The sequence below is a fragment of the Protomyctophum bolini genome (genome assembly GCF_963924005.1).
Source record: "Protomyctophum bolini genome assembly, chromosome: 7".
Classification (NCBI taxonomy): domain Eukaryota; kingdom Metazoa; phylum Chordata; class Actinopteri; order Myctophiformes; family Myctophidae; genus Protomyctophum; species Protomyctophum bolini.
Window position 1 is genome coordinate 19,972,115 of NC_137868.1, and position 72,089 is coordinate 20,044,203.

The 72,089-nt window shown below is 42.3% G+C and overlaps 1 protein-coding gene across 1 annotated transcript; it reads right to left on the minus strand.

Annotated features, from left to right (window-relative positions):
* Positions 1-6,676: 6,676 nt before the first annotated feature.
* cep162 (centrosomal protein 162) lies at positions 6,677-53,650 on the minus strand. Its single transcript, XM_080768946.1, has 29 exons — positions 53,511-53,650; positions 52,406-52,494; positions 51,143-51,302; positions 44,998-45,135; positions 43,435-43,618; positions 43,207-43,274; positions 42,793-42,854; positions 42,515-42,545; positions 42,185-42,277; positions 41,094-41,309; positions 35,894-35,975; positions 35,522-35,789; positions 35,057-35,288; positions 34,820-34,947; positions 33,635-33,802; positions 32,137-32,265; positions 29,737-29,849; positions 28,538-28,637; positions 27,043-27,169; positions 26,542-26,750; positions 24,272-24,376; positions 18,540-18,788; positions 13,462-13,674; positions 13,041-13,190; positions 12,328-12,668; positions 10,098-10,239; positions 9,321-9,419; positions 8,402-8,536; positions 6,677-7,242 (listed from the first exon to the last, which is right to left on the minus strand). The coding sequence occupies exons 2-29, from the start codon at positions 52,472-52,474 to the stop codon at positions 7,024-7,026; spliced, it is 4,230 nt and encodes a 1,409-aa protein (XP_080625072.1). The 5' UTR covers positions 52,475-52,494; positions 53,511-53,650; the 3' UTR covers positions 6,677-7,023.
* Positions 53,651-72,089: the final 18,439 nt, after the last annotated feature.

The following is a 72,089-nucleotide window of genomic DNA, read 5'->3' on the forward strand; positions in this document are numbered from 1 at the left end:
TCATTTTTTTCAAATCCTCAAAAATGATGAAAAACGGCGCGCTATAGTATGCCGTACGATATGGGCTATAGCCCATGGTCCAAAATGATGAGAAACGAGGCTAACTTTTTTTTTCAAAATTTCAAAAAACATGGGCTATAACCCATCGTTTTCGTCATTTCGTCATTTTTTTCAAATCCTCAAAAATGATGAAAAACGGCGCTCTATAGTATGCCGTACGATATGGGCTATAGCCCACGGTCCAAAATGATGAGAAACGAGGCTAACTTTTTTTTCCAAAATTTCAAAAAACATGGGCTATAACCCATCGTTTTTGTCATTTCGTCATTTTTTTCAAATCCTCAAAAATGATGAAAAACGGCGCGCTATAGTATGCCGTACGATATGGGCTATAGCCCATGGTCCAAAATGATGAGAAACGAGGCTAACGTTTTTTTTCAAAATTTCAAAAAACATGGGCTATAACCCATCGTTTTCGTCATTTCGTCATTTTTTTCAAATCCTCAAAAATGATGAAAAACGGCGCTCTATAGTATGCCGTACGATATGGGCTATAGCCCACGGTCCAAAATGATGAGAAACGAGGCTAATTCTTTTTTCAAAAAACATGGGCTATAACCCATCGTTTTCGTCATTTCGTCATTTTTTTCAAATCCTCAAAAATGATGAAAAACGGCGTGCTATAGTATGCCGTACGATATGGGCCATGGTCCAAAATGATGAGAAACGAGGATTTAAAAAAAAATCAAAAAACATGGGCTATAACCCATCGTTTTTGTCATTTCGTCATTTTTTTCAAATCGTCAAAAATGATGAAAAACGGCGTGCCATAGTATGCCGTACGATATGGGCTATAGCCCACGGTCCAAAATGATGAGAAACGAGGCTAACTTTTTTTTCCAAAATTTCAAAAAACATGGGCTATAACCCATCGTTTTTGTCATTTCGTCATTTTTTTCAAATCCTCAAAAATGATGAAAAACGGCGCGCTATAGTATGCCGTACGATATGGGCTATAGCCCATGGTCCAAAATGATGAGAAACGAGGCTAACGTTTTTTTTCAAAATTTCAAAAAACATGGGCTATAACCCATCGTTTTTGTCATTTCGTCATTTTTTTCAAATCCTCAAAAATGATGAAAAACGGCGCTCTATAGTATGCCGTACGATATGGGCTATAGCCCACGGTCCAAAATGATGAGAAACGAGGCTAATTCTTTTTTCAAAAAACATGGGCTATAACCCATCGTTTTCGTCATTTCGTCATTTTTTTCAAATCCTCAAAAATGATGAAAAACGGCGTGCTATAGTATGCCGTACGATATGGGCCATGGTCCAAAATGATGAGAAACGAGGATTTAAAAAAAAATCAAAAAACATGGGCTATAACCCATCGTTTTTGTCATTTCGTCATTTTTTTCAAATCGTCAAAAATGATGAAAAACGGCGTGCCATAGTATGCCGTACGATATGGGCTATAGCCCACGGTCCAAAATGATGAGAAACGAGGCTAACTTTTTTTTCCAAAATTTCAAAAAACATGGGCTATAACCCATCGTTTTTGTCATTTCGTCATTTTTTTCAAATCCTCAAAAATGATGAAAAACGGCGCGCTATAGTATGCCGTACGATATGGGCTATAGCCCACGGTCCAAAATGATGAGAAACGAGGCTAACTTTTTTTTTCAAAATTTCAAAAAACATGGGCTATAACCCATCGTTTTTGTCATTTCGTCATTTTTTTCAAATCGTCAAAAATGATGAAAAACGGCGTGCCATAGTATGCCGTACGATATGGGCTATAGCCCACGGTCCAAAATGATGAGAAACGAGGCTAACTTTTTTTTCCAAAATTTCAAAAAACATGGGCTATAACCCATCGTTTTTGTCATTTCGTCATTTTTTTCAAATCCTCAAAAATGATGAAAAACGGCGCGCTATAGTATGCCGTACGATATGGGCTATAGCCCACGGTCCAAAATGATGAGAAACGAGGCTAACTTTTTTTTTCAAAATTTCAAAAAACATGGGCTATAACCCATCGTTTTTGTCATTTCGTAATTTTTTTCAAATCGTCAAAAATGATGAAAAACGGCGCGCTATAGTATGCCGTACGATATGGGCTATAGCCCATGGTCCAAAATGATGAGAAACGAGGCTAACTTTTTTTTTCAAAATTTCAAAAAACATGGGCTATAACCCATCGTTTTCGTCATTTCGTCATTTTTTTCAAATCCTCAAAAATGATGAAAAACGGCGCTCTATAGTATGCCGTACGATATGGGCTATAGCCTACGGTCCAAAATGATGAGAAACGAGGCTAACTTTTTTTCCAAAATTTCAAAAAACATGGGCTATAACCCATCGTTTTTGTCATTTCATCATTTTTTTCAAATCGTCAAAAATGATGAAAAACGGCGCGCTATAGTATGCCGTACGATATGGGCTATAGCCCATGGTCCAAAATGATGAGAAACGAGGCTAACTTTTTTTTTCAAAATTTCAAAAAACATGGGCTATAACCCATCGTTTTTGTCATTTCGTCATTTTTTTCAAATCGTCAAAAATGATGAAAAACGGCGCGCTATAGTATGCCGTACGATATGGGCTATAGCCCATGGTCCAAAATGATGAGAAACGAGGCTAACTTTTTTTTCCAAAATTTCAAAAAACATGGGCTATAACCCATCGTTTTCGTCATTTCGTCATTTTTTTCAAATCCTCAAAAATGATGAAAAACGGCGCGCTATAGTATGCCGTACGATATGGGCTATAGCCCATGGTCCAAAATGATGAGAAACGAGGCTAACTTTTTTTTTCAAAATTTCAAAAAACATGGGCTATAACCCATCGTTTTCGTCATTTCGTCATTTTTTTCAAATCCTCAAAAATGATGAAAAACGGCGCTCTATAGTATGCCGTACGATATGGGCTATAGCCCACGGTCCAAAATGATGAGAAACGAGGCTAACTTTTTTTTCCAAAATTTCAAAAAACATGGGCTATAACCCATCGTTTTTGTCATTTCGTCATTTTTTTCAAATCCTCAAAAATGATGAAAAACGGCGCGCTATAGTATGCCGTACGATATGGGCTATAGCCCATGGTCCAAAATGATGAGAAACGAGGCTAACGTTTTTTTTCAAAATTTCAAAAAACATGGGCTATAACCCATCGTTTTCGTCATTTCGTCATTTTTTTCAAATCCTCAAAAATGATGAAAAACGGCGCTCTATAGTATGCCGTACGATATGGGCTATAGCCCACGGTCCAAAATGATGAGAAACGAGGCTAATTCTTTTTTCAAAAAACATGGGCTATAACCCATCGTTTTCGTCATTTCGTCATTTTTTTCAAATCCTCAAAAATGATGAAAAACGGCGTGCTATAGTATGCCGTACGATATGGGCCATGGTCCAAAATGATGAGAAACGAGGATTTAAAAAAAAATCAAAAAACATGGGCTATAACCCATCGTTTTTGTCATTTCGTCATTTTTTTCAAATCGTCAAAAATGATGAAAAACGGCGTGCCATAGTATGCCGTACGATATGGGCTATAGCCCACGGTCCAAAATGATGAGAAACGAGGCTAACTTTTTTTTCCAAAATTTCAAAAAACATGGGCTATAACCCATCGTTTTTGTCATTTCGTCATTTTTTTCAAATCCTCAAAAATGATGAAAAACGGCGCGCTATAGTATGCCGTACGATATGGGCTATAGCCCACGGTCCAAAATGATGAGAAACGAGGCTAACTTTTTTTTTCAAAATTTCAAAAAACATGGGCTATAACCCATCGTTTTTGTCATTTCGTCATTTTTTTCAAATCGTCAAAAATGATGAAAAACGGCGTGCCATAGTATGCCGTACGATATGGGCTATAGCCCACGGTCCAAAATGATGAGAAACGAGGCTAACTTTTTTTTCCAAAATTTCAAAAAACATGGGCTATAACCCATCGTTTTTGTCATTTCGTCATTTTTTTCAAATCCTCAAAAATGATGAAAAACGGCGCGCTATAGTATGCCGTACGATATGGGCTATAGCCCACGGTCCAAAATGATGAGAAACGAGGCTAACTTTTTTTTTCAAAATTTCAAAAAACATGGGCTATAACCCATCGTTTTTGTCATTTCGTAATTTTTTTCAAATCGTCAAAAATGATGAAAAACGGCGCGCTATAGTATGCCGTACGATATGGGCTATAGCCCATGGTCCAAAATGATGAGAAACGAGGCTAACTTTTTTTTTCAAAATTTCAAAAAACATGGGCTATAACCCATCGTTTTCGTCATTTCGTCATTTTTTTCAAATCCTCAAAAATGATGAAAAACGGCGCTCTATAGTATGCCGTACGATATGGGCTATAGCCTACGGTCCAAAATGATGAGAAACGAGGCTAACTTTTTTTCCAAAATTTCAAAAAACATGGGCTATAACCCATCGTTTTTGTCATTTCATCATTTTTTTCAAATCGTCAAAAATGATGAAAAACGGCGCGCTATAGTATGCCGTACGATATGGGCTATAGCCCATGGTCCAAAATGATGAGAAACGAGGCTAACTTTTTTTTTCAAAATTTCAAAAAACATGGGCTATAACCCATCGTTTTTGTCATTTCGTCATTTTTTTCAAATCGTCAAAAATGATGAAAAACGGCGTGCCATAGTATGCCGTACGATATGGGCTATAGCCCACGGTCCAAAATGATGAGAAACGTGGCTAACTTTTTTTTCCAAAATTTCAAAAAACATGGGCTATAACCCATCGTTTTTGTCATTTCGTAATTTTTTTCAAATCGTCAAAAATGATGAAAAACGGCGCGCTATAGTATGCCGTACGATATGGGCTATAGCCCATGGTCCAAAATGATGAGAAACGAGGCTAACTTTTTTTTCCAAAATTTCAAAAAACATGGGCTATAACCCATCGTTTTCGTCATTTCGTCATTTTTTTCAAATCCTCAAAAATGATGAAAAACGGCGCGCTATAGTATGCCGTACTGTGTGAAGAGTGAAGACCCGGAAGTGGGTTACGTCACGGCTTAAATAGTCAATACAGACACTGGTCCCGATCCTCAGCGTCCTCAGTGGTCTAGCCGCTAGACCACCGAGGACGCTGAGGATCGGGACTAGCGGTCTAGACACCCGACTTTGAATTCGAACTGTATATAACTTAATGGGTTCAAACTTGTTATATAGTGTCTGAAAGAATGACTCAGTTGTTGGCAATCTGTACTTTACAGGTCATGACAGCAATGGTAGGAAAAAAGATGTATAATATTAATCATATTCGGATATTCGATATTCGGTTTTAGGCCAACTGTTTCCTATATTCGGTATTCGGTTTCGGCTAAGAATTTCCCTTTTGGTGCATCCCTACTTTATACCTTTAGAAAAGTTCAGATACCACAGATACAAATCTTGCAGATACTAAATGACTGGTCCCCTTTCCTGGAATTCACCCTTACACTATTTTTCTTAGCTGAAATGTATTTTTCCTATTTCCTGTGAGTCTTAGAAATTATCAAAGTTTTATTTTTCATGTTTACAGTGATATTTGGATGTGTGGTTTTCGTCAAACAATTGTACTACTGTCTGGTTGGATTACTGTATAACCCTTAATCTAGCTAAAGGCTTTGTTTTCCTTCTCTCTATTTTTTTCTTTTTGACCACTTGTATTTAAATTTAATTCATTATGAGCTTGAACATCTGCTATTTTCACCGAATGTTTTTGCCAAATGTTTGGCTACAGTATATTGACATGCGTGGATGCACTAAATAACATTTTGTATGTTCCTTACAGTGTCAATAAACATCTCATCTTATGCAGTGGGCGGCTGTGGCTCAGGAGGTAGAGCAGGTTGTCCAATGATCCCTGGGTTGGCGGTTCGAATCCCGGCTCCTCCTGTCCACATGTCGAAGTGTCCTTGGGCAAGACACTGAACCCTACATTGCCTCCAATGAGTTAGTCGGTGTGAGCTTTCCACCATTGGCGTGTGAATGTGGGAAGTGAGGATGCTGGCGTCGACTGTTCGCCGCTTCAACTCCCAATGTATGAACCAAATGAACAAAAAGCGCTTTGAGCACTTGGAAAAGCACTATAAAAATGCAATTCATTATGCATAGAAAAGGCATTCATAATGCTGTGGTAGTTCTAAAGCCAGTCAGCACAACCCAAGGCAGCCTACTGCCTTAGTTATCTACAAAGCTTCAGCTTGCAGCGCATTTTCTCCCCTTCTCGTGAATGATTCCATTTCAACATGAGACGCCTACTGAGCTCCTCAAAAAACCTGCGGTGCATGAAGCACAGAGCACAAAATTGCAAGGCAGACTGCAATGAATCAATGCAAAAGATGTGAGCAAAAAGCTTCACCCACAATTACAAAAATATTGTCTTCCATCTACTGCTGTGAAACTAAGTATGAATCAGGTTTTAGTGTTAGTTTTTGTGCACTATAACGTCAGGTGATGAACAGAATTATACACACCTGAATAGAACCTAATAAATTAGATTAGCAGTTAGCACATGGATATGGAAATGAGAACTGCAGCAAAAAACCCAAACAAAATGGATTTAACTATTTATTTATCTTTCTCTGTACATTAAATAAATTAAACACTGTTTAAACTATTAGGCATAATAGCTTATACAAATTATATAAAAAAGGCATACCTGTATAAAACTAGATTCTAAAAGTCCATTGGAAAAATAAAAGAATATATACTGTACAAGAGAGTGTGATAAGATAAAACAACCAGTAGACCAAAATGGTCACAGCTCCCTGTAGTTTGTCTGGCATTCAAGTGCAATTGCACTTTGATAGAGGTTCGGGGTTAGTTACCTTGCCCATGATGCAACTCCAAATACTGGGAACTAAATAAATAAATCAAAAATAAGAATGAATGTACAAAATAAGTTCAGGTGGCTGCTCAGCAGCACCACTCCATGCAGTGGATACGAGTGTGTGTGTGTGTGTGTGTGTGTGTGTGTGTGTGTGTGTGTGTCTCCCATGCCCTCCTCAACTCTTCCAGGTGATGGGGACACCATTGATGGTGGCGACACTGGGAACGGGAATCACCACACCTTGTCTCTGCAGCTCTCTCAGGATGTCCAAGATGGAGTCCAGCTCCAGGCGGAAGGCCTCCAGCTCCCTGCTCTTGCTCTGGGCCAGTAGCCTCCAGCGCTCCGCCTCCGTTTGGTGCTCGGAGGCCGCCACCTGTCTCGTCTGGCTGACCAGCTTGAGAGATGGAGAGAGAGGTTTTACTGAGACTCTCAGACGCCATTGATCCCTTTGAGACCTGGAACGCATCTATGTCACCGTTACTTTTAACCACTTTTAACCATTGTTTTAAACTTTAGCTATTGAAAAATAGCAGATATACAAGCTCAAGCTATGAGCTTGTAGATCTGCCATTCCCCATCAAAAAATGTTAAATAAAAAATGTTTGCTTCTGGGGTCCCTGAAACAACACATTTTCAGATGGGGGTTGGCGGCCGAATACATATAATTTTGTGGGTCCTTGACATGAAAAAGTTTGAGCACAATGATAGAAACATAGGTTTTCCAGAAAACTGTCAGGATTTAGAAGACATTTGTAGGTCTACTTTGATTTGTCCGCTCGTGTAATCTCAGCAGTTATTTTGCAGACATAATGCAAACTTTCAGGCTCATTATTTGTGTAGTGCAGTGAAAAAGGAAAAGAGGCTGCACAGCTCGTAGTCAAGACTACGAGCTGTGCGGCCTCTTTTCCTTTTTTCAAGTTTTATCTCCTGCGGTCAGCACCTCCGCCCTACTGGTGTGCACTTCTAACGCTTTGTTTGTTCTGTGTAGTGCAGTGAACAAGGTCTTATGCACACGTCATCGGCTATGCGCAGGCAGGGATCAACGTAGGGCATGAAATAAAATGACTGTCCTTGCAATTGCACAATATAATAGGAACATTTCAGTCTCATAGACACATTATATTGTCCTATTTGCAGACGGTGTGTGGGTCGTTTAATTTCATTCCCTTGTGTAGTGCAGTGTAAATGGTTCCAATGTGTACATTCTGAGTTACGAGTAGGCATGTACCAAAGAGACATTATGGCCGATAACCGATATAACCGATGTTGATTTGATCTCATTCGGTATTAAGAAAATATAACCATTTTTGACATTCTGAAAAAAGGCTTATAAACTCTGAATTTAGAAATGTTCCAACTTGTTGACTCTTTTGTAAGCTTCCCCAGAAAACATTGATACAATTTGCACTGAGCCTTCATCAAATAAAAGGCTTTTTCAGGCTTTTATTAATTAATTAATTTATAATCTCCCATCACTAGTTATGAGGGTCCTTGAAATGAAAAGTTTGGAGAACCAGTGTTGTGTAGCGTGTCATACTGTCATCAGTGTTTACCTGCTGCAGTTCCTTTTCCCTCTGGGTGTGTCGGAGGGCCATGCTCTGGATCTTTCTCTCCAGGGAGAGGAAGTGTTTGAGTTCTGGGCTGTGGGTCTCTTTCGCTTGCTTCAGTTCTCCCAGCAGCCTGGTGAGCTACAGGTGGGGGTGGGTATGGGTAGGAGGTGACAAATCAAATCAAATATCCCATTAACTACACTTATACTCTAAGGTTGCCTTCACACAAGGATGTTATAGTTGCGTATTGTCGGAAAGTGCGCTTCGTTTGGCAGGTGTGAAGGCTCATTCGAACTCTGATGCAGATCAAACAATCGCATTCTAGTTTGCCAAAAACGTGGGTTTCGCTTCGCTTCCAAGCACACCTGACTTCGATTCACTGCAGGTGTGAAAGCAACCCGCATCAAATAAATGAAATGAAGCAAACAATGTGGAGGATGAATGAGGAGTAAACGGAGAAAGCATATTTTACGCAGAGCAAATATTTACAATTTCGGAATTTAGCAGATGCTCTTGTCACTATTATCACTATTATTTGCAGATACGTATTTTGATCAATAACAGCAAATATTGGCCGATACCGATATCAGTGAATCCCTACTGTAAATTTGAGGACTTTATACTTTACTGGGTTATTTAAAATGTTCAGTACTCCAGATCTCCCAGAGCCGAGACAAATATTGTACTTTTTACTCCAATATAATTATTTGAATACTTTGGTTACTACTATTAGTTACTTTGTAGGTTTATATTATCACAAAACATGCATTAACCACTTTATATTTCACAAACACTAGCTGAAATAGGACATTTTGCATAATGACAATTATGTACAATTTTAATACCAGACTGCATTGTAGTTTTGATTATTTTACTTAAGTAAAACATTTGAGTAGGTTTCCCCACGAGGCTCACTGGGTACCTGGGTCTGCAGAGTGTCTTCTCGCAGCCTGGACAGTGCCAGTGCATCTCTGGTCCCCTGCAACTCTTTAGCCTGCTCTCCTAACTGCTGGAGCACCACCTGCAGGTCAAAAGGTCAGCGAGTGATACTGGTCAGTTAACCACTTAAACCAGTGGTTCCCAAACTTTTTCATGTCAAGGACACCCAAATTGACTAAGCCTCATTACATTAGCCTGCGGACCCCCATTTGAAAAGATATGCCAGGGACCCCCATAAGAGAAGACTTTTACTTCTCTAGCAGCGATTCTCAACCCGTTTCATTTCAAGGACCCTCATTTTGGTCTACGGACCCCCATTTAATGGCATTTCTATCTCTGGGACCCCCAATTTATATTGTAAAATCAATGTTAATTTAACTCTGATTGTACAAATGGAACTGTCAAGTTGGCTGTCAGTTCAAAGCTAAAAATAATACCTCCAGGCAATGTGTGTGTAATTAGCATAGGGGTCGGTCTGTAATGAGCTAAATACCTCATTGCAGTTCATTGGAGCGGAAGAAGGAAGTCAAGTGGAAGTGCATTAGGCACGCTGCCACTCAAAGTGACTACTTGCCAAACGCAAGTGCTTATTTTCTGGGACTTATCAATTAAATTCCTCTGAAAAGAGCCTTATTGGTATGAGAAAACAAACATGTACATTGCCTCTGATTGGCCTACCGAACGTCCCCTAAGCTTGCTTGGCTCCAGAGATACAGACTCCCCAGAGCCAGCGCGTACCTTTCCATGTCTAGGCACATACCTCCTGTGTGGCCAGCTTGTTGGTCAGTTCAGCCACTTTGGACCGGGAGTGTCCCAGGGCGTGGTTGGCACACAGCTGCTGTAGCTCCCTCTGGTGGTCAGCCTTCAGAATGGACAGCTGCTCCGCAGAGTGCTCCTTCAGGCTGCAGAGTCAGACAACACGTCAACATGCTTTATCCTCATGCTGGGATCTGCTGTCTAATGGCTTTTATTCTGTACTTGTTACAAAAACAATAGTAGTTTGGTCAAACAGGCTTGTGACATTAACACAATCCAACACTTGACTGCCATGCACGGTATATGTCATCATGTGGTCCTTTCAGAATGATACTAGGTTGCTAGAATCCGCCTCAACGTTATCAGATTTAGCTAAATACATATACATTTAACGGCCCATAACAATTTTTTTTTTTACAAAATGTATTTTCCGGGTGAAAGAAAATATCATCTGGGACACATCTTGGGTTTCATGGGTCGACAAAACAAGATAAAAACACGGTTTTGGAAGAATGAAGGAATGAATACCTCACAGTGAATGGGTTAACACTCTGATTGCCCAGGGTTATTTAATCCATTAAATCATAGCGCCCAAGCGATTTATAGCAACAGAGCACTTTTACCGACGGACCAGAAGTTATACCGGATGTGGCTGGAGCAGCTAAATATAGCCAAAACATTCTAACGGCGATGTTTGGAATCTGCCACTTGATTTAAAGGTGACTTGATTGATTGACAAAAGGGGCCTGTAAGCTCAAACTCACAATGCAATATTTTGTTTTCAACAGTGTTGGTCCACAAGGCTACTTGCATACTTATACAATGAAGTCTACATTCAAGGCTTCAAGGAGTTAAGAGCTTTAGACCAATTACTGTAAGTCAAGTGTGTGTGCATGCAGCTGACTGAACATATAAACCACTGGAGACTGCCCTGCTCCCTGGTAGCCGTTGTAGCGAAACAAATTGACATTTCAACTGTGCCACTTTCTTCACAATTCTCATTAAATAAAGTTTTTCTTCTTTTCGTGTCTTTGAAGCATGTGGTTAGATGGCAGTTTCCCATTTCTTTATACAGTCAATAATGCATTATTGTTGAACTCTGCGAGATCTTTTAAGCTGCAAGGGTTGGGTAGTAGAGGGCAGACAAGGCAGTGCTGCATCGTATGGTCCTCTTCTCCACATTCACAGATGGTTGGGCCGGTTTTGTAGCCTCATCTGGCCATAGCAGCTTTTAAAGTTTTGAGAAATCCTGATTCTGTTTTTGATATGTCATTTTTTTCTGCCTAATTTAATCATGCCAGCTGTCATAGGCAAACCTTAACTATTGGTCTGGGGAGCATGTAAACCAGTGGATACCAAACTTTTTTGTTTGACCTAAAAGACCTAAAAGAGAAATGAGACGCTTGCACGGGACCCAAATTAGTGAAAATAGCAGATCTACAAGTTCACAAAACATCACTTTGTGCCGTGTTGTGAGCTCGTAGATCAGCTATTTTCACTACTTCTTAATCTTTTTTTTTTTACTTTACTTTACTTTTATTTAATTATGGAAATTATTTATTTATCAAATACTTTAGAAAATGTTTAAAACTAAATTTTTACAGCTTTTGAAAGAATACACTTTTTTAAATGTAGGAAATGGAAAGAATATATTATTTACTCGATAGTCGCGACCCATAAAACATGTGCGATGTACGAACAAAAAGTGGGACGCGGTCAGCATTCCATTAATAAGTGCAAGTTTGTGCATCCAGGTGCTCCACTCACTATTTCAGGAACAAAGGGGGGTAGAATAAAGGCAGGCGGCAGCAGGAGGCTGAATAGGCTTATCAAGGAAACTGGTTGTTGTCCTCGAGTACCGCCTTGGATACTGTGGAGGAGGCTGCCAAACGCAGGATGAAGACCTGAACGCCTGGCCATCATGGACAAAATCCCTCTCACCATGGAATGTGATGTAAGATGATAAAAGCGCCCCTCACTTCAAACGAGTGTGATTATTACAATTTTTGGCTATGCTTCGATGTTTTTCTTTTTACATAGTTATTTTGCAACCTGACGCCTATAACGGCATGCCCAAAATAGGCATTATTATTTGATTATTTATTTATGTATTATCAATTGAATTAATAAGTCCGATTAACTGTTTTTAACTGCATTATTACCCCCAGCGCCGCCCAGCTCTGAGAAGTCCTTTTCCTCAAAATGTCCGCCATGACCTCCTGTTGTAGCGTTACCTGCACAGCTCAGCCTGGGCCTGCGAGGCGGCCGCCTGCAGTTCAGCCGCCCGCTGCTCCGTGTGCAGCCGCAGCTGCTCCAGGCGCTCCTGCAGCTCCTCGTTCTCCTGCAGCACCTCGCTGATGTGGCTCCCCGAGAACTCCGTGGGCCGGTAGGCCTTCTCGCACTGCGCGGGCAGAGGAAACGTCTCCTCCCCCGCCCCTCCCTCGCTGCCGGGATGAGCCGAGGCCGCCGCCGGAGGCGTCTTGCTGTGAGGCGAGGCCGCCTGCCGTCGGGTGTCTGCACGCCTGGGACTGGGACTCGACAGCAGGTTGCGTCTCTCCTTCTGCAGGCGCTCCACCTAATCCATTTGAATAAAATTGCATTTATTTTTTTGTCATCTGGTTTCAGTTTTAGTAGACTAAATATCATAAGATCTTAATCGACTAAATGTACAGTTGATTTTGTCGACACAAGTGTACTGTATTTTGGCAGGCTTTGATGGCGTCTTAATGGCTGATTTTACACTTTGGTTGAGTTGAGAGCTTGTAGATTGGCCATTTTCAGAATGCAACACCCGCAATTCTTCTCCACTAGTCCCTCCCTAACATTTAGTCTAGTTTTCATTTGTTGACAAAACTGTCAATATATTCTCAGGTTTGATGTATTAATTTTTCGTCAGTGAAAAAAGGCAGTCGACAAACTTTTTTCAAGTTAGTTTTAGTGGACAAACCGTGCGGCTCAGCTCCTGGATGGAGCGGGTCTTGGTGGCCAGCTCCTGGTTGAGCCTCTCTATGCGGACGCCAACAGCTTCCTCTGCCTGCCGCTGGTGTCGAGAGGGACTGCGCGGGACTCTCTCTGGCTCTTTGGGTTGTTGGTCATGCTGGATGCAGTTTTCAGATGGGTTACAAGTGTCCATTTAAAACAAACTTTACTCAACTACAACTACAGTAATTTCTCTGGCATGAGTACAGTCAAACATTTGGTCTAAAAGGATAACACCAAAAAATCCTTGCGGTCTTGTTTCCATTGGGGTCCTATATGTATTCAATTCATCAACATAACATAAAAATAATCATCACAAATATAAAACAGTATACTAATATATAACTAATCCTGTCAACCCCAGGCCTAAAGGAAAGGAAGGCACACACCTTCTGAGAGAGCTGCTGCTGGAGAGACTGGACCTGTTGGCGCAGGGCTTGTTCTGTGCTGTGGTGAGCCTGCTTCACGTGCTCCAGCTCCTGCTCCTGCTCCAGCTCCAGAGTTTGGAGCTGACCCTCCGGAGGGGACTCGCACACCGGCTCCGATTGAGGCTTCTGGGCCAGCTGTTGCTCCAGCTGGGAGATCTGATGCTCATACTGAAGCTGTACAGGGAAGTGGTGTGTTAAGTGATGCAATGGAGTAGATTTTGATTTAATTTTAGTCATACTAATTTAAAATAAAAACCTAACGTAAATGTAATATTAGTAGGGTTGTCCCGATCGGATCGGGGCCGATCACGTCATTTTCAAATGATCGGAATCGGAAGCCAAAAAACGTGATCGGGACATCCCTAGTATCAATATTATATCCATATCATGATATTAGACTAGGGCTGTCAGAACGAATTTCATAATATGAAAGAAATTCGAATATTAAAAAATATATATATATTCGAAAGCTAAAATTGCCATTCGAATGGAGCTTTTATCATTTATTAATTCTATTTAATATTTTTATTTTGTTTTATGTTATTTTATCCGCTCACTAAATGTATTGAGTAACGAATCTACCGCTGTGAAATCTCCCATCTGCACGCACGCACACACGGTCACACGCGCGCCTCGTCACCTCCTCCCTCCTCTGCACGCATGCACACACGCAGTCGCACAGCGCGCTGCAACTAAGAAGAATCACTCGCATGTTTTATTAGTACCGTCGAGTCTGTCGCATATTGTGGACAGTTTGAAAATGCGGGTCCTACGTGCATTAAACCATTAACGTTGGTCCGGCTGGTTTCATTTTGTCCTACGCGATTACGTGAATCAGCATGGCTGCGCCTGCAGTAGGCTATTACCAAAACAAACACATGGTAGGCTACTTTTGTGTTGCACATGGAAAGCAACTGAAAACGACCATGGATATATTAAAGACAGTTCCCCTGTGCTGCTGTGCACAGCGGAGATAATGCAAAACTCCAGGTACGAACCAAAACACTGACTGTCTGAAGCTGATCATCCACGACTATATCTCCAGACTAGTCCTGCAGTCCCGCAATTGAAGGAAAGACAATCTCGCCTCTCAATATAGTCCACTACAATGCCATTCTAGCGTTAAAACCTACATTTATGTGTTATTCAACAATTACTTTAGCGCAAAATATAGGCATCTCTATATATCTTCATTGCTATTTACTAATGATGGCCTGTTCATCGTGACAGCATTCCGTTTAAAAAGAAAAAAGAAAAAGTTCATGATTCCTGACTAGCCTACTCACTACTCAGACTATACTGTATCAGAAGTATACAACGTTCACTGTAAAATGCATTTGCACTATAGACAGACAACAATCTTACCGTGCTGAGTGCACTGTGCTCAATAAAACAACAGTTTAAACGCTATTTTGTGCCGAAAACCATTATTACATGTTCTGATAGTACTGCTTTGTCGTTTGGAAGGGGGGGCCCTCTAGTGGACAGAACGTGCATCGTCAAAACCTTGTTATTCTGTGTATTATTATAGGCTAAATATGAGCTAAAATACAATGTAAATATTCGAATATATTCGAAAATTACAAATAATTAAGCAATGAAATTCGAATTGGATTATAGAGGTGAACTGACAGCCCTATATTAGACTGTCTGTGATTTGGGATATTGTTGTACTATTGTGATACTCCTGAATGAAGTGCCTGGTGCTGTGAGTCTAGTGCAATGCACAGGTCTTGGGCCTGGTGAGAGCAGGAGTGGACCTGGTGAGACGTAGGAGGGGCCCGGACAGGAGACAACCCACAGAGCCTATAGTCCGTCCAGAATCTGGTTCTCCCAGTCCCGGGCAGAGTAGTTCCGGAGTAACGGATTGTGTGGCCTTGCTCATTCCCTGATGGACTTATCGAGGGTAGCTACTGAGACGTAAATCAGGTCGCCTGAGTGAGGGGTATGATGTTGGTAGACCCGAAACCCTGTTGACCTCAGGATACATCACTGAGGATACGTCCCAGGTGCATCCATGCAATGTGTTTTTAGTTATGATATGGAATAATATTGTTCTATAATGGCATAATGTATGTTCTATAAAATATATTTATCGGATCGGGAAAAATCGGTTTCAGCAGATGCTCAAAATCTAATGATCGGGAGCAAAAAAACGTGATCGGGACGTCGTATTTTAGTCATCTGAAATCTTTTAGTTTTAGTCAACTAAATCTACAGATGCTTTTGGCAGGCCTTGTTGGCATCGTAATTCCTGATCTACATACTATAGATCACTAATATACATCGGGTTGTGCAACATCCGAGCACAACCAAATGCAAAACGACAGACACTCCATCTACCACGAATGTGGTGCTTGATTGCAACAATGGCTTCCAGAGGAAGGATTTCGTTCAGCAACGTTTGGTGAGCGTTCCCCTCCAAACTTTAACGTGCGAAGAATGCTTTTGCTTTGAGCAAACATTTTATCGGTTTACGTGTATACTGCTATGTACATGCCTGGTACTCAAGATACTCATAGTGCTTACTCATGGTTACAGCAGGGTTACTGCTTCAGTTATATACAGGCAATCAAGTAAGAGCGTGCTTCGCTCTACGGCCTACCACCGTGGATAAGGTTGGGTTACTGCTCCATTTATATACAGGCATTCAAGTAAGAGCGTGCTTCGCTCTACTGCCTACCACCGTGGATACGGTTGGGTTACTGCTCCATTTATATACAGGCATTCAAATAAGAGAGTGCTCCGCCCTACTGCCTGGCACCAAGCTTGCAGTGTTCATATACTGTAGGCACTAAGGCCCTCATTTATCAACCGTGCGTACGCCAAAATATGGGTGCACGCCGAAATTGCCGACATTTTTGACATTTACCATTTCCGCCAAAGCTTGAAATTGAACGTGACAACGTTGAAAATCCACGTTTGCTCCTCAGCTGGCGTACGCATTTTTTTCTGTCTTACACAAGCGGAGCAGCCTTGTCTGAACTGCTGACACTGTCACAGGCATCTAAACATATGTTTTCACTCCTAAAATGTTAATATAAAACGGTACAGTATGTGTATGTAAAAAACAAAAGAGAGATTTCCAACTTTACAAGTAATTAAAATCGCGCAATTAAAAACAATATAACATGTTTACAATGTATTAGTTTGTGCTTAATCAAACACTTGTTATGCGAGCGCACTTGTGAGATGATTTTGGAGCACATGCGGACGCGCGGTGATGCGGCATATGCGATTATGATATTATTATTTTTTTAAAGGCATGAATGGACTGCACGCCTTTATTTCCAAGTGACAATGACAAGCATACAATACAGCTTGCCTATTTGTAGTAAGTACTAGCAGGCTATAGGCGTAAGGGGCTTAATCATTCACCATTTATAAGTGCTTAGACAGTTTTGACAGTTTAGATAAAAGCGAGATCATTTTCGGGGCTCGGGAGGACGGGACCGCGGCGTGCGTCGCCAACACATACCAGCGCAAGCGGCAAGCCTTCATCCATATGTTTATGATTCGTTCATCAATGATCAAATGATTCAAATCACTACATAAACATTGATTGTGAGCTGCCTTGACGACATGATAGCCTATCTCTCATGCAGGCATGTCACCCACAGGACTTTAATATCACAGCAGTGCGCAGTATCACGCCTTCGCCGTGCACTGCGCACGAATGGGTAAAATTAATATAGGCCAGCCTACAAAAACTAATTCCATTCATGGCGATGCGATGTCGATGTGTCATGTATATGCGTGCATGCGTGGACATGACAGCAAAGCAAGCGAGGTGAGAGGAAAACAGACAGGGTAGGCCTACAACTTTATTTAATTCATGCAGGTGTTCGTTCTTTATTTAACAAGACACCAGTGGGCTTGCAAGTTGCGTGTGCTTCTGCGCGTGTGTGTGTGTGTGTGTGTGTGTGTGTGTGTGTGTGTGTGTGTGTGTGTGTGTGAGAGAGGTGCGTGAGGCGGGCAAGGCACGGGAGAAACCTTTTTTCCATAGTAAAAACTTGTTTCCATGGTTCCCACAGGTCGTAATTCATGTGTTCAGTCGCAAAAACGAGGGCGAGGCTTGATTTCATAGGGCGTGCCAGATAGATTTCAGCCGTCACATTTATTAACGTCAGAACGAAATTAAGGAAGGATCAGCTGTTTGCGATCACTTTATAAATGCCGTGGCGACGTGGGTGTACTACGAAACCTGCACTCGAATCTGTGGCAGATTTTACACTCGATTGATAAATGAGGGCCTAAGAGCGTGTTCTGCTCTATCACCTACTACTGGAGCACGGAGTGAGGACTGCTATTGATACAGGAATTGCACTGCATTTGTTATGGATAACATTTGTCATCCGGTATTCATAGAACCTCAGTTATATGTATAACTCTCGGTTTGTACGACATGAATTAATCTTCAGGGAAAAACCTGAACAGAATTTTAAACCTGCAGTCCCTGCACGTCAGACAGCAGACAGTACGTGACATCCACACCAATCCCGGATGGATGCTTCCAAGTTACATTTCGTGGACAAAAATCATAAACAATCAGAGAGCTAGTGATTAACGTGCGGTGCTATGCAACAGTGAGGTGATTTGTCAGTGTAATTAGTGCACATCTAATTACAGAAGGGAAGTGATCAGTCTCTCATCACCAGTCTCTAATGGTTGATTTAGAACAGAACTGATTGGTCCAATCAGACAGCATTCAATCAGTCGTTGTCAAACCTTTTCATGTCAAGGTCACCCAAAATGATATTGAATTTGGCCGTGGACCCGTATCACAAAATATTTTATACCAGGTATGCCCAGAGAGTCTGGTAATATTTCAGTTAAAAATGTTCGCTTAAAAAGTATATATATTCAAAAGGTTTGGACAAATGTTAATGATAAAAACTAAAATAGCAGATATATAAGCACGCTATGAGCGTGTATATCTGGCTCAGCTATAGCTGGTTTCCTTCAAGATGATCATTACTATACTATTACAGTGAAATAACTGTAATAGTACACAAAGTGAAACAACTGTACAGACATACTTTGATCCTCTGGAACTGTTGATCCATGGCCCTCAGGCTGCGTTTGGCCTCCTCGTCGCAGATCTCAAGCTCTGCCTCCAGACGCTGGATCCTGTGCTCCAATAGGGCGTTGACCTGGGAGGGCGGGCAGCTCTTTGCCCCGGCAGGGTCCTGCTGCGTCTCCGCCGGTCCACAGGCTGCGGCGGCGTGGATGAGAGCCGGCAGGGAGTTGGGGTGTCGCCGCCGTAGTGTTTGCTCCAACTCCTTCACCTGGCGGACGGAGAAAAGGACCCATCATCAGCTAAAACAGTGACACTTTTATGGGAATTACCTTTTACTTTGACTTTGTTTATTTTGACGTAGTCGCTCAAGACAGGGGTCGCTGTTTTCCATTTATTTGCCGAAGGGATTCTCAGATTGACCTACAAGCTCATAGCGCGCCACTCGGTGGCGCGCTATGAGCTTGTAGATCTGCTATTTTTCAATAGCTAAAGCATATCATAATGCTAAAACCAAAAGAGGTTCCCGCCCCATTTAGACCTGTTGTAATCTATATTAGACGTTGTTATACCTTTCAATCTGGGAGCTACCTCTGTGCTGACCTCATTAGTTGTTGCTATTCATGCAGCAACATAACTATATTAAATACCACCCTCCCTGCCCGGCTTCCCTTCCCGACCCAACACAGGCTAATTGTGTTCACGCCTGACAAAAACTGGATGCACCACTCGGGATTCAAACCCCCAACAGATCATCTATGATTATGTTCGCTATTTTTGCATGACACTGTTGAACAAGTATAAAATAGGACATAACCCATTAAAACCGGGAAAGCATCTGTGCCATTTTCGATTTTTCCCGTTGGCTATCCTTTATCCTAAATTGCCTAGAGGATCAACCGACGGTCTGCTCCAAACTTGTCATAAACATTGGTCAGGGGTCTGCCAGGGGCCCTTGGCTGCCATAAGTGCACCGTCGCTTCGATCCGCACCAAACTTGGCACAAACAATCTTCAGTTGATTGGAGGACTGATGCCGTCTACAAAAACACTTTGTTCCGAGGACGCTTAGGTCTTTCCATGTGTAACAAAATGCTGCAAACAGTGAGCAGTGGCAAATGTCATGTTCTATGCAAATGTTTAAGTTCTTAAATGGACTTGCACCTCCACCACTGAAACAGTTCATAGGTCGAAGGGACAGTGGTGCCAGAACAACCAGGGCAATTACAGGGGGGACTGTGAACTTGTGAAGTAACAACCAGACGTAGTGTGTTTGGTAAAACGGTCTTCTCTGTTAGAGCCTCCCATCACTGGAACAGTCTCCCTACAGAAGTAAGAGAGACCTCCAACTATCTGACCTTCAAATTCAACCTGAAGAGGTGGCTAAAAACAAATCAAATCTGTAATCATGAGTAATTATCAGCTCTATTCTTTCACTGGTGTCATCTCTCACTTCACTACGGTTGTTCTTGGATGTGAAAACTGACGTGTTTATTAATGAGCATTGTCCCTGTCAAATAAATAAATACGATGCTGCAGGGAGTCTGCTAGGGAGGCAGTATGATGGACGATGCGAGGCGGCTCTGTGCTTGGTGAGAGGCGGAGGCGTCTAGTTAAGAGGCAGTTGAGAAATAAGAGATGCGGGTCATAACGGACAATGTGAGTCAACCTCTCGATAGCCTTGGATGAAACCCAGACATTTCTATTTCCAGGAATAAGAAAAAAGTATCTCTCTATCTGCCAACTACTGATGGTGCGCACGCACGCACGCATGCTGGACAACGGGCACCACTATAGAGGCCCCACGGGCATGCTGGACAACGGGCACCACTATAGAGGCCCCACGGGCATGCTGGACAACGGGCACCACTATAGAGGCCCCACGGGCATGCTGGACAACGGGCACCACTATAGAGGCCCCACGGGCATGCTCTACAACGGGCACCACTATAGAGGCCCCACGGGCATGCTCTACAACGGGCACCACTATAGAGGCCCCACGGGCATGCTCTACAACGGGCACCACTATAGAGGCCCCACGGGCATGCTGGACAACGGGCACCACTATAGAGGCCCCACGGGCATGCTGGACAACGGGCACCACTATAGAGGCCCCACGGGCATGCTCGACAACGGGCACCACTATAGAGGCCCCACGGGCATGCTCGACAACGGGCACCACTATAGAGGCCCCACGGGCATGCTGGACAACGGGCACCACTATAGAGGCCCCACGGGCATGCTGGACAACGGGCACCACTATAGAGGCCCCACGGGCATGCTGGACAACGGGCACCACTATAGAGGCCCCACGGGCATGCTGGACAACGGGCACCACTATAGAGGCCCCACGGGCATGCTCTAGTAATATTTACATTATATCAAGTGAATTGCCCAGCCTTATACTGTATCGTAGCTGTCTGGCAGAAGCCAGCTAACTCCTGTTTTCTTTTTCTAAAACTCAATGCTATTGAACACCCTTTGGGTCTGTGTGTTGGTTAAAAAAAAATAACCAATGAAAAGCATTAAAAAGCACTTCTGACAAAACCAGCTAACTCCATTGGACCCTCTAACCGTTAGAGGGTCCAATGGAGTTAGCTGGTTTTGTCAGAATTACTTGACAGGGTGGATTTGCTGCTTTAGCAGACCGTTAGAGTCTAACGGTCTGCTAATGCAGCAAATCCACCCTGTCAAGTAATTGACAATATATAAAGTCACAACACCAACTTTGATGAGGCAGTATTGCCTTGTTTTATAAATACCGTATATGGTTTTCTTCTGGAAAATAAATAAATAAATAATTTCCTGAAAGATGAGCAGATATAATATACTGTACTTTATAGTATGCTACTGTGTGGGATATATGGTGGATCAGCACCACGTCCTTGTACCGTTTTGTATCCGAGGCAGTGAAACTTTCCTACTGTTAAAAGAAATGTGGGCAAAGGATCATTTACTTACATAGGAGCTCGAAACCAGTGTCAAACTGACAACCAATTTGAGGTAGTTTAAACAGCAGACAAAGGCAAAGTCTATTGGAAAAGGTTGACATATAGGGATATTAGTTTAGCATTGATAAGGGAGAAACTGTTGTACAGGGTTGTTTTGTATTTGCACACCGGTGGCGTCCGACGCGCGTTCACGCCTCGCCTGACGCTCCGATACGCCATTGTTCTATTTTCCAGGCGTTGCCGCGCGGCAACGCCTGTGCCGCGTCTCTGCACACCCGGTGTGTGTCGGGCTTTACATGCCCTCTGACATACATTCGTGCCCTCTGACATATTGTCGTTTTTTTTCCTCTATTTATGTTCTTTGGCTGCCATTTAGAATAACATCTAGTGTGGGGTGGTAACCTTGTATGTCCAGTACAGGACAGTTGCTTTTCTGGAAACAAAGAGCTTGTGATCCAATGGATCCCAGGACCAATATAGTTATTATTTGGTTACAAGCTCTTGATAATACTTTTATTTTACTTTAAATTTTATCCCACGATTTTGTAACCTATTTTTCACCCCTGTGTAAATTATCTAATGTGATCCTGGACTCACACACCCTCCGCCAACCTAGTTCCCATATATAGGGGACATGGGGAGAGCAACGGACTTGAACTCTTCCCTCATGCGTGAGTGTCCAAGTTGCTCCTTTACACCTGACAGGGGGAGTTTCCCTGGTTGGACGTAGCGTGTGGAAGGAACACGTTATTCCAACCAGTTCCTTTCCCCTCCATCAGGTGCCCCGGCTGGCCAGGGGGAGGCTGTTCAGAGACCAGGATTACTGCATGTTTTTTGTGAGGGTACCTACACCCTAGGGGACACGGGGAGAACATGCAAACTCCACACAGAAAGGCCCTTTCTTTCGCCAACCCCGCCTCAGGTATGGGCACTGATGACAAGGAGGAGGAAACACGCCACCAGCACCCACAGCGTCCCGAGCGGGAATCGAACCCAGGACCTTCTAGCTGTGAGGCAACAGCACTACGAACTGTGCCACCGTACCCTTGATAATACTTTTCATTGGTTAAATATTTATAAAACCCACAGACAGACTTAACCACTTTCACAGAAAGTAGAGGAAATAGCTTTCGATGTGACGCGTTGCGAGCTTGTACATCTGCTACTTTCGCAGATTTTGCACGACGCAGTAGGGCACTGATTTACGAAAAAACATTAGGATTTCAAACGTGGAAATAGGAAAAGGGACGATCTGCACGTGCACTCATTTGGAGAGCCTTGTAAGACTCCAGCTGATAACCCCCATCCCCACGTTGCTGCTTATCTGAATCACATTACTAGTTACCGGGGCAACATTAACATTATAATTCCGGTCGAAATGGAATCTGTGAGCATCATGGGAAATCTCAGCCTGTGTGTGGCTGTACTGTAGATCACGTATATCTCGAGAAACTATTAACATATTTGTCACTTAGTGTTCATCATGGGAAATATCAGCCTGTTTGGCTGTACTGTAGTGTAGATCACGTATCTCGAGAAACTATTAATATATGTCACTTAGCGTTAATTTCTGGCGTGTGTGAATGTCACTTTCTCACGTTCAACTTCGTTCAAGAGTGAGTGTTTCCATACAGCCTTCCAGGTGAACCCCCCCGCTAAAACACACCCTAAACAGGCCTTAATATCTAGCGTAAACCCCACCAAAAAGTCCTTATCCGACACAAATTAACTAATCTTTCTCAGCCGTACTACAATTTCACTGGAGCGTGCAGCGAGCAACTACTTGATGAGCCTGTCATGCAGACAGGCAGCAGACACAGAACATCCCAACTCCCGACCCAAACACTGATGAAACTTGTTTGATTAAACATAATGTGCCACGAAAAATAGCTTCCAATAGCTTGTAATTTTTGCGTCGAGGAGGTATGTGTCCATATCGCACCAACAAAATACAGCTCCCTCCGGCTCCCACAGACTAGTGAAGCGCACTGCGCAGTAATGCATGATTTATTCTTCGTCGTACAAAGTGTTCCTTGCTGAAAATAGCTGATCTACAAGCTCACAACATGTCGCTTCTGCAATGTGCTGTGAGCTTGTAGATCAGCTATTTGCAACACGCAGATATATGCAGGCTGTGAGAAACGAGAACATTCAGAAACTTTTGCCTTTAACTGTGAGAAGAGGTCACAGACTGGGTGAAGGGAAGCAACTCTTATATCTACAGCTCCGAATGACAGCGACTCTCCCTGTATACAGACTTCAACATCATCGTCTCGTCTCGTGAACCATCGCCTGCAACGTCCGGGACCAACCAGGACACGACAGCATCCAATCACGACAGTCCAACAACAAACTGATGTCATCTAACTCGTTAAAGCCATGGACAATGCTTCAGAACTTCATTCAGAATTCAGGACTCTATTCGGAAATATTTTTGTAACCAAATTATATGCAATGTAATTTCTGAATCTCACAAAACTTGTATTCTCTAATTTAATTATTGCTCACAGAATTATCCGACCTTTGCTTTGGATTTGTTTGTCAATTCTTGCGTCTTTTCTAAATGACTATTTTTGGGTTGTTTCTAAAAGTATTCTCTGCCTTGATAACTTAAGGTCTTTAAAGGGACAGTGTACTAAGTTCTTCCTGATTCTTACTATTTGAGGTTATAGTTATTATTCATTGATTCATTGGATTCCCTTGGTTATTGAGTAATATTTAAAACGTATTTGTCTGGTCAAAAGCTGACTGACAATGCTGCTAATATTATTTTTTATAAATAACACAAAGTGTATTGTGTTTACCTGCCGCTCCAAGTCCTGTATCCTCTTGGCGTCGGCAGCTCTCTCCCTGGCCTTGGTCTGCTGCTGTTGGCCTCTCCTCCCCACCTCCGACTTCAGCTTCTCTAACTGAGATGGAGCAAACACATTTGTATTATATATAATTATACCAGCATCAGTACACCTGTTTAATTGCTGTGTTGATGGAACAGGCAGGTCTGGCCTGTTCTTCCAACAGATGTGTCTCTGTGACCACAGCCGGTGCTTCCAACTCCGGTGCTTTCACACTGCACGGCCATAGACATAAGTGCTTGCATCGTGAGAACAAGCACGACACATTTCCGCTTGAACGGGTCTGTGTTAGATGGCTGATTGCCTCTTGCTCAATTTGGCAAAAATCGCTTGAGTTGAACATTTTTACAACTTGCATTGATGACTCCATTTGCATCGCTTTGGGCATACACTAACACAAAATATGTCACATACAAGTTAGTCATTTAGCTTTTAGCAGACACTAAATCCAGAGCGATTTACAGTAAGCAAGACAACACAAGGTAATACTGTACATCAAATGCATAGAAATAGATGCCAGTTCTATAAATGAATCTGGCATCTGTCTACATAACATGCTATCTAAATTACATTTTAGCCTTTGCATAAGCCTGCAAGGTGGTCGAGGCTAGGGCAAGTGCTATGGGCTAAGCCGGTGTCTGAAGAGGTGTCTTCAGGTTATGGTAGAAGATTGGGAGTGAGTCTGCAGTTCTAATTGCAATGGGGAGTTCATGGCCCCCTCTACCTCTCTGAACTCATCAACCGCCATGTCCCCCTCTCGCTCCCTCAGGTCAAGCACTGCCAACCAACTGGAACCCCGCCGCAAGTCCAACAAACGAACTTGGGGAGACAGGGCCTTTGCAGTGGCCGCCCCTTCTCTGTGGAACTCACTCCCAACTCACATCAGAGCTGCCCCCACCTTCGAAATGTTCAAAAGCACACTCAAAACCCACCTTTTCAGACTGGCTTTCCCTACATAACCCCCCCCCCCCCACACACACACACACACACACACACACACCCCACACACACACACACACACACACACACCCCACACACACACACCCACACACACACACACACACACACACTTCTTGTTTGTCAATTTTTTATTTTGATTTCTAGTTTTTAACCTTTTAACTAGTTTCTCTAATACAATTATTTTTACTTCTGTTCTGTAAAGCGACTTTGGGTACCTAGAAAAGCGCTATATAAATCGTATATATATTATTATTATTCCACAGTTTGGGAGCCAGTTGTCCACAATTCCCATTGTCTTGTGGGTGGTGGGCAGCAGTGCCAGTTTGCTGGTGTGTAGGTTCGTTAACTTACGAGGGAGTGTTGTTGGCTCACTGACATTAAAGCGCAAATAACATGCATTTTAAAACTGCTTTTAATATTTAATAATCATATTGTCTATGTCCCTCAAAGTTATTTATAATGGTTTGAGCCTCAATCACCACTCTGATATAACCAGGCCTTGTCAATTCTTTCTGGACTTTGAAAGCAGTTTTAGCTGCAGTACCACAATGTCCTGAGGTGGAGAGGGTGCTGATATGCAGATTATTTAATATTTGAGTCATTATAATACTCATGCTAGATAAAACCAGGCTTGTTTCCATTCCATGCCAGCTTGGAAAATCAACGATGGTGGACATTGTAAACAAAGTGGAAATGCAAATTTGCAACTGAAGACTGAAGAAAAGGAGGAATTATACAAAGTAGGGTGACATTGATGACATCACGATGAGGCCAAAATCAGTCGAGCTGTTTCTGAGAGCAATTTCCATTAAAACACCCATATGACATGAAGGCCTGATTGTTCAAAATTGGTTATTTGTGGGGATAGAAAACACACATGGGAGCCCCAAAAACACAAAAGAAATTGAAAAAGTTTAATTTTATGTTATAGGTCCTTTAATTAAACTACAATCGAAATGACCTTCAAGACGACGGCAAAGCACGGCACTTCTGTCTTATTGGTTGACCCCTGGTCAAGGTCCATCAATGTTGAACCCTCAAAGCAGCCAGAATTCACATGCTTCACCACCGTCAACACACGCTCCGCCTCTTCTCCTATAATTAAAGTGAACAGGGAAGCTGCCGGGCATGACGGGTCAGCAGCAGGTGAGCCTCATACTCAGTTGTGTACCAATTGCTTTTGATAACAGTTTGAATAGTAGCGAATGTATAAATATTCATTGTGCGACATATGCACACGGCCAAGTGCAACTCGGGTCTACCTGCTCTTTGAGCGTGTGTGTCTGAGCTGTGGCGGCCCTCAGCCTGGCCGCATCTCTGTCCAGAAGCTCCTGGTTCTCTGCGTACCACTGCAGCTTCTTCTGCAGGGCGGACACCTCGGCTCTGTGCCTGTCTTCCTGCTTATTCTGCAGGGCGGACACCTCGGCTCTGTGCCTGTCTTCCTGCGCACGCATCTCAGCGCCCATGTCACCTGCAAGAGGAATCGCACGCACACCCACAGAGTGTAATGTAGTGGTGGAAAGTATAACTAAGTACATTTACTTAACAATTTGGGTGCCGTGCTCGGACACAGCCATGCAACCAGCCAGCCAGGGACACACATAGCTGACTATAGGAGTGGTTGCACCACTCAAGAATGTGAGTACGTTGAGAGTCACTGGTGTAATGTGATGTCACATGCAGAATGCAGACTTTGCACACAAAATGAATATGCACACGTGCATGACCACACGCCATGTGCCGCTCCACTATGTGGGTTTTACCCGAGGTGGAGCTGAGCTGGGTTCTCGCCAGGTCTTTCTCTTTCTTCATCAGCTGGAGGTCTTCTTCAAGGGCCTTCTTCTCCTGTTGCAGACTTTGGCTTTCCTCTGTCAGCTTGGCCTCATTCCGCTGCACACGCACATACAAAAAAACATGGATTCCCACGCAGCTGTGTTGATTTTGGCAGCAAATTTAGATTTTAGTTTAGTCAGTCTTTTGAATACAACTTAATTTAGTTTCAGTCATCTGAAATGCTTTAGTGTCGACTAAATGTCACGTGATTTTATTCAACTAAATCTACAGTTTGCGTGCCTTGATGCCGTCGTAATTGCAGATTTTTTACGCTTGCTGAAAATAGCCTCAACATTTTCAGCTATTTTCTAGCTAGCTATGTGAGCTATTTTCAGCATGCAACCAAGTCGAAGTGTAAAATTACTTGTGTATTTTACTTACTGGATCTCTTGTACACTAGTCCCTCCCTAACATTTTAGTCTAGTTTAAATTTGTTGACGAAATTGTTAATATATTTAGTCTTAGTCATCATAGCTTAGTTTTCGTCAGCGAAAACAGGTAGTCGACAAACACATTTTTCGTCATAGTTTTAGTCGACTAAATGAACACTGCCACACGGTTCCATGTCATTTTTCAGACAACCCATTATTGGATGTCCCGTTGGTCTGGCTGGTCCCATTAGAAACCCTGTCCCTAAGGCCAAACCACACCAATGATTTGCCATGCATCTCCTTGCAACAAAACGGTTGCAAGTAGTTGCATGTAGTTGCATGAAACCATTATCCCCAAATGGCAGTTTCATTCAAGGAGTTGCATTAGTGTGACATGTCCTCAAAACTGTTTTGTTTCAAGGAGTTGCATTGGTGTGGAAGTAGTCTCGCGTAGTCAGACAATTATTCCACAATCTGATTCTGGAACTACACCTCCTGAAAAAAATTCAAAGGAGCTGCCATTTCAGTTCACGAAAATATATTTTAAAATATCTTTAGAGCAAATTTTTGTATTTCCTTTTCTGCTAAGCTACAAGCTATATATGCTTAGATGATTTATATTTATATAGGATCAATTTGCGCGACTGTAAAGACGAAACGGAAGTGGGGAGGAGTCTCCACTTCCGCTTTCTATTTTACTCATTACAGCTCTTCCGTTGCTCCAGACTGTATGAAAGCATTTTGAGAGGCAACAGTCTGGTAATGCGAGAATAACGTGGAAGCCACATAGTCAGAGTAATGGGATGACAGAATTATAGACTGTCCCCTCCCACACGCACATTGGTACTCCTACGTTGTAGGACAGCAACTTCATAAATGTCATTATTTATTATTATTGCCTTTTGCAACCAACCTGAGTTGTACTCTCTCTCTCTCTCTCTCTCTCTCTCTCTCTCTCTCTCTCTCTCTCTCTCTCTCTCTCTCTCTCTCTCTCTCTCTCTCTCTCGATCTACAAACTCACAACGAAGCAACACGCTATGACCGTCCAACTCACCTGAAATGTTTCTATGTGAGCCAGCAGTTCTGTGATGCGTTGAATGTGACCCATGGAGCAAACATTTCTCATGGGTCTAGGGGTCTGCTGTAACTGCTCCCTGGAATTAGAAGTACTCGCATCATTAAAAGTATCAATACCACAGTGTAGAAATACTGTTACAGGTACAAGTCCACTATTCTTACTTGAGTAAAAGTACAAAAGTAAAAGGACATCGCAGGAAAAGGGGGTAGAAACTAAAAACTTTAGGAATTGCACCAAGGAATTCCTTTTACAAAAGGGTTGTGATAAATTATTGTACACTTCATTTTCCAAATAAAGTAAACAAAGCAACAAAGCAAGTCAGGTTACGTTTTAAGCAGCATACCTGTGCCAAGACATAAAGTTGCGTTATTTTTTCTTTTAGATTTAGATTAGATTTTAAAAAGAAAAGTTGTTCTGATGTGCATTGTGCACCCATGTGCACATAGATGCACCCATGGTTATATATTCTTTCAATTGTCCCATATCTCTGGCAACTGCACTGCGTTTCTGTCTAACAGGTGGGGCAGATTGGGTTAATGTAAGTTTTGTAAAATTCATAAAAATCTACAAACTAGTAACTACAGTAGTAACTTAAGTTTTCAAATAATTGTAGTGTAGTAAAAGTACAATATTTGCCTCTGAGATGTAGTGGAGTAGAAATAAAAGTATTGGAAATGCGTAAATGTAATGTTGGAAATAAACCACCACATATTTAAGCCATGGCTTAATTCACAGTTTGGTCATATTGGGGTGATGAAATGATTTGTTTCCAATACAGTAGGAAAGTAGATTTTTTCCCTCCAATATTATCATATTGGTTCTGCTCAACTGTCTAATCAATACAGTAGAATTTGACCTACTCTTCTCATGACATCGCTGTAAAAATGGATGCACACTTCGTTCACAGTGCTATGCCTTTCCCTAAATCGTGAAATGTGTTTGTACTTTTTACTATCATGACTGTGAGCAGGCTCTTCTAAACACGGTACGCACTTCTCCAGAACAGTGTAATATCTACATTTCTTCTAGAACATTAAGTATACAAATCATGCTTTAGTAACCTCGCTCACACCCCATTAATGCCTGTCAAGGTATAGACACCTGGGAGACCCTGGTCAACAAAGTACCAAGTGGATAAGTCTGCACTTGCGAATGCGATGTGATGTTGAACTCACTTGGCTAAGGCCAGCTGGATGAGCAGCCTCTGGTTTTCAGTAAACATGGCCTCCTCATTGGCTTTAGTCTTGGCCTGCTGGGCCTTCATCTGCAGATAGAGCTTCTCATTCTCCTGTCAGACACATCAGCACAGTGCAGAGAGCAGACAATGGGCTCTATGCATACACAACATTTTGGAAAAAAAATCACACCCGTGTGAACTGAGTGGTGCAATCCCCCCCCCCCCCCCCAACTCTCTCTCTCTCTCTCTCATTAGCAGGCACATTACTATCTCTCTCTCTGTTTCTGGCGCCCCCTACTGGTACTAATAAGTCACATACTCGTGCTCATGACAGATACATAGATACGCACGGACATTGCTGGTTGTAGGAGTGGTTGCACCACTCAAAAACAGCTAAACGGAATCCAGGTCTGGTGAGTCGCGGGCGTGTGCACAAAACGAGCACGTGTTGTTGCCCCTCGGCTTCTCCGCCCGTACAGAAAAAACCCCAGCTGAAAACACTTTGCTACACCAGTGGTTCTCGAAGTGTCCTTCCAAGCGATTTGAACTGGGTTGTCAATTCGTCAGACTCTTCTAATCGACACATGAATGTGTACATTTTACAGAGCTTGACAGGTAGGCAGCCACAAGTAAACCAACAGCTATCTGGCGCTATGCCATCTTGGTACCCTCACCAGCAACCACAAAGCATCACTCAGGGGTTGACAGGAAGATATAATAAAAGCCTTATTTATATCGGATACTTTTTTCTTAAACAAAAATAGCATCTATACCAACTGGCTTGTAGGGCTTGTAGGCAAGTTGTAGGGCCTACAACTAGTGTAATACCAAAAATTAATGTAAAAAATCGATTACATATTGGTGCTAGTTAAATTTTGGTGGGTGCTCCTAATTTTTTTCTGGTGCTCCTTCATTCTGAATTTGTTAGCACCAGTGCTACCAAGTAAAAACGTAAAATTCGAGCCCTGGCCACTGTACAGTATATGCAACCTCAAACACGCTGCTATAGACTTGTAGTTAGGTGAGCCAAAAGTGCGGGGGACGTCATGGCGTTCGCTGTTTGTTTTTATGTAGCTCCGAAAAGTGTAACCAAATCAAATTGAAGAGTCCTCCGGCTGGCTCCTCAGAATTGAATAAGCTGACTATACTATACTACTCGTTATACTAGATTGTAGTTTTCTGACTTTCTATTTAAGGGACATTCAAGCTCATATAGGCCTTGTGAAAGTTACAAATACAACATGAAACATTGGATTGCATAGACACCCCTCTAAAAGTTATATTAGGAAGTCAGAAATGAACATATAGGATAATAAATTATATAGTTAGACAAGTATACACAGAGCTCTTCACGGGTTCAAAATGATGGACACAAACGATAATGGACATTATGGACCTCTGAAATTGGTTCTGACATCAAAGTGGAGCCGTCTCTCGGCTTTCACTCTACCTGGTCAGCTCACAGCAGCACTTGATCAAATTCCTAGCAGCCCGAGCCCCCTGCTGTTTTCATACTTACAGGCTACAGAACCAATTTCAGAGGTCCACGAACACATACACACACACACAATGGGAAGGATTGTGTCCCCCATCCGAGTAATTGCTGTTCTATTGTGAGGAGGACATGTGCTCTGATGAGGACAGGAGCTCTTCATATCCGGGGGGCCACAGGCCCAAAAGCTCAAGGAATAGAGATTAACACCCTGAGCGGAAAGGACATAGTTCTCCGTTCAATCAATTAGTAACGCCCAGTGCTCAGGACGGAGATTGATAAAAAGGACAGAGATTATTGATATCAAAACCGATCACATCGCTCCACAGGCTGGAGCGTCTGTTGCGCAACATTCAATGTTATTTTGAGCAATTAACACAATTAAAAAGTATGTCATGACATCACAGGTACTCTCAAATTTTGGGCTCCCTGGCTATCAGTGTCTGGAGAGCTCCCATTCTATAGACACTGGGGAGCAGTGGGGACTAACCCTGCCAGCAGGCGTAGGCGAAGAATGCATTGGGAAATGTTACATCAGATTTTCATCATGTCCTCACAACAAAAAGATAGGATTCCATCAAAAATAATCAATTAACCGCCGGGATAAGTGCATACAGGGTACTACGTAGGTAGTGGTACGTGGTATGCTTTATTTAGGGCCTTTTTAATACCAAAGTTCCCAGATTTTCAAATAGTATGTAAGAAAGAGGCAAATAGTCGATCAATCACAATGCATGAGGCGTTCGGCTATTTTCATAATATCTGTGTATTAAATTTAATACAGACAATTCCAAAATCCAAATGCTTGTCGGGGTCGGAGGGTCCCCAGTTGAAATAATATTATTTTGGGGTGTCTGCAAAGTTTGGGTTATGGCATAACCTAAACACATGTTGACACATGCTCACCTGCTGGTAACCCTGGATGAGTGTTTCCTGCTCCTGCATTTCTTTCTCAAGGAGTCCGAGTTTCTCCTGGGTCACAATATCCGTGGCTTCGCCCCATCTCCTCTTCTGGTCCGCGTCCTCAACACGCAGCTGAGGAGGAAAGGGAAGATTCACCACTGTACCCATTACCATTATTATGGGTCATCCTCTCTCAGGACAGGTGGTACCACTGAATAAAACATGTAGTGTTGTTGATAATTGGAATAAACACGTCGGAAGCACACGGAAGGAAGTGGACTAAGAAAGGGAAGGAGCCAAACAGAGTCCCTTTTTTAACGAATGGGTTTCCATATTCTTTTGTCTGGTAATGTGTCCTCAGAGCACGTGCTGCTGACTGAAGACCAATGGATGTTTTAAACCTCTACAGTTCCCCAGGCCATTGATGCCTCAATTGTCAGCAAATGCTTTGAGAGGATATGATGTGATTAACTCATGTACATGCAGTACTTGCTGATATGTGGACGGTAGACCTATAGCGGAGTGCCACCACGACCACCTTTGTGTCTGACGTTGCACTTCCCATTCAACACATTTCAACCAGTTTCGGAATAGCTGACAGTACCGCATAAAATACTGGTATCGGTGAGTATGCCAGTCTATGCCATTCCGATAACAGGTCATTTATGATGCTATTTTATTACAGTCATATTTTGATTGCTTCAGTTGATGTTGCATGACTGTTTTAAACTCTTACTGTACTATTTACATTAAATGTACTATACACATTAACGAACAATAATTAATTTGTATTTATTTTATCAGTGGTTCCCAAACCTTAAGGACCCCCATAACTCTCAGACCTGAGTTACAGACCTGTAAGAGTCTATTTGGAACCCCCCGTCCTAGATTTGTTTAAATTACACCCTGGTATCAAATCGGTACTCAATATCGACTGATACACAAGTTATGGGTATCATAATCGGTACATGGTATTAGTATGTCAAATAGTACACAGGTCCATGTCTGTGGAGCGCAGGTTCCATAAAAGAGCATGTGTATGGAGGCTGCTTGACTGCAACTGAACAGATTATTTCCTGCCAGCTCAGGCGAGACCAAACGTCTTGCCTGAACAGATATTGATTTTAATTATAGAGTCTCCCTGACGGATGCAGCAGTGCGCTTGACAGCTCTGGATGAGAATGGCCCCAGTGCCCCCATCAAACTATCTATGATGAACAGCAAAAAGACAATTCTAGGCAAGCGCAAATCACCAATGTCAATGATTGTACAATATAATGACTGTGGCAGCCATACCGTACTAAATAAATGATAACAATACATGGATTTAAAAAGGTTATCTGAAATGAACAATGTTCCTAATCCTGTGTTTGTTCGAGATCGAGATAGGAGGTGGCTAGTTAGTCTCTGTGTTAGGGCAAGGTGATGTGGAGTCATGGACTATGTGTGTGTGCCTGTGTTGTGCACGTGTCCGACTGTGGGCATGCAGGTTCATTCATACCTTGCTCTGGAGCACGAAGTTCTCCTGTCTGAGGGAGCTGAGCTCCTCATTGTGGCACTGTTTCAGCTGTTCCTCTCTGAGGAGCAGCTCCTTGTCCTTCTGGGCCAGCTGGGCTCTCAGCAGGGAGCGCTCCTCGTCAGCCTCCTTCTCCTCCTCCCTGGGCTCCATCTAGCATGGAACAACCAGATCAATATGAGACTGCCTGACCTGACTCGCTGGTGGTTGTTACAAGAGGAGAAGATGTAACCCAGGCAAAGTAATGCGTCACTCTGCAACTTTAACTAATGTGTTCCACCTGTCCAAAGTCATTTCTGATACAGACATAGCCTTGAATCAAGACTAATACAGATTTACAGACGTAGCGTATATATTTCCAAACAGTAGCCCAGCCTCAAATAGCCGCCCGGTTCATTTTAAACACCCAGGGTCTGACACCATTTTGTTAATTAAATGTCCCGTCCAATTCCAAATAATAGGAAAGGCTTCCTTCTCTGGCTAAAGGGCAAACATACAACAGAGGTTCACCGCTGGAAGAAGCTCAGAGGAGCATTTTACAGCTTCCAACCTATTTACAAATACCTTTCAGTGTCTCTTCTTTGAATATTCTTTGAATAAGTCATTGTATAAATATAATTATACAGTGCTGTAAGCCAATTACAATGCATTAAGTATGTTTATAATGCATTATATTAATGCATGCGTTACCTTTGTGAAAAGGTATCCTAAGTAAAACTAATAAAATATGCACATCACTTAGTAGAGAAAAGAACCCGCACACTCACACACGCTCCAAAAGTTATACTCTATATAACGTTTCGAGACATTAAAGGCTCTTTGACCAGATGAAGAGCCTTGGCTCCAAACGTCGTCAATAAAGTCTAACTTTTGGAGCAGATGAGTGTGCGGGTTCTTTTATCTTTCTCTTTTCATCGCAATGATGAAATGTCGGCTTTTACCACAGTGCATTAGACAAATAACTTCAAACATGACATTGTAAGAAATGAGAAATCTGAGGTACTGAGGACATTCATTGAACATTATTTTTTTTCTCTCTCTTTCTTTTTAGAAAAATCGTGGGGAAAAAGCCTGGGTACAGTGTACAGACAGAGGCTAAAAAAAGAAACGGGCGTTGCAAGGTTTTGCTTCCTCTCTATGGGAAAACGGACACATAATAGCATGCCTTACGTTCTTCTCTGTAGCATGGTTTGTCTGTCTGCTTTCCTGTTGACCTTGGGTAGCTGCAGGGATGTGGAGACTGCCTGTGTCAATGTGGTGCTGTAGGAATGCTAGCACCTCACTGCTCGCCTGCACCTCTGAAAATTACACAATTACACACTCATGTCAATAGCTGAGCGACTTGCACTATAATGTGACAAGCGTGCATAGATAACAAGACATTTGTAGTAGGTCCTCCTTTCTGACCTTGGGTTTTCTCCGTGGGTTTGGGTTTGGGTCCGGGGCTGCGGTGCGAGGCCTGTCTGGCGGCCTGTGGCTTCTTCTGGCCGAGAGAGGATGTGGTTCCTGCACTTCCAGGTCTTGAGAACCTGGAAGCTGTCGTTGGCCTGCCCTCCACTCTTCTACCTCTAGCGGGAGCCACAGAGGGTTTCCTGGCTGAAGAGTTGGGTGGCCCGCTGAAACATGGTCCACCCTGGGGCTGCACCAAAACACATTTATTTGATTAAAGGCAACATATGTATGCTAAAAGAACACTGTAAAGGCCAGAAGACAATAAAGAAACATAACGATAATAATAAAAAAGTGGTTAAATACTGCAGCCATAATGGACTACTTCAGGGTCCATTTATGCTACTCGAGTAATCAATTATTCTATAAAAATATATATTAATTTGTTCGATTTACTGCTGCACGTCCACACGTTTCTCTCACCTGTTGTTTCTTATCTTTGCTGGCCTGAGTGGACGAGGGTCCTGGAGAGGCGCCGTCCTCCTGGTCCTGCATCAGTCTCTCCATCTCCTCCCTGATGTCCCACGTCAACGCCTGGAGAGGAAGCCCCGAGGAGGTTGGGCTGCCCGGCCTGCCCGCCTCCCTCCTCCCCACGGCAGACACAGGCTCTCTTGACCGCTGCTCGGGACTCGGCCCTGGGGATCTCCTCTCCGACGAGATGTCGGCTTTGTCTGGGTAAAGTTCTACACCACTAAAAGAAAAGCAAATGACGAGTATACTCGTCAATGGCAATCAACCGTTGGATTTCAAATGACGAGCATACTCTAAAAGATAAAAGGTTGTGTATGTACTGACGTGGCGGGCTGGAGGGTGAAGCCTCTGATGTGCTCCATCTCTGGTCTGATTGGCCTCATCAGCTCTTCTGCAGTGGGCAGCTCTGAGAAAACACACAAACACATTCAGGTACTAGTGTGCCTAGAAGCACACTAGTACACTGTGTCCAAATCCCTCTCTATATATACACATAGTGCACTTCTATGGCTACACCACTTCATAGTGGTGTCCGAATGTATAGTGATAATTATTGTAGTCTATACCAGGGATTCTCAACGTTTTTTGGCTGGGGACCCCAGGAAATGCTTTGGCCATGTCTCCCATCCATGACCACAAAACATCTGATTATGTGAAAAAGATACATTTAATACATTATATGATATATCCTGCCACACTAATAGACAGCGCAACACCCCATCCTTTGTCCGCCTTCTCCTACCAAAACACACCGTTTGCACACATATCACCATGCACAACACCAACCAGTACTTTGCATCCATGCAACTGTCATATTTACAGTATAATACCCCTTTTTATGAAATAACACATATTGCGCAAGACCAACCGGCTACGTCAAAATCGTCATCACTTTGCCGACTTAAAGCCAACTCCGTTCACTTAATGGGGCCAGTCCAAAGGCGCATTGTAGTCTACGGCCTTCACAGTGACCGGGGTGATTTCCAACCCCTCAATGTCCAAACTGGCTCATGCACCTCAGGCCCCTCCCCCTCTGGCTGCTGTCCTGTGCCGGACAGGCGATTGAGGCAAACACTCCACCTTAGTAACAGTACGCATCGACAAACACACCACGTCGTGTTGACTAGACTACACTAATAAGGACCAAGACAGCCACCACCAGCAACAACACGCCGGCAACAACCGCAAATTACTACATACAACAAACAACATGCCACGAAGAAAACGACCATCACTTTAACTTTCTGGGAGCTGCAATGCAAAGCGTAAGCGTCTCACTCGCACTGCTGCCAATGCCAACAACAACCAGACCACCACTAACGCAGACAAGTTGACAACCCCACCCCGTGTGTGTGTGTGTGTGTGTGTGTGTGTGTGTGTGTGTGTGTGTGTGTGTGTGTGTGTGTGTGTGACCACTGACTCCACTCCCAATCTACCTCTTCATACTCCATCATGGCACGTAGCACTTACCCTACCCCCTTAGATAGCACTTTTTGTAAACTTCGAGAGCATTTGCTAGACTTATAGCATGTTATGTAGACAGCACTAGAATTGCATTGGATGTAGACATAGCACTTTATAGCACAATATACTATAGTATATAGCCTATGTATAGTTGATCGTTTCATTATATTCCACTGTTACATTCTTAGCTTACGCATGTTTCATGATGACTACTTCTATCTATGTGATGTATTGCCAATGTGTGTGACTGCATGTGCAACTATCAGCACATTGAAATGTAAGGGAAGAGAGAGCTCACTCCTGTGTGTGTGCGTACCAGTGTCACACCTCCCCCGCTAAGTCACACTCCCCTGCTGCGGGTGTGTGTGTGTGTGTGTGTGTGTGTGTGTGTGTGTGTGTGTGCGCACAACAACTACCAACACCACTAACAAAGACACACTTGCCATCTCACTTCTCAGATGTGCACCATCGCCTTCAAGAAGACCGGCAGAGAGACACACACACCAGGTCAATGGAACGAATACCGGAAGACTCGCCCCGGTGCTTGCCCGTTTTTCCTCCCGGAATTGTCACCAGAGAGGGATAACTTTGTAATATGCTATTGGTTGTTTGTATTCTTTTTGGAAAAATATAAAAAGATACTCCTGTAGAAAGGCTATATTATTTTACTTATATTGACCCTATAAACAATTTAGTATTATTTAGTATATGTAAGGTTTTGCACACTCAAATGGTACCTCGTCAGATAATCCCCACATACAACAACTTCTGTGAACAGACTTCAATGTAGTAGCTTTTCATAAATTATATTTGTACTTAGGCTGTCTGCTGTCATGAAAGTTTATAGTTAGAGAAATTCAAAGTCCAGCCGTCTGCTGTCCACTGTCCAGCCTCTCCCACCCCTCACTGGGGAAAATTCTGGGAGGAAAACAGAAACGGGGTGAGTCTTCTTGTTACCAATGGAACAGCCTTCGGACACAGGTACCTATGCAAGTTAATCTATCCAACTCAATTGAATTCAATTCAAAGGGCTTTATTGGCATGAGAAAACATACGTTTACATTGCCAAAGCAGAAAGAACAAAACAACAACTCACCCTAAAGCAATGTGGCCATGACACACATTTACTATTTAATGTCTTCAAACAAATATCACATTCACCCTAAAGCAATGTGGCCATGACACACATTTACTATTTAATGCCTTCAAACAAATATCACATTGTCGGCCTTAATACTTTCCTATATGCTGCTGCATATACATCATTATCTGCACTTCCTTCACAGCATCATTCCCACAACATCTCTACTTCTCAGCTGAGCGCCGTGAGGACATGCGACAGAATGAGAAGGACCCGGTCATTGGCAACATCTAACTACTCTCCTTCTTCCAGTCAAACTATATATACCGTACTACTTTTATCACATTACCTTCCTTCCACAGATGACATATACAAGTTCTCATATACTTCTCATAACACAATATTTACATTTCATTCATTAAATAAATGAGGGTGTAGCAATAAACTTCAAACCAAATCCTCAAACTTCTCCATTATTTCATAGCGGCTCCATTATCACAGACAAACAAATTGTAGCAAACAGTTTTAATAATTTCTTCACTAACATTGCCACCCAGTTGGTTAATAAACTCCCCCCGCATTCAGGCCTGTACGGTGCTGAATACATCAAAACCCACTATTTAAAATTAGGGGCCCCAACAAGACTCCTTTTCAATACAACCAGTAGGAAACGAAGAGGTGGCCCTTCAGCCAAACAAGGCCACTGGCTATGATAATATCCCCAGCAGATTCCTCCGAGACGCTGCTGTCTCCATAGCTCCAATCATAGCCCACATAACAAATTTATCCATCAGCCATTGCTATGTCCCAAAGGAACTGAAGATGGCACGAGTAATCCCCCTATTTAAGAAGGGAAGCAAATTAGATACTGGGAACTACCGCCCAGTTCTACATCTAAGGTCATAGAGAGATTAATTTATGAACAGATCAACAGCTTCCTAAACAAACTACTATTATTTCTATTATATATTAACGACATGAGTGCTGCCTGTAATTGTAAATTGTTCCTGTTTGCAGACGACTCAGCACTCCTGATTTCGGGAGAACACAAAACTCAGGTTGAGGAGGCACTCAGCTCAGAACTCACCAATATCCGAACTTGGCTTACAGATAAAAAACTCTCATTGCATTTAGGTAAAACAGATTCCATCCTTTTTGGGTCCAACCATTCCCTTAATAGGTTAATTGTAAAGGATTTTAAGGTCAGTATTGATGAAATAGTAATAGCTAACAAAGAAGAGGTTACATATCTGGGCTGTATACTGGACAATAAACTGACGGGTGAAGGCATGGCAACAAGAGCGATCAAAAAAGTAAATCAGAGAACAAGATTCTTGGGCAGAATCTCCACATTTGTTAACAAGACGGCTCTCAGGACACTAGCTGGGGCTCTCATTCAGCCCTTATTTGACTATGCATGCACCTCCTGGTATTCCAACATGTCAATGTCACAAAGAAATTAGCTCCAGACCTCCCAAAACAAACTAATCAGACTTTTACTAGGATTAGGGCCCATGACCCACCTCTGTGCAACACAATTTGATAGCATAGGTTGGCTCAGTGTTGAGGACAGAGTCAATCAACTGAAAATGGGACTAGCATTCAAGATTGTAAATGCAGCTCTGCCGTCCATGCCCACAGTGCCCATTTACTTGACTGATTAACTCAAAAAGGTGAGCAACTCTCCCAGCCATAATACAAGAGGGAGTGTAAATAATGATCTGGTACCACCCATTTTCAGAACAAATATGGGTAAATTCACATTTCACAGCACTGCCACTCAAGTGTGGAATGCCCTGCCCCCTTCCCTCAAAACAACCTGGTTTCCTTTAAAAAGGGTCTGAAAACTCACCTGTCACTGTCATCAGGTCAAAGGGAGAGAAGGTGATTGGCTCTCCCCCCCCCCCCCCCCCTTTTTATGTTTTATTAATGTATTTATATTCCAACCTGTACATATAGATGTAGTGTGTTTGAGAAAGTATTGTTTGTTGTCACTGTTGTCATTGTGAATGAATGCATGGGACCCGAATGGAAACAAGACCGCAAGGTCTTTCTTCGGTACCATCCTTTTGGACCAATGCTGTGCTTGACTGTACCCTGTACTGTTTGCATCTAATTGTCTAATAAAATTATCAATCAATCAATCAATCAATCCCTACCTTCTCAGCTCAGCAGCATGACGACAGGCCCCAGAGAAGGACACGCAGCCACTCATTGGAAACACCTCTGGCCACAGGTAACTACTGCTCTTCCCATTACCAGTGTCAAGCATTATATCTACCGGTACTACAACTGCATTTTCATTGACTGCCTTATGACAGATAGATACAGTACTTCTCATACTAACACAATATTACCCTTTCACCACTACCTTCTCAGGTCAGCACCATGCGGACAGGCGCTACACAAGGACACGTGCCCCCTCATTGGAGTTTTGCCTACCTATACTACCTGTATTCCTAAGGACTAATTATCCTTTATCCTTGACGACATTCAATATTCATTCATTCATTTGTGTACTGTTCTTTAAAACCACTGTCCCCCTGCTCATTACATTGCTCCCAATTACTGCTGCTAACTACCTACCTACCACTGTTCATGTTCATACTCAATACGTTTTTGTACAGTCATTTCATGTTACTCACTAGTACTATTACACTTTCTCTTATATCCAAAAATAAAACAGCCTATGACAAAATATGCAGTGCGTTGTCCACAGATACAGAAATAATGAATAACCCATCCGTTTCTACACAATACTGAGTTTACAAATACAGCTGCAACATGAAGTGGAATCTGTCAACTCCCGCAATTTCCTTCTTCCCATATTTCGCTGCAACGTAACTCTGGGATGAGCCACCCGTAGGGTGGCGAAATTCTACTTTCATTAAAAAAAAAAAAAAAAAAAACGTTTTGCAGTTTTCACATTTGTCCATTATCATAATTTTATTTTCTAGGGTGTGGGAGCCCCTGGCCTACCTGACTCCATGGTGGAAGCGTGTTGTAGAGTCCTCTCAGGGGGGGAGGTGGGGGGAGATGGCCTGCTGCTCCTCCTCCCACCACTCCTCCTCTCTGGGGAAGCCTGGCGGTGTTGGCCGTGGTCCTCCCAGTTCTCTGCAGAGTGACTGATGTTCCTGTAGGCCTCATGGAGGGCCTCCATCTCACTGCCTCCACTCTGCACATAGGACTGGCCCGCTGGGAAAAGGAGGCCGATTCACTAAATATAGCCGACTTAGGGGCTGCAACACCGAGAGTTACACCGAGGCTGAGATGTTTGTCGTTCAGCGGCAACGACGACTTAACGCACATAAGGATTCCGCACTTTCTGGTCAGACAAAGGAGGAGCCAGGCCCGGAGGCAACCCACAGTGCCTAGAGCCTCCTAACATCTCATCAGCCATCTTCCCCACCGACTGTCTCTAAACCCCCAAGAGACAGTGGGGGCTGTAGCATGCCACTTGGACACAGGCCGGAGTCTGATCAGCCTCGGACTCTGGAGGATTGTCTCTTTTGCGAGACCCGAAACACCCAGTGACTCCAGTAAACAACATTGCTGATGTGTCCAAGTTTGTGCAACAGTAGATGTTTTATTTACATATTGGACCACATACTTTGGTACCCGATTTAATAACATAAGCTAAACAAGGCGTCCCGCGATGCACGTGGGCCTGTAGAATGGCATTGAGGTATACTATTCGGTCAGGCATATTGTGATATTTGATTCTGGCTCTATCGCCCAGCCCTTCACTGACTGCATCATTACAGCATTAAAAATGCATAGAACAAAAATAAGGCACTTTGATCCGATACCTGGGCACTTGACTTGAAAGCATTCGACGTGCCTGCAGTGGCACGTTTTATTTGCAGGGGTGACTGATGTTTCAACTTGCGTTTGAAGTGCCCAGGTAATTTTCTTTTTATATTCGGTTTGCCCAACGTCGAGCATCAAGCCCTTCTACCAACACCGGCTGAAGTGCGCTGGACTCCTTCTCTTTGTGAGTACATCATGTGTATATCAGAAGTGCTACTGTATGATTGATGTACTAGTCTAGAGACCCATGTTTGCCTTACCTGGTAAAATAGCCTCAGTGTCCACTGGCTCCCTCTTGTCTTCTGCAGGTGTAGGGCCTCTACTGGTGGAGTCCAGCAAACTGTCCAGAGAAACTGAGACACAACTCCAGTGAGAATAACCAACCACTACTGTCCTGGTTCAATACATAGTCATATTGGGAGATGATCATAATGTTGAAAGGTGTAACTGCTGCCAGACCCAACCCACTATTGTGTATAGTCACACAGCAGCCATGCTTTCATACTTGTTTGGGGGTTATAAAAAGTAAAAGCAAAATGGCCACTGTGTGAATAAGGACCCAGTCATAATTAAAATTATTATGTTTTTACCTTTGGCCTGGGGGAGTGGACTTTCAGGTTTCTGAAAATAAGAGAGGAGACAAACAAATACTGAGTCACCTGGTCACCTGTATCATGCTGTCACACACATTGAAAAATAATTAAATTTCATTTGAAAATCAAATCCAAAGATTTGGAAGTGTGTAACAGTGGTCTGTCCCACCACAACAGCTTAACAACTGCTCACAGTTCAGTGTTATAGTGCCGTGGCAAGGTTAACAGTCAGACGGGACAAAACGTTCACCTTCGCCACTCTGATCTGACTTTACCTCCACTGGCGTCTCCTTCCCGCTCCCTTCATCTTCAAAGTCCTCACTGTAGTGTGGGGAGGCTGCAGGTGTCAGTAAGAGTAGACAGTTACTCAAATGAGCTCCGAGTGAAGATGCATGACCATGCACAGAGGAAGGAAGATGGGAGGCGGGGAGGTAAGGGGGCAAGAGACAAAAACAAAGAAAGATTTGGGGCCTTATGTTGTGCCACCCCTTAGCCCTTATCTCTAAACTTATTTGCCATTTTCTACTATTTTGAAAAACATTTCAACTAGCCGATCTACACCGAAACGTTGTGGTCTTCTAGTTCGGCTATTTGAACTATTTTAAAATGTTTTTCAAATTAGTAAAAAAGGGCAAACAAGTTTAGGGATATGGGGTAAGGGATATAGCCCTTGGTTTCTTCCCTCGTACCTGGACAGCTTCTGTCAGTCTCCATGAATCTGTCATCCCTTCTATCTTCTTCAGCACGCTCAACTTTCCTGAGGAAAAGTAAATCCATCTTCATTAAAGTAGCATGAGCAAAGACCAGGCTTTGCATCTGTAAGTGGAGATCACACATTACATATTAGTGTGTAGTGGAATCTCCATGGGACATACGCCTGGGGCTGGGAAGTGATAGACAATCGCCCCAAGCCATACCTGAGTGTGAGGCCGGTGTTGTTGCCTGTAGCGTCCAGCTCTCTGTTTAGCTTGGAGTAATCGATGCTAGAGGTTGCCTCCGCTTCTAGCTGTGCAAAGAACCTGGCTTTCTCCTCTTCTTCTTCCAGGGTGTCCATGCAAACGCTCGCTGTGACCACAACTGGACCCGATGCCATCACCGACTCTTCACACACAAAGGGAGAAACAAAGGAACAAGTGTATCTAGTACTGTCAGGGAGTCACAGGAACCAATCAGAAGAGGACAATGATCATCAAAGCATCAAGCTCCCCAGGGTACATTTCATTGGCAGGTAACTGGTAAATCAGGGTTCCCCAATAAGCTGCCTGCAGGCCATTTGCGCCCCCTTGTGGCCCCTGGAATAAAAAAGATATATATATATATATATATATATATATATATATTTGGGGGGGGGGGGGGGGGTCCAAGATATAAATGGCATTAAATGGGGGTCAGTAGCCTATGCATGTCAAACTGGGCATCCTTTTCAAATGGGGTCTTGCCCTGAAAATGAATTTTCAGGACAAGACCTTGACCTCATGCGTGCGGACTCGGCCCCCAGCCTGGTACCCTAGTCAAAATATGGCCCTTGATGAAAATGTATTGGGGAACCCTGTGGTAAATGGTCTATGGTCAATAATATCAAAAGCTGCACTAAAATACAATAGCACTGTTCCAACCAATAATTTACTGTCAATTTGTTTTAACCAGTCATCTGTCAATTGTGTGAGAGCTGTGCATGTCGAATAACCTGTTTTATATGCGTGTTGAAAATCTGAATTAATGCTATCAATAGAGAAATATATTTTTTAAATTTGCTTAAATATGATTGTTTCCATTAATTTACCAAATGCCGGTAAAATACTAATTGGCCTACTATTCGATCCAGTGAATGCTTCTTTCCTATTTTCCGGTAGAGGAGTTACTTTAGCAAACTTCCATAACCGAGAATAGATTCCTTCCTTGATACTTAAATTTAAAATATAACATATATATAATTTCAGCTGACCGCTTTAAGAATCTTTTTTCATGCTTTGCCCTGCATTATATAATGTTGTGTAATTGATTCCGATAGATGGCCATTTGCAGGCAACATGCCATTTCGTATATTATCAACTATACTTATGAAATAATTGTTGAAATAGAAATTTCTTGGGGTTTGGTGATGAAGCCTTCACCTGATTCAATAAATGACAGACAGATCTGACGGTGAGCTTCTTGATGCATTCTTATCACAGACAAAGGAAAATAACTTTGTGAATTCATGCAGAGCAGCTTCAGTATGCGTAGACTCAAAATAATACGCTGTCCCACTTTATGTTCTGCAAGTCTTCAATAAAGGCATTATCACAGAAGTGCTAGTTTTAGGTCCCAGTGTTGAAAGTGACAGATGCAAAATGAGATATGCCAGCCACAGAAGCCTGCATACGAATATGTAATTTACTTTAGCTTTGTTTCCTGTCCCAGAAGCCTTGTGCACTTGTTGATTGGCTATTTTCGGTGCATGAACATGGCGCACAAAAAAAGCATGACTCAGACTTTACCCTCAGCCTCTAGACTGTCCCTGCTGAGAAGGGCCGGCTCGGTCCTTTCTTCTCCTGGCCGCTGTTCCTCTGCCTCCTCTTGGATTGATTGGGACTTTCTCATAGACTTCATGAACGTCTTACCAGATCCCAGCAGCCCTGGACAAATCAAATCAGAACTAATTATGTAGATGTATACAACTGTTGCAGAGCTGCAACAGCTTATCATGTTTTTTGGGGGAATTTAGTTTTTTTCAATAAAAAAAGCAATTGATGAAATAAGGAAATAATCGATAGTTGCAGCCCAGTCTGGTAAATGTAGCTGGGGGAAGGGAAAGAAAAAAAAGAGGAGGACCAATTCCAGTAAAGTCTCATCTCTGGCACAGCGAGGGCTACATTGAAGGTTATTAGAGGCACAGTTCAAGAAAAGGTGTCTTTTTAAGGTGCTTTCATCTGAAAATTCTCCAACTGTCTGCACAGAATTACCTTCTATGTCCTCAGTCTCACAACAAAGAAACCTTGTTTAAAATATAATTCAGGGGAGAAAGTGTAACAGAAAGCAGCACCAGAATTCAAAGCTTTGTCAGAGAAATACATGTTTTTAGTGTTTTATAATTATTATAAAATGTATTATCCTCCCTTTACAGATTTCATAGTTCATATCTCCCAGTGAAAAGGAAGCAGTGAAAAACATTATTAAACAAAAATTATTAAATTAATGAAAGGGTTGCCTGGCAATAGCCTGCCACTGGTAGCCATAACAACAGTTATAGAGGGGCAGAAAGTGAGTATGAAAGGGAGACTTCTACCATCTCCACTGCTGTACTGGGAACCAGTATCACTGCCGGCCGATGGCGTGACAGAAGAGTCATCAGGGGTCCTCCTACGCCCTGATGTACTGTGAGGACTTTGGGAGTCATCAGCTGCTTGAGAATAAGCCTCTAGATCACATTTACGGCTGTTGTCCGATTTAACATGCCTCTCTGGAGCTTTGCTACGAGGCGTGGGGGTTGGCTTGTGAGGGAGCTCCACACTGACAGCTGATAGAAAGCCAGGAAGCGGCAGCTCCGTGAAAGGAGGACAGAAGAAAGACCATGATAAGAGAGGCAGTTCATTAATGAGAGGAAACGTTAAAGAGAAAAGGCTGGCTAAGATGGGAGTTGAAAGACAGACGGTCTGGTTTCTCACACAGCAGGCGAAGATATGTCGTGTTACGTGATTTTGGCCCCTGAGGCAAATGCGTTAATAGTTTGCCTATTAGCACAATTGACACAAATGCTCTCAATCACTGGAAACAGTTCTGAATAGTGAATACCAATACACTCCCAGAGTTAAATTGACACATTGGTAATGCTAAATCAACAAGTCCCAACAAGTCTCTGTGCGCACTTACTGCTTTAATGTGCCTGCAGCTGGTCTGGTCTTTGACTCAATAAACTGCTTTCTAGTTACTCCCGAGCCCGACCTCTTATTATATGTTTTGGTTGAGGTGCAGACCGTTTCATTTAGGTGAGTCAATTTAGGGTTTAACCCCCAAAAAATTGATACAAAAGGTTTTTCAATGGATCTTGGTAGTATTGGGCATGCTAAATAACATACTAAAAGTCTACCAAAATCTACCTCCCAGAAAGCCGCCATTTTCAAGATGGCGTCCAAAATGGCTGCGCGGAGCTTAAAATGGCTATATCTCAACTGGAAAATGTTGCAAAGGACTTGTCAACTGATTCTGGTACCTCTGAACATGCTTAAGAACATACTAAAAGATTAGGAAAATATACCTTCGGGAAAGGCGTCATTTCCAAGATAGTGTTCAAAATGGCAGCCGGCCAAGCTTAAAATGGCTATATCTCAATAGAAAAACATTATACAAATGATACAAAAAAACATACCATTTCCAGACTAAAGTGGATGCTGGACAAAAATGTTTTGACTAGTCTGACATACGCACGCATTTGGGGAGAAAACGTAGTTTGCTTACAGTGTTTCTCATTCACTGTTACACAGAAGAAAGATTCACTCTGCAAATGATCATCACAATCAGAAATAAAACGCTCATTTAAAAGTTTCCAAATCCCTACAATATTTGTTTATTAAAGCTATTTAAGACCTCAAATCTGCATTGTTCAATGCCTCAATGTAAGCAGTATGTGCGAATCGGTTCTTCATTGATCTAGTCTGCACGCTCTGTGCTTCTAACGTATCTACCGCTCAATGTGTCCTTTGTGTGATATATGTATAGTATCCAGTGTAAGCTATATGAAATATGCCGTCTTCGAATGAATGGAGATGTATTTTGAAGGTCATCTCACATGAAGGATGCCGGTAGGGGCAATTGTGATTAACACAGGGCTTTGTTAAGTACCTGTTTCTTAAAGATCTGGTCTAGGCCGTTCATTTGTGAGCCAAACAATTTTCCCAAGAGAATTTTTGTCTCTGATGCAGAGATTACCATACCAACAGATAATGTAAACTTATTAATATAGATTTGATTCCTTGACTTTGCTGGCAAATTGCTCTTGCCATTCATACATCTTAAAATATCTATTTCCTTTGGCTCTGGTGGAGTGAAGTGTCCCATTCTGAAGACTTCAGAGTTTTTTTTTTTACACCTCTGCTGCTTAGCGGAGGGTGTGGTGTTGTAGAGGTCGTCTCCCCGAACGCGTGCTTATGTCACACTAGTCGAAACATAGCAGGGATTGTTGTCCAGCATCCACTTTAGCGGATTATGGCTCTTCCATTGGCCCAGACTGTATGATGAAGCGTTTGGAAATCGCGGAGGCAACAGTCTGGTAACGTGAGACTATCTCAGAGGTGAAATTGACAATGGGATGAATTTTGTTTCCTTTGTGACTGTGCAATTGTACCATAGCTTTGTCCGAGCTTCCATGGTATTCGGTGAAGGAGTGAACCTCCATCAAGAACGTAATACTCTGTTTCTGGTACCGAATCTAAGATTGCATTACTTGCATGATCACAGATCGCATGTGCTAGTTGTGGTTTATCAGCCTTGCGGAAAACGTCTTCAAAAAGGACAGAGTGAAAGGACTGAGCTCGTAACACATAACCTCCTCCAATGACAGCTCTCCAGTTTGGAGACAATCAGGAAAAGTTGAACAGAAGTGTAGAATCAATGGTTCGATCGATCAGGAGCAACCTTGATAGCTTTGTCCAAGGGCTATGGCTTTATCCTTTCTACTGAATGAGAACGTGAATGCAGGCTGTCCAAAAATTTTGTGCATGATGTGTCCAACAAGGTCATAATCATGCACGTTCACTCCGTCCTCAGCGATGTAACAACATTCCTAGCTCAGACTGTGAAAACATAGGCCTAATGAAACTGATTCAGATGGTGAAATCAGTCATCAGAAGGTATATTGTCCCAGATTCTTATTGTGTATAGACTAGGTATCAGAATAAAGCTATTTTATGCTCCCGGCCGCCATTTTGGCTACCACCTTGAAAATTAAGCCTTTCTGGAAGGTGTATTATCCTAGATGTTTTGTATGTTCATAAGCATGTCTAGAGGTACCAGAATCAAATGAAAAGTCTTTTGTATAATGTTTTTCTATTGAGATATACTAGCCATTTTGAACGCCATCTTGGAAATGACGCCTTTCTAAAAAGATGGTAAAGCGAACTTGGCTCAAGGTGGAATATTTCCGTTGCGGTGCGTCATTTTGTATCTTTTCATTGACTTTGCATGTATTCTGGGGGGTATCTTTGCCTCCTGTGTGAACACACATTAGAAAAAAAGAACACCACAGGGGTTTAATTGGACAGCTTAACTACTTAAACCTAATCTAGGCTGTACTTTAAACGATTAGCACTACGGTTCTAATGGAGCACAGTGGTGCTGATACCCTGTGTAGGTGTGATTTTCCTTGGCTTGCGCTCATCCTCCTCAGTGTTCCCAGCCTGTATTTTTTTTACTTTAATAAATCTGCGTTTGCGTGCTGGAAAAAGATGGAGAAAAGAAGTGTAAACACAAACAAGCAGAAATGTAAAGGTAGTAGCAGGAAATTCTCATTAAAAGCAGTCTGAATACATGCTGGCAAACATCAAGCGTTTGAGAGACCTACAGCACCCTCTGCTGGCTACACAGACTCAGTGCATTAATATCAGGAAATGTTATGAAACCTCTATATCCACATATAAAAATGTTAATTCATACGTAAAATTCATTAAGAGATGTAATAAAGTCCACGTATTGAAAAGTCAGTGCTTATAGCCTTTTTGAAAAAGTAGTCAGTCATTGATGTGAAACTCAGTTTCAGATTCCAAGAGGGTTTCCAAGTACTGAGGAGTTTATATCCTCAACTACTGACATGATCTGGCTGGCAATTTCATTGACAGTCTGGCGTGGTTGGAACTTTAATATTATTCCTGATAAATAATGAGTATCTTAGTTTTATTTTTTAACTAAAGCACTGTCCTGACCTGACACCAGTTAATCGTATCACAACATATTCCATCTGATCACTCCAACCTCCTCTGGCCATAACGGCACTTCCAACCAACCAGTCGAGCCATTATCTAACTTGATTATCTGTGAAGTTCTAAAGTCAGTCATGCATTATATAACATTTGTTCTCAAATGGGTAAAGGGCATGTTATATAATTGATATAAAGGGGCCATTTGAGAACACTCCTTGACTCCATGCCTTGGAAATTGGAATGCTCATATATGAATGCTCATATATGGGGATTTCTGTATCTGAATGTGTCCCTTTTGTGCCCATACTGTATATAGAGTTCAGTGTCAGGCATAACCAGGAGGAGGATATATGATGAGTTCAGTGTCAGGAATAACCAGGAGGAGGCTATATGATGTCATACTGAGTACTGACCATACTCCATAATACTGAACGGAGATTTTTGGTTTTGGGAAATGATGCAGCCGATGAGTCCCAAAGTTATACCTTTTGAAACATTTTCCAAAGTTCATACAAGCTCTCAACAAACACCGTGGCTGGTAATCCAGTCTGGCAGTGTGCCACGGGCTCGACTCCCGACGGCCTTTACTGCATGTCACCCGCCCCCATCTCTCTCCCCATTTCATGTCAGCCTACTGTCTGTCCTTCCATAAAAAAATATTAAATAAAGGCGAAAGCCACAAAAAAAAACATAAATAAAAGAATTGTCAACACCCATTAAAACCAGGAAAGCGAGGGGCATGGTGGCACAATCGGTAGTGCTGTCGCCTCACAGCTAGAAGGTCCTGGGTTCTCTCCTCCGCGTCTTCAGTGCCCATACCTAAGGCGGGCTTGGCGAAAGGGCTTTTCTGTGTGGAGTTTGTATGTTCTCCCCGTGTCCCCTACGGTAGGTAGTTTAAAAAGCAGGTGGCTAGCGCACATCCAGTTTGGCTGTCCCTCATTGGTGTTTGTAAATTGCAAAGCAAAGTTACTATACAGTATTTACCCAGGGTAACTGGACTAAGCTCAAGAACTTGTTTACAGCCAGGCCCTGCTCAAAGAACATTTCATGGTAGGGGTTCAATGCCTTGCTCAAGGGCACTTCAGTGGTGGTAATTTTTAACGTGCCGGTCCGGGGATACGAACTAGCGACCTTCCGGTATCAAGACCGCTCCGCAAATCGTTCGGCCACCGCTGCCTACCCAGTCAACGTCAGTCACGTGACGTGACGACCCAGATAAAATGGAGGTTGTCACATACTAACAAATATCACCTGATGAAGGCCGCCTGCGGCCGAAACATCGTGTCTTGTATTATGGTGTTTTAAATAAAAGAAAACACCATCGGAGCAAACCTGTGTGCGGACTCTCTTCTCTTCACCCTAGGGTAGGTAGTGGTACCCTCACAAAAAACATGCAGTAATCCTGGTCTCTAAACTACCACCTCCTAGCCAGCCCGGGGCGCCTGATGGAGGGGAAAGGAGGTGGTCGGAATAACGTGTTCCTTCCTCGCACTGGTGTCTGGTGTATAGAAGGAAGCATGAGGTGAGCCCGCTGCCCCCCCAGGTTGGCAGAGGAAGTGTAGCGCCCAGGATTACATTAGATAATTGACACTGGGTGAAAATTATAAAGGCAAGTCAAAAATAGCAGATCGTAGAATCGGCCTCATGTCTTAATGGGTTACCATCGTTAGGACTCTCCACAATCAAGATTCGACCTTAAAAACTGGGCATCGGTCAGGGCTCTAATTAGTACCTCTCCCTTGTCCTTGGTCACTGTCATCCTCATGTTGCCACCATGGTGAAACGCTGACAGCTGGCTTCTTGGCTGGCTTCTGATAGGCTCCTCCAAGGCTTTCCAGGACACTGGGCCTCTTAGGAATGGCACCCAGGTCCACAGAGTCATCTGAAACAGACTGACAGCATAACGTAAGTTATGCCATGTTTTCTCATCGTGCCAAAAAAGCCCCTTTGAATTGATTTGAATTGAATTGATTCACTCACACTTCTTATATACTATAGTTTGACACACCCTGAGATACTATGTTACACATCCTCCATCTGAGGAATTTAGGTCACGCACCCACCACGAAATCCAGCAAGGGGGGTCTGGCGTGATCGTATCTCTTTATTCTATTCTTCTATTCAAATGGGCTTTGTTGGCATGAGAAACATGTTTACATTGCCAAAGCACGTGTGAAATAAAACAATCAAAACTAAAATGTATGTACAATTAAAACTAAAAAGGGATGAGATGTGTAAACAGAGCTGCCTGTGTCACAATGCAATTGTGCAGTCAATGTGAAAAAAGCGAGTTCACAAAATAATAGTGCATTTCAAAGATATACTGTATTATTTGCATCATTGTGGTTGAATGGGAAACCCTGTTTGTTCAAAACTGTAATATTTCAATCCAATGTAGTTATTATTTAATAACAAGCTCTTGTTAATCCTTTTCAGTGGTTAAATAGTTATAAATCTCTCAAAAATAGAACGATTGCCGGTCTACAAGCTCAAGTGTTGCGATGCTGTGTAAATTATGATCTTAATGTAGATAAGCAAATCTTGCTACGTTTGTGTGACACTCTTGTACAATGAAGTAGTAGGGCTTTTATTTACAAAATTAAAATAAATACAACGTTTCTGGCCGACAGTGACGAAATACAAATATATATGGAAGGGTTATACAGAATACATATACATACTTCATAGTTACTATCCAGTATACAGTATATTCTGTCTAACCCTTCCTAGTACATGGCTCTCATTAGTTCTTGCTATATGAATTTGTGAACAAAATGTGCTGTGCAATAAAAAGCTATATATAACAGCATTTAGATGCTAGTTACATTATCATACCAAGTATTGTATGTACATTTTACCCACATTATCTAAATGCAATCAACATAAACAGAGGTTCCAGGCTCATGTTAGCCACACTTATCTGTGATCCTCCAAGGTCCCCCTGAGAATAGAAACTCATAGTGTGATGAAACCTGTGTCATAAAGCCCATCTCACCTCCTTCAAGAACTGCTCAAACTGCTCATCAAGCTCCTCTTTGGTGTGTCGACGACTCCGACGAGACATGGTGATCACGAGTGCACCATCTATGTGATGTAACATTATGCAGACAAAATCAATTTAGTCATTCATAATCCAGCTACAGCTGGATCTGTAGCTACAGCTACACTATGTAGCTTTTTTTTTATTCATAAAATTACATTTTGCCCAATCTGTATGGTAGAGTATGTTAATATAATATAACTCATACAATTGGGGTGGTTGTATTTTGTCTCTATATGCTCTTCTATTGAGACATTTAGATTATATCAGATTCTAGACACAGGATCTGATGATGATCAAGATTCAATTTAACGTCTGAGCAAGCAGGCTGGCTCCATTAGATCAATGGTAAAAATGTCGGCACAGGAAACCGGGTTCAAATTCGGTGTAGAAGAGGAAAGTTTCATATTTCATAGTGCCAGTATGGCAGTAGCGATAAAAGTATTAATGATACAGGAAATAACTTTTAACCACCAATAACCCTGTAATGTAAGAACACATGCTGGGTTTTGATTACCCTGCCGGCCTGCCTGGCTGATTAGCACCAGATAAATCACTGTCTCTAAACAGTTCACCCACAGAGGAAATCTGATTAAGATGAAACTATTAGTAATGGACAATTTGCTATCAGTCAGACTCGGTACCAGATCACATGATCAAAAGTACGTCACACATCAGACTTGACTCATAGTTTCGATGCATGTTTTGAGTTTCTCAAACTGCGGGTCCCGAAATTATTTTCGGGGGTACCCAAACAAAATGTAATGTCTAAACTCCTACGATTCGAATGACTGACAGGGTGGGGACCCCCAGTTCAAATTATGATTATTTTGGGGGTCGTGGCCTGAAACGTTTGAGAACCATAACCACTGACCGTAGGTTGTTGAGACTGACTGACAACTGTCAACTGCTGTCAACAGCCAACAGTCCTCTGTTCACAAGCAAAGTGGCTTAGCTACAGCAGCTAATCTACTGTAGCCCAAGACCATTTAGCAAGAGAAGCTAGAAGTACAACAATCATTCAACTTCACTCTAGATGCTTTTCATCACGCATACGTACCGGTTGATACAACAAAAAGTCAGTGAACCTCACATAAACTGTCCAACTTGTTTGAGTGTTACGGTTAGCATAGCAATGCATACAGCAGTTTGTTTGTTATTATTGTTAGGTGGGCTCCTCTGGGCTAGCTTGCGTGTTCCCGCGACAACAGCCGGGTGAGATAAGCAAGCTGATTGGTTAGAAACATTTGCCTCGGAGGCAAGTCACGTGACCACCATCAGTCACGTGACCAACACCAGTCACATGACCAACAGACTGCAGTGATTCACTTCTTTGTTTGATTTCATAGTTTTGCAAACACTGTAACATAATGTTTCATGTTTGCTTTGTCAATGTATACATAAAGTTTTCTATAGCTCATTGTGCCAATAAAGCCCTTTTGAATTGACTTGATTCACTCATACACCCTGGGAATCCCAGGGTGTATGAGTGAATCAAGTCAATGCTATGTAAAGTAGGCATGTAGGCCTACCCTACTCAAGTACTGTATTTACTAAAATGTTGAGATATATTTTTTACTTTACTACTGGATTATTTCCTATTTCTGTACTTCTACTTCTTCCAGGGACGGATTAACCCCCATGAGGGCCCCTGGGCCGGTACATTTGGGGTCCCCATAGCCTGTGTGCGCACAGAATTTCCATGTTTTAATCAAATTTTGGACCTACATTTAACAAAATCAATGGCCAATGAAGGTCTCCACTCTCCAGAAGCTCTTTTCAGGGCCATAAACCCAGAACAGAGCGGTCCAATTTCCCCAAAGGACCCCTGAGAGCCAAGGGCCCCTGGGACACGGCCGCACTGGCTAATTTGGCCCTGACTTCTTCTACTACATCTCAAAGGAAAATACTACAATAATTTGACAACTTTAGTAATACATTAACCACATATAGGCCTACAGCCCTATATAGGCCTATACATGTGAGCCATTTGAAAATAGACGATCTACAACCTAACGGAGCTCTCAATATGTTGTATTGTGATGTATTGTGATGATGAATTATAAGCCTACATTCTGCATATCCGTCCATTTTAAGGAAAACGTTTGAGTAACTTTTCCCACCACTGACTGACTACACATCCCCCATCTGAGGAATTTAGCACACACACACAAAGCCACAACAAACACGAAATCCAGTGTGGGGGTTGTCTGGTGTGGGTCTCTCTTTATTCTATTTTAGTCTGTTCTGTTCGAAGGGCCTTTATTGGCATGAGAAACATAAGTATTGCCAAAGCAAGTGTGAAATATAACAATCAAAACTAAAATGTATACAACAATTGAAAGGAATGAAATGTGTAAACAGAGCTGCCCATGTGCCACATAGACATACGGCATGTGGATGAATGGGAAAACTTGTTTGTCCAAAACTATTACATTTCAGGAAATGGATACAATGTAATGTATGTGCAATTAAAATAAATAAACTGTGTTCAAACACAGCTGCCTGCATTGGAAGTGTGCAGTCAATGCATATGTGTGTGTGTGTGTGTGTGTGTGTGTGTGTGTGTGTGTGTGTGTGTGTGTGTGTGTGTGTGTGTGTGTGAGTGAGTGAGTGAGTGAAGTGAATAGGCCTAGTGCACGAAGTCGAGTCACAGTTGGAAGTGGAACCCCCTCCCTGGGGGTTACAGTATGTATAATTCCATTTCACACTTTGCTTTGGCAACAATGTAAATGTATGTGTCCCAGAACAAAAGGCTCTTTGAATTTGAATGGGGACAGGGAGTATTGGTTAAAGAAGAGACATACAGGTTTAGCACTCAGGCTCAAATTACGGGTGCAGGTCTTTTAGAGTGCTATACCCCCATGTTGCCACTTCCCTTCTGTTTCTGCTACTGGTCTACTGGAGCTTGTACTTATATGTAATATAGAGACTATATTATATGAATAGTGAGTCATACATTGAGTAATGGACCATGGACCACAATGGAAACAAGCTCCCATGGCCTTTTGTGTCATCCCACAACTTTTGAATGTGATAATGCATGCTGTTAACAATCAATAAAGTATCCAATAAATCACTAGTGAAAGAGAGACAAAATTAGCCTACACTGGATACAGTTGAGTTCTACTGCTTTTGAGTACTGCTTTTGTCTGCAGAGACATCAGACTTATTACTAGTAATAGTGATTATTGATAACTAGCCTACATCTACTCTTACCCAACAGTGGCAAATTTGCCAACGGGCATGACACGTCTGGAAAAGGAAGATTGTCGAAACGAAATGGGTCTTCTTTCTTGGCGCATTAATACTTGGCTTCGTCATTTTGGTTAAAACAAGGTTTGTGGCGCATTTACCCATGGCATTTACCGCATCAACAATGGGCAGTACCCTACCGCCAACTGTGGGAGGCAGCAATATGCCAACGGGCACCTGTCCGCTGGAAACCGAGAAGGAAAAGAACGTTCTGGAATGGATCTACTTTATTGGCGGATGTACACGTGGCCTCATCACCGCGTTGGTATAAATTCCGTCTGTGACGCGTTTTCAAATTCATACATACACTACTCATCATACACATACACTGCGTGATGCGAGCTCTTCACGCGGGTCATAGCGTTTTTTTTTTATTATTCTTTCTTTATGCGATCGGGTATCTTTAGCAGCTGTAACTGAAAGATATGTATTTCTTTTCATTTTATTTCACTGAATGTGAAGGGCTGAAGGCATAGTTTTGTCTTTTCTTTTGACTGGCAGAAGCTTTACATAATAGTTGCTGCGCAGTACCAGGGCGTGAGGCAAGTAGGCCACTAAAGTTTGCTGACGTGTCGTAAGTAGTGGAAAGTTTATTATTGCATTTACCTACAAATGCCATGTACAGTAAGTGAGGCTTCTTTATATTTACTGTAAATGGCTTAAATACAGATGTATGTAGGCTATATATATATTAACTATGCGTGTTCATGCAGCAAACAATGGATTGTTGATACTATCAGGTTATGAAAGGGACTATTCATGTGTCTATTGTGGATAGATGACGTTGCAGTTATTTGTTTGAGACGTCATCGATAATTCAGGCTAGAAAGTGTCGAAGTTGCTAGATTGTTCTCTTATCGAGTCAAACCAAAATGGCGCCCAGGCGTCGATTGGGGAGCGTCCAGGGGGGCATGATGCCAGCTGTTGGCAGACAGAACAGTTATAGATTTGAACATGCATGAGATGCGGCATTTAATTCACGATAATATAAGAATAGTAAATCAAACTTTTGATTCATTATAAGAATTATAGTGAACCAAACGCTAACCAATGTAAGGTATTGCACACTCTTAACACTGCAATTTGCAGTTCATTCAGAAATGGATGCCTATACCTTTTAACACCGAAGAGATGATTAACTTAGTCAACTGACTATGTTAGACGTGTTTTAATCGTGACTAGTAGATCAACTTGGTCAACTGACTAGGTTAGACATGTTTGAACCGTAGATTAATTTATTCAACTGACTAGGTTATCTAACCGTGAAGAGTAGATCAACTTGGTCAACTCACTAGGTTAGATATGTAGAGACGGAGGACAAAGATTTTTCAGCAAGATGGTGACAGGCAAATAATTTAAAATGGCTTCCATTGTAGCAACGATCTATAACATCATTCAAGATTAAGAGGAAAAAACTTCAACAATCTAACAATCCATACTTGCAAAATATATTCTACTGTGAAGCCTTAAAATCAAGATTCAAGAAAAAGATTATTGGTTTAACTGAAGATCAAAGGTTAATGAGTATAACAATACTTGAAACATTGTCAAGCTATGAGATCAAGATTCAAGACAACGAAAATATTCAAGATTATCTAAATGAATTCTGTAAACAATTTAAGGTCCAGACAAAAGACCAAGAAGCATTAAACAAAGAAGGCATCTATCAAGAAGCATTAAAAAGGAGCCAAAAGCAATCATTCATTCTCAAATTGAATGAGCAAGATTTCAAGATTATCTTTTTTATTTTGCTAATTACACTTAGCATCTTAACCATAGCATTCATCAAGCTATAAGGTTCAAGATTATTATTTTTAATCAAACAATGAAATATAATTGTCAAGCTATATGAGATCAAGATTCAAGACAGTTGTAACTATAGCATCGATCAGGCGTAAGATCAAGAAAAAGAAACCATTCAAAGTTTTGTTTTGCTCTAAGCAGCCTATTCTATTGTCAAGATTCAAGACAAAGAAAATAGTCAAGATTATTGGTTTAAATTAATACTTGAAACAAAATGGCATCTATCAAGACAAACGTTTTTAAAGCTATGAGCAACTCAACTGAATTACTTGAAGCAATCGTCATTCTCAAGTTGTACGATCAAGATTTTTTTTTTTGCTTTTAACAATCAATCTGTAAAATCAAGATTTTTTTTCTTTTGCTCTGAAAAAAATTAATCAAGATACAAAAGCAAAATTATTATTTTTGTATTACAATACACATTCTCAAGTTTTGTGTACCTGAAATTGGATATCTTGTAAACATGAAACCAAGAGCCCTTAGTAGTAGCTCTAGGAGTCACAAGCTCAGCTCAACCTATGTGGACTTTTACTTTTTTTTTTACACGATTGCTTTAGCGAAGATGGAAGATTTTTTTTCTTTTTCCTTCGGTGAGAGGACTGTGTTATTGAGGGGAAAATGGACTTAGTCGTTAGAGGAAGATCACAGGACCAATGGGCAGCGAGGCCATAGGAAGAGGGAATGACCAGAGGCGTTGCCAGGCAGGACCAGAGGGGATCGGGGAAGGAGCAGAGGTACACCAGGAGCCAGAGCCGCAGGGCAGGGTAGCAGCACGGCATGGCCACCAGACCAGTGGAGCAGTCGACCTCCAGTTGTCCCAGAGCCAGCCAGTGATGGGAGGGTACCAGGCCAGCTACAGAGGGGGTGGGAGAAGGGAACGCCAGTATCGTCTAGCTTCGCCAGTGGTAGAAAAAAAAGCATATTGGTTTGTATGTCGGGTAGCAGTATCACTGTATAATAATTATCCAACTTTCCAGAAACTTTTTTGTAGAACACAATTTCTTGCACAAGCTCTCTCTTCCTTTTCCAGGCGAGGCGGGTATAGCGTTCTGTCTACTGGGTCACCCCTCCTGTTGTGTGCTGACGTGAGTGTGGTCGTGGTGTCTGCTGTGGTGTGTGCCGTGGGTCGTGGTAGTGTGCTGTCGAGGAACATCTTATGGACCCAAAAAAAAGAAGATTAAAGAAAAATAAGCAACATGTTGCCAAAAAAAAAAAATGAAGAAAAAAGAAGCAACATATTACCAAAAGATTTAAAAAAAATTGAAGAAAAAATAAGCAACATATTACCAAAAAAAAAAAAAAAAAAAAGAATCTCCAAATTGAAGTATTGTTTGAAACAGAGATTCAAAAAAAATATTAAAAGATTCCAAGAGGACAAAAAAAAAGTTGCTTCCCTATGCAGCAGTTTCAGAATACAAGTTTTCTAACTGTAATGTTGAAATTGTCATGTTTCAGTCAAATGTAAAACAAGCCATTAGATAACTGCATTTATCTCATGTAAACTTGTTAACTAAGAGCCTTTAGTGGTAGCTCTAGAAGCCCACATGCTCAGTTTAACCCATGTGGACTTTTGCTTTGGGTTATTGGTATTTTTTTTTTTTTATTTTACACTTGCTTTAGCGAAGACGGAAGATTTTTTTTCCCCCGGGGAGAGAAGGACTTGAGTTGTCATTTGAGGAAAATGGACTTAGTCATTAGAAGATCATCACAGGACCAGTGTGCAGCGAGGCCATAGGAAGCGGGCAGGACCAGAGGGGATCGGGGAAGGCGCTTTGCCGGGCAGGACCAGAGGGGATCCAGATGAGCGGGAAGAATCAGCCGGGGGTACCGCAGACGGAGCCAGAGTCGCAGGGCAGGGTAGCAGCACAGCATGGCCACCAGTGGAGCAGTCCAGTTGTCCCAGAGCCAGCCAGTGATTCGAGGGTACCAGCTGCAGAGGGGGTGGGAGAAGGGAGCGCCAGTATCGTCTAGCTTCGCCAGTGTTAGAGAAAAGCATATTGGTTTGTATGTTGGGTAGAGGTATCACTGTATAATCATTCAATTTTCCAGAACCTTTTTTGTAGAACACAATTTCTTGCACAAGCTCTCTTCCTTTTCCAGGCGAGAGGCGGGTAACGCGTTCTGTCCCCTGGGTCAAGCCTCCTGTTGTGTGCTGACTCGAGTGTGGTCGTGATGTGTGCCTTGGGTCGTGGTAGTGTGCAGACGAGTGGAACTTCTCAACCCCCCCTGCGTTCAGATGTACCGGTAGTTCCCCAGGCCAGGAGGAAAGGGCGTTTTCTGTTTTTTTTTAAATTCGAAATAGGTCAATCTCACAGAAGGTGTCTGCAAGTGTCGTGAGTGGATGGTCACCTGTACGCCCGCCCGATTGCGTGTTTCCTACAGCCTTTCCTCTGCGCTACAACACAACGCCCCCCCAAAGAGCATCTACATCTACTGGTTACAGTGTGCAGTGAGTTAATTGCATGTAATGTACATGTGGGTGTAACTATCCCTGTACATCGCTACAATTGTACTTGGCTGTAGTCTATTATGTAAACCCCTGTGTACTTAAATTGGTAGTCATTCTTGGCGTAGTACATTTCTGTGGGGTTTATAGGGGAGGGTGGGGAATGGGGCCTTACAACATGTGTTCAGTTCTTCTTTTCACAGGCCAACCCCAATACGAGTTGAAAGCGCTTCATATTGTAGCACTAAGGATGGACTCGAGTGAATGTCCTGCATAAAGGGATTTGGGAAGGTATTGCCCCTCTGGGGTAAATTCCATAAGATTTACAGTCTCATACAATGTGTGTCAGTGTTGTAATTTGAGAGTTTGCACATTATCGGGGGGTGGGTGGGGTGTGGGGTGTTAACCCATCTCTTCCTAGACTTCACAGCTTCGTGAAACGACAGTCAACCAAGTGCACCACATCTCAGTCGAGCGGACATTTTGCATTGCAGCGTAGAAACTCCCAGCATGTCAAACTAAGCCTCCCGGTGTAGCAACAAGTTTGGTGGTTTCCCAGGGAGTGTGGTAACGAGTCCTCTTCACTAGATGTCAATTATAATTCTTGAAGTTGCAATGTGGGGGTTTGGGGATGGGTCTGCTTTTTGACTTTTGCAATCCAAGTCGTATGTCCCGGTGATCGCATAAGCCTTTGATGTCTACTGAGCCTACAGAGGAAAGCCTTCGGATTCAGTCCTGTGGTATTTAAATGTTTACTTTGGCAAATGGTTTACCTGAATTTAATTTGAATTGTGTTGATGGAAACACGTAGTGAAATTGTGTATTGGTGGTACTACAGTTGTAGCGTTCTGTATTGGTGGGTGTTTGGGTGGGTGTTTCTCTGTGGGAGGGAGGCTTCTTTTTTCCCTCTGCATTTTTCAGTGTGCTGCCTCCCGTGTGCTTGCCACTACTCGAGACCATCATCCGGAACTCTCCTAACTTATTCTATGTAATGGTTGTGCTTGCGCCTCAAACATCACGTAAGGTCGTTTCTCTTAACATTCATTATCTGACAAATTCCTCCATTGCACTAACTTTGCAATTAGTTGCAATGCTTTGTATTGCTAATGCAATGAGTGAACTATCTGTGTAACGGATTCAATTATTGCATAATAAATGCATAGCTTGTGATTGAATACATTTGGTATGCACTATGCAGCTGTTCTTTTGGAGAATTGGGTGGCTTTTGCGGGGCAGTTTTCTCTCGTGCTTTTTCAGGTATGACGGAAGCTTGGAACTTTGTTGCGCATGGATGTGACCTTGAAGTGAACTTGAAGGCAGATAAGTTGAATCCAGTAAAAAAAAATCTCAATGAAGACCATCTTTTGAATGGGCTCAACTACCCTGATTAGTATTGACACAAAAGCATCTACTTAACAATGCAGTAGAATGTAGCAATTGCACTGCTTTGCTTTCTTAGAAGCAATTCTCTTGTGAAGATTTGATGGAATCCTATTGCAGTAATTCCAGTGTCTTAAGTAAAGCATACATTGTTGGCAAGGATAACTATTGGGGTATTTGAGGGTAGGGCATAGGATTGTCGCTTGTTTGCCTTTTTGATCTTGCAGAATTGCACGTGCCGAAAGGAAGAATACAGTCTACCTAGAAGACCTCAAGAATCATCCCGCCCTATGAATTCAGCCCGACATGCAATTTGAACAAATGGAAGACAGGTCTTTTTTTTGTATATTTGATGCTAGCCCTCAGCTACCGCCATTGTGCAACTGTGCAAGAGGCAGTTTAGGCTAACATTTCTTCATGAACATCGTTTGTAGTTGTGTAACTATGCAATTGCATTCTAAATTTGTGTAGCTGAGGTAAGCTGTGCATTGTGCAGCCTTGATTTGGAATGAAATGCAGCGCAAATGTGTTGCTTTCTAGTTGTTTGTATTGGTTTGGGGGTATCCCTGCACTTTCTCTTTCAGAAATCAATTTGCAAGACGGGTTCGAGCATAAGCGAGGGCTTCTCACCTGGAGTATGCAGTAAGATCTTGTCATCTTTCAAAACTAGTCGAACCCAATTGACTCCTGCAATGTCATTTGACACAACAGACCTCTTGGACTGGCTTTATGTTAATCTCAAATTGTAGCAAACTATGCTTTACTGGCATATTTTCCTCTTTGGCCATAGATCCCTACTGCTTTGCATCTTAAGTTTAAGATGACTAGAACTCGAAGTCTTTGTGTGTTTGGGTGTGTTGTGTTGGTCACTCTTTGTTTCAGATCATTTTCGTCACCCTATACTCTATTGCACCTGCCTCCTCTGAATGCAAAACCATCTGTGGAAGCTGTCAGCAAATAAGTGTGGCCCCCTGAATGACGTACCAACCCGCTGTGCGCTTGAGCTTAAACGTGAACCCCTGACATCCTTCGCAGAAGTTTCCCCCCTACTCTCTGTGTGCTGTGTGTGCGTTTTCTCTTTTCCCTTTTGGTTTCTCAGGTTTAAATTACTCAACTTAAAAATTGTCTTGAATTTGGCATCTGCGATGGCCCTAACCCCTGTGATGGAACCCTTGAGAATCCAGTCACTTTCAGATCAAGAGCCACAAGCTTGTCTTGCTAATTCAGCATCACCGCAATCTCATGGGTGCTTAAGTTAAGTAATTTCGGTTCCCTTGAACTTTCTTTTTAACATGCCATGGCATAACTGTAACTCAAAATGTTGCATGCTCATCAGCCCCTCATAACATTTTGAATACATTGTTCATGAAGTCGCTGTCCAATATTGCAGTAGATTTGGCTGGGGGGAGGGGCAACACTCTCTCTTTCTTTCAGATTTCTCTTGATTCAGCTTAAATCACTACTGAGCCGGGGTGACAGCCGCAGGGACTCGTGAGACCATTTATGACTTCAACCGGCTTCTCGTGTAAAATCTTTCTTAACGTGGCAAAATTAGACGTATTGTTTTGTTCCATTGAGCAGTTTGAATGGGATAAGTATTGGGGTGGGGGGGGGGGGGGCATAAAATGTCCCTGTCTTCTTTCCATTACAGCCACAAAGTTAGCCAGCCCTACATGGACTGCCTGCGTATTTCTCCTCTGAATCCGGATGGGCGTCACTGATAAGTCAAACACACAATTTATGAGAATATGCGTTCGTATTGGGTGGGGGTATCCTGCACTTCTCTTTTCAGAAATCAATGCACAAGACGTTTGTTCAAGCACATATTCGAGCAGAAGTGAGGTCTTCTAACCTGGAGAGTGTACAGTAAGATCTTGTATTTGTAGGCAAATATTCCTGTAATGTTTGAGCTTAGTAGTTTCCATGGCATAAGGGGGAGGGAGGGGGGGGCATAAATTGTCACTCTTCTTTTCATTACAGCAACAGTTAGCCACAAGCCAACCTCCACTGCCGGCGCAGTTCACCTCTGGATGATTCACTGATAAGTCCTTGTATACATTTTTGGTTTGAGTGGAAATTGGTAAATTCAGTAGTGCAGCAATACAGTCTTTATGGGGGTTGCTGGGGTTTGGGGAAACGGTTGTCTATTTTCTTCTAGTTTCAGCCTCGTGACCAAGCAAAATGCCTCGGGTGTTAACAGGATAGCGCAGAAACGTGTCAGGGGTTTTCTTTTCCTGGGGGAACAAGCTCTTGGGTTCTGTCCCCCCAGGTTTTGCTTTTAGCCCTTTAAAAAATGCAACAACAAAAAAGCAAAAGATTCTGGTGGTGGCACTCCTGACTTTGTTGGGACGGGGTTCAACTCCCTGTGGTTTCTTGCTTCATTTTGTTGGTTTGTCAGTAAGAATCAGGTGATTTGTTTCAATCTAGCGAGTAGCTAATGGGCTTTAATGTTAACTATTAACATTTATTATATTTTATATTGATTATCCAATAGTACGATTACTACCACAAGTGAGAGATTGTACAATCGTGACCTAGCATCGAGGCCAGACTGGGCTAGAGACGGATTTGTTTTGGTGATACACATGCTCAGTTTGAATAATATATCATGTATGCTCAGTTTGAATATGGAGAAGGATATTATACACATCATTCCTAATTTAGAAAAATACAACTGGAAAGAACATTCAAGATGGCTACACTGCTTATTTAGTCAATATTGCGTTTGCTGTTAACTAAAATAAAGTCTGAAATGACATTTAACTGTTAAATGTCTACAGTACCCTTTTTTCTATTTGTATTTTGTATGCCTATGAAAATGGAACAATTTCAGTGCCAATAATCGGATATGGCCAACTCATATGGCATAGTTTTAAAATTTGAACATGGGAATATACTATAGTTTTAAAGCACAATTGTTCCACATTACTCATCATAGTACATGATGGTGGATGATTTACCTTGGACTAAAACAAGTCGGTTTCAGTGAATAACGGGTATAATACTTGTATTGTTTTTCTGTTACTGGTTAGCGTTCTTGCCATTTCCATTCAGAAAAATCTCTGCAATGGCTCAATAAGGTAAATGTACACGTAGTGTACATATCAACAAGGCGATTCAATGTGCCTTTACACAACACATTAAGCAGAATAAATAACAGGACCATTTTTTATTCAGTAAACATGAAGGAGAGAAGAAAAGCAAAAATAAATACATGGGGCCCCCTCACACATTACATGGCCAGTATCAATCAACAGAAGAACCAGGGACGTGTTTTCAACCAGTGTGATATGGTTAAAAAAAGTTTTATTTTGTACTATGGCTAGGGATTTAAATAACAAATAGATCTACAAGCATAAGTAGTCCTATAATGGCTAAATATCTGAGGTTTATTTTGATGTGATTTTGTTTCCGTCCATTAGGTGGCAGTATTGAACTGAGAATGTCTGTATTCTCCCTGTGTCTTATCAGGTCTGTGGGCACAGCGGTCTGCCAGTAGAGATCAGTAGTAATCTAATAAACTCTCCCCCAGAGTTCAGGACAGTTCCATAGAAACTCTATTTTCACCTTTCCTACCTTCTGTTATATTCTCCTAAACCTAATTTATACTTTATACCACAGTCACATAAATCGGTTATTTTTGGCAAGCGGCAAGTTCCAGCATGTGTGATAGATTATAACTTAAGTTTTACATATGCTTTATATATACGATATAGCAAATAAAATGGGACACATTTGACTCTGGAATTTGCTCTTAAATCTGCTATTTTCAGCGTGCGACGACAGTTGCCTCCAAATCTACCGACTGCTTATCGACTTCTTATCACCCAGCTCATTCACTGCTATTCCCTCAGCATCAAATGCACACACAACTACAGATTGTATAGTGGGCTTGTGTTTTATGGGACTTGTAGTGGTACTCAAAGTGGGGTCCGGGGACCCCCAGGGGTCCTTGAGGCTTATTCCAGAGGTCCACAGCTAAATGTACAGCATCACAATAGCCCTATTTTACATGTTTGCTATTCAAAAGTGGCAGATGTACAAGCTTGCAGTGTGGCACGAAGTGCACTGCAAGCTTGTGCATCTGCTATTTTTTAAATGAAATATCTATAAAATATAGATTCATGAAGCGTTTACAATGATTGTTTTTCAAACACCTTAAACATTTTTGAAAAATGAAATTTTTGAAAAAACTTGTGGTAGAACATGTGTTTTCTATTATATTTATATGGGGGTCCCTGGCACAAGGCATTTCCGGACGGGGGTCCTTGGCAAAATATATCAATTTGGTGGTCCTTGGCAAAACCAGCAGGTGAAGAGTCACTTCATTTATTTCATTTTAAAGGCATCATCAATATATGTATTGCATTTGCCTTAGGCCACTGAGCACTTGTATGTTGGTTCAGATTGAGTGAACAAACCTTTTTCCCATAGGCTACCCAGCACCCCATCACTTCCTCACAGTTAATCTGGTGGTGTCATGTGCAAATAAAAAGTACACAAACCTGTGGACTGACGCCCTCTGCTGACAGTGATGTCAGGACTTCGGTGCTCTATAGCAGGTGTTCCCAAACTTTTTTGGACCAGGTACCCCTTTTTATTTTTCCAGGTACCCCCTCATCCTCGCAACACGGATAACAATATATTTACAACCACAAGCAGTGTTTCCTGCAGGAAAAAGCTTTGGCATGGTGCTGGGCACAGGCCGCAATTTTAAATGTAGACGTCTAAATGTAGACAGACGTCTAAATGTAGACGTCTAAATGTAAACGTCTTCTCTTATGGGGGTCCCTGGCATATCTTTTCAAATGGGGGTCCACAGGCTAAGTAGTGTCAATTTGGGGGTCCTTGACATGAAAAAGTTTGGGAACCACTGCTTTAAACACTTTAGCACTTTATGAACATGAACAAAATAGATGGGTCCCCCCTGGAACTCCCTCAGGTACCCCTGGGGGTCCCTGGACCCCACTTTGGGAACCACTGCTCTATAGTACTCTATAGCAGTGATACTCAACCTCAGGCCCGCGGGCCCATTATGACTGGCCCACCAATGAAAATAAAAAATAAATCTGGAAAATGAAATAAAAATAAATAAATCTGAATGAAGTTATCTTTAATTACATTATTATAAGTAATACTATTAGAGTTGTACTATTACTCGAACGAAAATAAAAGCTTGGGGGGGGGGGGGGGAGATGCAATGCAAATGAAAGACATACTGGTATACTGTGTTTCCCTATTCCCTGACATAATTTTATAGCTAAACGGACAGAATTCTATTTTATTTGAATGATGAAACCCAGCTGCCATTAATAGTTGGAAATGGAAATGGAAATTGCGGAAATTGTAATTGCGGAAATTGCGGAAATGGTGCAAATGGAAATTGCGGAAATGCGGAAATGGAAATTGCGGAAATGGTAATTGTGGAAATTGCGGAAATGGAAATTGCGGAAATGGAAATTGTGGAAATTGCGGAAATGGTAATTGCGGAAATTGCTCTTCACTTATAGCTATCTATTTTCAGGTAGATTGTTTTATTTTACTCAGTCAGCCATATCACTACTTTTTTCATGAAAAAGGTCATAGCTGGGTAATCTATTTTCAGGCAAATTGTGTTTATTGTATTTTATTTTACTCAGCCATAACAATTTATTTTCTGTTAACCAACTTGCTGGCTGGCAGGCAGGCAGACAGCTACTCATAGACAGGCAGACAGACAGACAGCTACTCATGGAGAATTGGACAGGCAGGCAGTCAGACAGCTACTCATAGTACTTTGATACATTTTGCGAAAATAAAGCAATTGAAAGAGAGAAGTTATCAAGTATCATTAATGTCGTAATTTTATCTACTGGCCCCTTGCCATTTTTGTAATGTGGCCCACAGGTAAATCTATTTGAGTATCCCTGCTCTATAGCATCATTTCCATCCAGCAGCTGTTTAAAAACCCAGAAGAGACGCCTGGACTATAGGCGTTGTGCCTGCACCCAGTCTCAGTACACCCAGATATAGGCGACAAGGTGCAGAAAAAAGCTTCTCGTGGCAGGAGTCTCTTCCTGGTTTTTAGACAGCTGGTGGATGGAAATGGAGCTCCACCCACACAGCAAAATGCCACGTCGGCCAGAAAGCCAGAAACGCGTTGCCCACACGGCATTTTCCCGCGTGGGTGGAGCTTCATCTTCATCCACCAGCTGTCTAAAAAACAGGAAGAGACTCCTGCCGTAAGCGACTTCTTGCCGCCCATTGTCGCCTATATCTGGGTGTACTGTCAGGGTGCTGCTATTGTGCATGTTGGCTCACTGGAAACATCTACTACACCGGTGGTTCTCGGAGTGTCCTTGAGTGGTTTCCAAATGGCCCCACACGGGTGTGTAGCAGAGTTATGGGGGTCCTTGAAATTAAAAAATAAGTTTATGAACCGTACACTAAATGGAACAGAGCCTTTATTAGTATCATTGGTAACACCTGCGAATGGAAGTAGGGAAGGGGCCCAGAAGTAGGAAGAGTTATTCTGTGCATATCCCCCCTCCAATTCAACACTCACTTCCCCAGCCCGTAGGAGTCACTAGCATAGCAAAACATATTGCCCTGCCTCCCCTGAACACAAGCTTCCCTCCCCCATATATAGACTTATAGAGTTGGAGACGATCGACTTATATGCCAGTCAATCTAAGATTTGACCCAAAAGAAATTGCAATAGTAATTGTTCAAGGTTTTTTATGATGCTTAGGGTCATCCAAATAAATATAAAAAATAGATTATAGAAATTGTGGATTTTGTGGAAATTGCAAATTCAGAGGTTGGGTACCGTACCATTAACATCCAAGGCAAAAAAATATAATTTTAATTTTGCTTTAAGTAGCAGGTGACTTGTCAAACTAGGGGGGGTTCATGATTCTGAATCAATTGCAAGCATTAGTTTTGCACAAAAAACACTCCTTGAGCTAAAAACGTCCATAGCCGTCATCACAAATGTGAGGTCAGCACATTTGGATATAGCCTAATTTAGCCCAAGGCGTGTTTTTCATGCAAAACTAATTGGAATGGATTCAGAATCATGAATAACTACTACTTTGACACGTTAAATGCTACTTAAAGCATAATTAATATGAGACAGTTTTGCCTTGTGTAGGATGTTAATGGTATACCCAACTTTCAACAGACCTGCACTTTCACAGGAGTGTTAGCCACTTGAATCCTAGCCCTATTAGTGGAGAGCGAAAACAGGAGGGGGCCTAGTGTAGAGCCCTAAGGAATATGTCTGTTCAACTAAGTATAGAGGTTTGAGTGGTTGAGGCTACACTTACAGATATCAGGAATAGTAGTATAGAAGACATAATTGTTTATTGCCTCTCAAATTGTAATTATCCTGCTTTAATTGTGTTTGTCCCTTTCTTATCATCAGAGAGCAGACAGATGCCATGCCGTTGTTGTGCTCCCTATTTTTACACTCGCTATTTAAATTGGGAGTGGGTAAATATAAGAAGACCTTTTGAGATTTAAATGATAGATCTACATGCATAGCAGACTTGAAGCTGAACCTCATCTCTAGAATAAGGGTCATTATGGTGGTGCTCGTTGGAGAGATATTGCCACCATAACGATGCATCATCCTGGCATCCATATGTTTAGGAAGGGAGATGATACGACACTAACAGCACAATAACACATGACCTTTACCATCAGAGAAGCAATCGGACGCTCTCGTCTCCCCTATCTCATCAGCCGTGTCATTTTGGCTGTGTTAAAACCCAAATGAACGCAGAGGGGACAGAATGAAGAAATAACCGCCAGGAATTAGGGAACGCAAACAGGAGGGTAAAAGCCAGCCACTCTCATCACTTTTCCCAGTCAGCCGGCCCAATGCCGTCTAATGCGTGCATTCCAAGAACCATCAGCGCACTGGCCAAACCCTGTCGCAACACGATAACTGGTTGAGTGATTAGGATGGGAATGCTGCCTAGCATGCCTCCCCTCCCTTGCTGTGCATCCCTGATGTAAATGCATCCATATTCCAGCCTTAATGAGGGCTCCGTCCTACCCTGTCTCTCTGACATTGGGATCACTGTCTCGGCTGTGATAACGGGACAGCCCTCTCTCTCGGCTTCCACCACCACTGCACGTGCGCATGCACATGCACGTGCGCACACACACACACACACACACACACACACACACACACACACACACACACACACACACACACACACACACACACACACACACACACACACACACACACACACACACACATACTCCTAGTCTGAGTCATATATCCCTGTGTAAATTGTTGGTTCTTCACTGTGGGTTGAGAGGTGCACTTCCATCACAAGTAATTGGCATGAACTTCAGCCTGTCTCCTGCAGCATTAGACTTCCTGTGGTTGTAGTTATTTATTTTATTATTATTATTACCCTTATTATTATAATAATTATTATTATTCCTTCTTTGGATTTAGGGGATTACGGTACAATCCACTGTGAATTTATCATGTTTCAAGTTTGGAACGGTATCTGTGCTCCAGCACAGTCTTGCCCTTGGTCATCATAGCACACTGGATTAATTTGATGCATGGCTTTTGGTTGACTCCCCGGGTTAGTCGCTGATAGACGGGAGATTTGCCTGCGAGGGAAGTGAGAGATTGGCTCTGCACACAGCCAGGGTACTCCTTGAACTCTGGAATTTTCAATCTGCTGAAACGGGGAGAAGAGCGGTGATTGAATCTGCCGTCCGTCCACCCGCCACAGCTTGCCCGGTGTGAAAGTGGCAAAGTGCACCTCCCTTGAACACGTATGAACCACTTTCAACCTGGTGTCCCTGTTTTGAGCATGACGTTATAATAGGTAACGGTGTTCAAAACATTTGAAAAAATAGCCGATCTACAAGCTATGCACTTTATATGCATTTTATACATAAAAACGTATAAAATGAGTCCAATGACATTGCTGAAGTCATACCATACCTGGAATTAGCTTGCTAATTCTTTATGACTATTTCTACTGTATGTAGTTGATGTATTACCTTGTTGTGTTCTTGCTTACTGTAAATCGCTTTGTATTAAGAACGTGTGCTATACATGCCTAAATTGTTATTAAAATGAATAGGCTACGACACCATGTTAAACCAGCTCAGTTTGTGTTTTGACTGTGATGCATTATGCATTTCACAAATATTATGAAAACAGAAAAATTGTACACGAGGGGTAAAAAAATAATAAAAATAGAAGAAGGATAAGGCATGTCAGACGTGTTGGAGTGGTAGCAGAGTCTGTGCCAGAACAGAAGGCTGTCTGTCCAAAACACTTTCCGCTTTATGCTCATTCTGGTGAGCAGTCTGCTCCCTTCCTTCCGCTTTGGATGAGAACAGCCAAACCGTGTGAATCATCTCCCACTGCATGCTCTCCTTGGGCAAGCCATTTGCCACGTGCTGGATAACATAACTTCAGTCTCCAACAGTGGTGGGAACCAGGGAGTACCGTATACTGTACATAAAGTAGGCCTACCATTTTGATGTATTTTTCTTTACTGGGGTATTTCCAAATTTCAGAACTTTCAGTTCTACTCCATTACATAATTATCTTTATACATTTTGTACACTTGAAAACTTTTCACAATGACTAAAACTTTCTACTTTCTAAATACTGTAAGTTTTTACTTTTACTCAAACTAAATACATTTTAAATTCCGGACTTCTACTTGTAACAGAGCGTTTCTACATTGCAGTTTTTTAAATGTTTATAATTGAGTACAAAATGTGAGTAGGCTACACATGTTTCCACCACTGGCCTCCAGGCATAGATCTCCTGCACCATGCTGCTCCTTTTGGGCAGGATGTACGATATGACTGCAGGCTGTCCACCACGTCGACCGGCTGGGATATCCTTGTGCACTGCATGGCCTAATCCATATAATCATGTAGGAGTGAGGAAATCGTTCCCGTTTGCTGTCACTCAGACTTTCAACGTTTCACCCTCTCAAATAAATCCATGACAAATCCTTTAAAATGTTTATATTATTTATTTATTTAAGGTTTTCAGCTCTTCTAATCTGCTATGCACATCAAGAACTGTATCCTGCTCGATTCTGTATTTCCCCAAAACTATTTTGTCAAAAGGGATGGAAAATAGTCTCCCCCACTCTTCTCTCTATAACTATAGGGGTTTGCATGTCAAAACCTGCTGCTATAGTATTAAACATATTAACCACCCTCCGCATGTAGTCCAGGAAGGACGTGAGACCACATTTTCTTGACAATGTTTGGTCATGAACATGGCGTTGCGACTAAAATATAAAAACACACATATTACACACATAAAAACCACATGAAAGTATTTCCTGCGTCCTAAACATCATTAAAATATGATCTGGTTGCAAAAGGGGTGAAGTGGACCTTTAAGTCTAAACACTGTAGGGGTGACTGTTCCCTTGTTTGTTCGTGTGTGTGTTCTACATATGCACTCACGCACGCAAGCAAGCACGCACGCGCGCGCACACACACACACACACACACACACACACACACACACACACACACACACACACACACACACACACACACACACACACACACACACACACACACACACAAACACATATTTACTTCTCCACTCATATGGTAGGTGTCTAGACTTGATGCTTGAGAACAGTATACCCCACTTAGCACTGTATTTATATTAAATATTAAATCCAATTTAAATACAAAATTGCCCTATAAAATATTAACCCTGGGTGTAAATATTTAATGCGAGCCCTTTAC

Excerpts from the sequence above, each read along its gene's own strand:
- cep162 (XM_080768946.1), bottom strand. The coding sequence starts at position 52,474 with ATGTCTCGTCGGAGTCGTCGACACACCAAAGAGGAGCTTGATGAGCAG. Across the intron at positions 45,136-51,142 it reads TGACCAAGGACAAGGGAGAG|GGCTGCTGGGATCTGGTAAG; the intron begins GTACTAATTAGA and ends TGATTTGTCCAG. Across the intron at positions 43,275-43,434 it reads AACACCGGCCTCACACTCAG|GAAAGTTGAGCGTGCTGAAG; the intron begins GTATGGCTTGGG and ends ACTTTTCCTCAG.